Source organism: Ictidomys tridecemlineatus, chromosome 10 (genome assembly GCF_052094955.1).
Source record: "Ictidomys tridecemlineatus isolate mIctTri1 chromosome 10, mIctTri1.hap1, whole genome shotgun sequence".
In the NCBI taxonomy this organism is placed as follows: Eukaryota; Metazoa; Chordata; class Mammalia; order Rodentia; family Sciuridae; genus Ictidomys; species Ictidomys tridecemlineatus.
In genome coordinates, this window is record NC_135486.1 from 68,762,167 (window position 1) to 68,834,255 (window position 72,089).

Below are 72,089 nucleotides of genomic sequence, written 5' to 3' on the forward strand. Positions count from 1 at the left end.
ATAGTTTGGCATTTCCCAACCCTCCTTGTTGTTGGACCAAACCTAATTAATGAGCAGGTTTCTTTAAAAGAGAGACTTAAAGCTTTCCCCTGCTCCTCCTTCCTGGTTGCATGGTAGAAGTCTGGATGGTGCTTGAGCAACCACTTTTTGAGTATGAGAGAAAAGACCAGGAATGACAGGGTAGCAAGACTAAAGAAATGGGGACTCCAATGCCCAGAGAGCCATCATTCTGGCCCTGATTTACTACCTCTGGACCCATTAGCTGTGCAAAGGAAAATAGCTTTTCTATTTTACAGAAGACTTTGTTCTTTTGTTTTATTTTTATTTATTTATTTATTTAGTTTGCTACATTCAGCTGAACCAAATCCTAACTAGTCTTCAAGATCTCTGAATTTTCTAGCTGAAGTAACTTCAGAGACTGGGAGAGCAGATGCAACTGGCTAGGTGAGGTTAGAGTCAGGGAGAAGGTGGGCAGGTGGTGGCAGAGAGAGCTTTCTGCCCTGGTGGACGCACTCCTGGAGCCCCTGGTGCCTTGTTCCCTGCACATTTCTTTCACCTTGGGTCTGTTCTAGATCCCAGGCTATTTAGGAGATAACTGGTCTTACTTTGAGCAAAGAAATTAACTGTTCAAAAGAAGCAGCAAAACAAAGATGTGTCTCTAAGATTTGAAAATTTACCCAGAACTCAGACTTTTTAGGAGCCTGCTTGTTCATGGTGGGAGGAAAAAAAAATTCCTTGATTGAAATTCTTTAGATTGCCAAGGATTTATTATTATTATTAATTCATCTGTATCAGTGGTTCTCAAACTTGGTTGAACATTTCCCTTTTGCTCAGGGTGCTCTTAAGCCTTCTGAAGCCCAGGCAGTGCCCTAGACCAATTAGATGGGGAGCAGAGTGGCATTGGGGGAGCACTTGCAACAGTGGTTTGTAGAGAACCCCTGTTGATCTCACTGTGAGGCAGGTTGGGGAAGCAGTGACATTAGTCCTTAGTGCTCCGTGTGGCCCTGGGATGGCACCTCTGAGAGTCTGCTGGAAACAGAATCTCAGATTCCATGCCAGGTTTACTGCAGTTGAATTTGCATTTTCATGGGATCCTCTTAACTATTTTTGTTTGTACAATAATATGTAAGAAGCTCCATCTTTTTTTTTTAAGGGACAGAGAGAAGAGAAGAGAGAGAGAGAGAGAATTTTTTAATATTTATTTTCAGTTTTCGGTGGACACAACATCTTCACTTTTATTTTATGTGGTACTGAGGATCAAACCCCAGGGCCCCACACATGCCAGGCAAGCGCATTACCGCTTGAGCCACATCCCCAGCCCCAAGAGAAGCTCCATCTTGATGGCATTTATGCTGCCAATCCTATACCTATATGGGCAGCCAGGATGACTCCTATGAGCTGGGAGATTATTCACCAAACACCCAACACAGCCAAGAATTTGAAAGGGCTTCATGCCAAAGTATTGAGTTACCTGTGGAGCCACGACCTGCCCAGGCTGGCCAAGCAACAATGTCACTGACCTGCTCTCAGAACTCGTCTCTTTCTGACCATCGCTGACCCCTTTAACCTTCTTCTCTGCTATAACAATATGCATTAGGCTGCTTTGCCACCTGTACCATGGCCATGCCTTGGCAGTAGAGGGATTCTAGAGATTGGTGCTAGACTACCCTAATCCCAGCAACAATCACAGGTTGCAGAAATAGCTGGTTGGATTATACTATTATTAGGTCATCTGAGCACAAGCCTGAAGGCTACACATTGTGGGACTGGGAAAACAGTGTTGCTACTGAAAACACAGGAGTCTTATAAATAAGAGAACCGGGGGAAGAAGTAGATAACAGAAGGAATTGGCTGAAGCCACATGGGTACCAAACTCCAAGGTAGGAGAACTCTCGAACGGGCAGACTGGTGAAGAACATTTACCTTGACCTTCTGCTATGCTATTCTGGTTGGTGTTTGATACACACATAAGCTCTACATGATTTTAAAGCAGCACAGACTACCCTCTCAGTAACATGGCAAACCAAAGGAAAGATGTGATCTTCTAAAGAAAACATAGGGAGGACTCCTGGACTGAAGAGAGACCTGGTCCATCCACGCCATACTGCACATGAAGGGAAGCAGGGAATGGGGGCAGGAATGTTAATGCAGAGGTAGATAAGAATGAACCAGCACTGGGCAGTCCTTTCTTCCCACACACCAGAAACCAAGGACCTGCCACAGGAGTGGCTTTGTGTGAAGCCAACATACAGATAAGACATGGTAAGACAAGATGGAAGTTTCTAGACAAGAAGGGTCCTGGGACGCGCTCTGGGCACTTCTCTGCCAGGTCTTGCAGATGCCCAGGGCATACGTTGCTAACTCACTTTCTGTGAGTGATGGTGTATGTCCAGCATCTGTTTTTTTGGATGCTTCCATAGTCTGCTCCTGAGAGGGGGGCAGTTCTTAAAGCATCAGCCTGTGAGTGACATTACAAACAGCAGCCCAGCCCGGGGAGGTGCCTGGTCCTGTTGGGGCAGACAATTGAGTCTGTTCCTGGCAGCATGAATGGACCCCAGACGTGAGAGGGGGACTGACTGTCAGGGCAGAAGCACCTTCTAGCCCTTCATCCCAGGAAATCTGCATCAAGAGCTTTCCCAGTGCCGGAGACTTTCAGGGCTGTTTTTCTCCATCGCTTCCAGCAGGCCCTGGTGCACTGTGGACTCCATCCTGGTAATCACCATGCCATTGATTGACTCCCCTGACTTTCAACTTGCCAAAGTTTTTGTCTCTGTTTGTTTTTCAGCTCGGTTCCTCCCAAACCTGGAAGTTATTTGGTCCCAGTGACCATTTATTGTGTTGCCTTTCGGGGAGGAGAGAGTGACTTTTGCCCTCCTTTTGCAGCTTGTCAATTTTTTTTTTCCTTCCTGTTTTGCAACTTGTGGCTGCTACACATGACCCAGAAGTGACTCACTGAGGTGGGGGGACCACCTCCCTCCGACCCTCTAGACTAATTGCTCCTTCTGGCAACTCAGAGTTTTATAAACCAGGGCCCCCTAAGAAAGGGTTCTTTTTAGGGAATCACAGAACAATAACAGGATACAGCCTTTCTCAGAATCCTTTCTTTGTTTGCTATTTCAACCTTTCGTCCCCTTCACAGCTTTTCCCCACAGAACCAGCCTGTTTGCTTTAGTTGTCCACCATAAGGCCCACTTCGCTTTCTGGGCAGAACAAAAACGGAAATTGATGTAATTCAAGGTGTCCAAAATATTTGTTTCATACAATATTTACTCTGGCTAGTGCATCCCTAGTGTGTGGCTGGCAGATTCCGCTGCACAGTGTCTTTAGTGTCATTACTACACTTGGAGTTACCTATTTGGGGATGTTCTGCACATCTCAGGGAGCCAGGATCATTGGTTCCCAGGGTGAAAGAGGCATAGCCTGAGTGGACTGAGGGGATGTGTCTGGGGACATGACTGTCCCCCAGCCTTAAGCACCCCTTCTTCTCACACTTAAGCTAGCGTCAGGACTCAGTGCAGGCCTGGCCTCATGTGGAGAAGACTAAGGGACTTGGTAGCACAGCTGGATGTTTTCTGTGCTATAGTCTCTCTTTTTCTGTAGCCTAAGAATTCCTAAAAATCCCTGTTCATAGGAATTCATCTTTGGAAGGAAGTGTTGCTTACTTCCGGGATCTGTTGTTTTTAAAGCTTAAAAAAAATTATAATGTAATAGATTTAGAAAATCAAATTTAATAGAATTAAAAGTGAAAAGCAACGCAATTCAATTCCTCAGTTTCTTAGTGTCTTTTTCTTCTGACATCCTGCCAAGCTATTGTAAATAGTCACTCATTGATTGAACGGTATTTATTAAACTCCCACTAGAGGTTAAGAACTGTTGTAATTATTGGGGATGCAGTGGATGAACTTATCCCTCTGTGATAAGTTTCCCTAGAAATGGTGGTGGCTCTGGCCACCAGAGATGACCCAGTAAGATGATGATATACCTCGAGTTGTGGGGTAGACTGGGAGGCAGTGACTGATGGGGGAAGATGCAGGGTGGTCCTGGTAGGGCAGACATAGGTTGCTTCTCTGATGGGGTGACACTGGACTTGTGTCCCCACAGAAGTCTTCTTCATGTTTTGTATATATATCTGGAGATGATATGTGTACACACAAACACACATATTTAATATTTTAAAAAGGTTTTAACCAAAAATACAAAATATAATCATACATTTTTGAAAGACTTTCTTCATTTAAAAATATATATCTCAAGATTTTTCTAAAAGTTAAAAATATAACTGCCATTTAATGCAGCCACTCCCCTTCTGGGTATATCCCCCCCTGAAATCAGGATCTCAGAGATATCTGCCACCACATTCACAGCAGCGTTATTCACAACAGCCAAAAGCAGAGACAACCTGAGTATCCATCAATGGATGAATGGATAGACACAATGTGGACGATGGGATGTTATTCAGCCTTAGAAAGGATGGGATTTTTTTTTTTTTTAAGAAATCAGCTTTCACGCGCTTTTTGGATTGGCTTGGCCATTACTTTGTTCTCATTTTTCAATCTTTCCTTTATGACCTTGGTAGACCACCAAGGAAAAATGGTTGGTAGGGATCTCTTCCCAATTGGTTTGTCCAGTTACCTTTCCAATTTATGAGTTGCATTTCCTTAAGGGACCTCTGATAGCTAGCAACAAATTAATTACTCTCATTCTTTATTCCGATACATATCACTGTTTGTGCCTGTTATTTGGTATTTGATTTGCATTTTGTTTTTCCCCAACAGAGAAGTCCCTGCAAGAAAAGAATTACATCTTACATTCAAAAGTCCCCTGGTGCCTAATAGTATGTTTAGCACATGAGTAAATGCTCAATAAATATTCATTGATTGCTTAAAACTTCAATGCAGTATAGGCTAAAGAGTCTCAGAAAACCATTTTGTGAGTCTTTCCTTCAGTGTGGCCTTCCACTTCACTTCCAGTTGAATGGGGATGTGGTATGCATCAAAGAAGATGGGATTTCACTGTGAATGCTAAAGGCATAAGGGTTTTAATCTGTGTAAGAACTCAGAACTGCCAATCTCTTCACTTCCCATCAGACCACCAAAACCTTAGATCAGTATTCCAAGCTGCCCCTGCCTACCTGGGAGGGGTCCATGGATGCAGAACACTTCCTCTCAGGCAGGAAGAGTTCTATAGGACTTTATCCCCTGAATAGCTTAGTGCTATATATAAATTTATGTAAGCCAGTACATTACTGCTATGGGATGGATGTTTCTGTGTGCTTCCTTCCCTCATTCGTATGTTCAAATCTTAACACTTGATGATTGTGCTTAGGAGCTGAGGCCTTCAGGAGGCAATTAGATCTCAAGAGTGGAACTCTCAGGAGTGAGATTGGTGCCCTTATAAAAGAAGATCTAGAGAGAACACTGGCCGTCTTTTTGTCACATGAGGAAGAAAAAGGTGGATGTCTACAACTCAGAAGGGAAGTCTCTCCAGAAACCAAAATACCTGGCATTTTGATCTTGGACTTCCCAGTTTCCAAAACTGTGATAAATAAATGGTTGTTGTTTATAAGTCCCTTGTTAATGATATCTTGTTGCTGCAGCCTGAATGAACTGAGATAATTACCAAAGCAATATGATGCAATCCTTTTCAATGACAATCAAAACTAATTCATCCTACTACTAAATTCTCAACAACACCTCCAGCATGTCAGCATCAATGCCGAGGAGCAGGACGACATCCCCACCCAGTGCCCGGTGACCTTGGGGCAAACCACCCTGGGAAGCAGTAAGAGGGAGCTTCCAACAAAGTAAAGGCTCAGGTAGAAACTGCTGTTAGAAGCTCAAGTACCCTCTTGCAGCTTTTCAAACAGAATTGACAACAACGTAAAGTGGATGAAATACAACACACACACACACACACACACACACGCACACACACAACACTCAGACTGCACAGACCATAAGCAGGGAGTTGACATCTGAGAGCTGGAGGAGGGGGGATAGGGAGGATCCTAGAGTTTGGATCTTAATGTTCCCCAGAGGTTCCATGTGTTGAAGGCTTGGTTCCGGCTCATGGTGTTATTGAAACGTAGTGGACCCTGAGGGGGTGAGGCCAGTGGAAGGAAGTTGGGCCATTGGGGGTATACTTTTGGAGATCACTGAGACTCCAGCCCCTCTTTTTTCTCTCATTCACTTCCTGGTGGCCACAGGTGAACAGCATTGCTCCCTTCTCTACTCCCCACTGTGATGCGCTTCCTTGTCACAGGGCCAAAAGCTATGGGGGCAAGCAACCTTGGACTAGAACTCTTAAAACTGTGAATCTAAGTATACCTTTCCTCCTTCAGGTATTTGTTACAGTAACGGAAAGCTCACTAATGCAGAGGTGTTCGATCTAAAGCAAAGAGGAGAGCTTATAAATTACTATTTAAAAGACCACATTTTTGAACATGTCTGTTTGTCCCCTATCACTGGGGAATTGACACATTTACATCAGCCCTTCTTCTCCCCAGCTCTCTGTCTGACCCTTCTGTTTCTTTGTCAACCCTCCCCTTTCAGATGGGATTGCTACTTTCTTCTCACTCTGTTGAACTACCCCAGACAGACCACAAGCTCCTCCTGTCAAACTCTGCTGCCCACTCAAGTTCACCTACCCATACCCCACCAGATACAGCACGATCAAAGGCCCTCCACTGAAACTCTTCCTGGCAGTAAAACACCAATATGGATTGCTTGTTCTGTGCCAGGCCATCTGCTCATCGTATTCCACCTGCATCGTCCTCAGAGGTAGATACTCAGATTGTTATTCTTGCCCCCTTCCCCAAACAATGAAACCAAGGCTCATGGACTTTAAGTCTCTAAAACCTGGTCTATTACTTGTGAGTTTATCTCTTGAGTCTGTCTGCCGCCTTATTAGGTGGCACCCTCCGGCACCCAGCACAAGCCTGTGTAGAAGAAGCTTAACTTACACTGCATCAATGGATGAGCTAAATGTTCTAACCTGAGAGGAAACACTATTCTGTGCATATTATGAGGATTCTTGTGTTTTTTTTCGTGTGACAAAGAACTCAGATAAAACAGATGTTTCAGTATCACAATGTCACGATTTTTTAAATCAACACCTACACCTTCACATTATCAATCATGTGCTTCAGCAGATCTCATGCATCTTTTTTTGAGACCTGAAAGTTAAAACTCCTAAAAAAAAAAAAAAAAAAAAAAAGAGGACAGCCCTCAATACTGTACCCGTTGCAACTGTTGAACCTCAGTCCAAACTATACCCTTGACCACAGACAAGATTTGTGCCTGAGCTTGCATCTGAGGACTTTCATCCTAGTTCAAGTTTGAAGTGAACCTTTTGGCTTTGTTTACTGAACTTTCTCCATATTTCTGTTTTCTGATGAAATTTCACCTTAGCTCTGAAGCTGCATGTGACCACGGCTCTTCAGGGATACATGATGGGAGGTCAGAGAGGAATTGCAATTCCCAGTTTTCTCCTCAATTGACTCTCCAAATCTTTTATAAATTATGAATCTGTCAAATCACCAGGCTGTGACAACATCCCCAGAGGATCAACTAGGAATCCTCCCAGCACTAAAAAGTTGTTCTAGAATTGACACTTGGTCTCTTGCTGTGTTCATCTCAGTTTGATTCAGTTCTCCCCCAGAGAACTTCCCTCACCTATCTCCACACCTACTAGTTGTCAACTTGGTAGATGTACTTGGTGAATTTCCAACTCAGATACCCTGAAACACTAGTTTTCTGCACAAAAGTTAAGGATATTGATATTCTTTTTATAAAACTATCACAAAAAAATCCAACATGATAGAAAACACCGTCAAAATGTACTGTCTTTCATAAATTGTAAAAACTGGGAATTGTCATTATTTTTATGGAGGCCTGAGAAGTACATGGAAGTGAAAGATGTGGCTTTTCTCCAACAGCAAGAAGTGGACCAGAAGTGCCTGTGTTTGTAGGTGTGTGTTCATCTTTGGTTTTCATAGATTTGAACTGGGGGTGTGCAGAAAATGGTACCTGCTGAGTCAGAAGTGTGCCAAGAACAAGAGCTGAAGCTCTATTGGATTTTCCTAGTGCTAACAATATTTACTTTCTGTGGCCATTTGAGAAATGAAAATATAGACACATAAACAAAAATCGATTTCCCTAAGTTGATCTTTTCTTCTCTGTGTTTAGTGGCTTCACTTGAATTTTGATATTAGCAGTTGGAAATACTTAAGTGAAGGGTAATAAAATAAAAATAAAAGACTTTTTTTTTTTGCAGAGGAAAACTGTAGGACTTTTAGGTAATGGAGTTGAAATTCACCATATGTACTACCAACTTGACAAGATGGAGGAATAGATATGTATGTAGGGGATGACCAGGGGTCCTTTTAAATGGTTCATGCCTCCTCTTTATCAATCTGCACATAGCTGTTTGGGAAGTTCCTACCATATCTGGCCATGACTTAAAAGGGAATCCATGTTTACTGGTGCTGATTTCACTAAGTATTTATTAATTTCTAAATCAACATTCTTAGCATGCTTCAATGCTTAGGGTGCAGGGTGTTGAAAAACATCCTAATTTTGTAAAAATGTCATGCATTTAAGATGTTTCTCCAAGAACTTGAGAAGTCTCATGCATTCTTCCTTATCAGCCAAATTTCTATTTCCAGTCATTCTTCTTGTACAAATTAACTGCAATTCTAGAGGAGAGGGTTGTAGATGTGACTGGTACTGTCCTCCACCTCAAAGTTCTGTCCCTCCTGGGATTTATAAAGCTGAGGTCTCCCAGCCTCTTCCATAGCTCATGGTACCACATGGCTCATGCTGGATGATGTGCTGTGGCTGGAAGTCTGGTCTGTCACCCAAGCGCTTGAAGTCATTTTTTGCTTGTAAGGATCCAGTGGCTGACAATATCTGTGACCAACGTGTTCTTCCTTGAACAGGATATCGAATGAGTTGTCCCTGGGCTACCAGAGACATTGTGGAGTGTGCATGGCAAGGCTGTACTGACAGTATCTGAAACAAGCAGTCAACACGTGGTAGACAGGCCTGAAACTACTGCAGGAGATTGGTAAATACATATCACATGTAAAATTTTAGAATAGGGAAAAATCTATCCTGCTTATATCAGAGCACTAACAATGATGTATATAAAACAGACATGGACAAATTCATCCATGAGGAAGGAGGTGGGGGTGACACAAAACAAGGATTAGAACTAATGAAATCCTAAGACTTCTAAGTGAGACAAAAGATTTTCTTGGCTTACCTGGTGCGAACAACATTTAATCCATGCTGTGTTTCTCTCTTTTCTAGTGTTAAATCTTTTTTATTTCAGTAATGCATTGTGCCTTTGTGCCATCTGTTTGACCTTGAGAGTGTAAGAATTGAAGATTTTTCCTTCCTTTTCTAAAGAGAGGGCTTAAACTTTGTGATCTGATGTTTTGTAAAAGCAGAAACATTCCAATTGTATTAAAATCTACTTTAAAGGCAATTTGGTGAGGTGGAGTATGATATTTCTGGTCTAAATCCATGGGCTGGGTGTTGTTTCCCAGAACAGCTACATATTCCTGAATTACTGATAGAATCACATATAATTTATGCTGTTGGTTACTGTGTTAAGTCCGATCTGGTCCTTCATCATGAAGCTCGGACTTCATGCTGACCCACAGCATGCCACCTTATGTGAATTCCATATGACCTCTATATTCAGCAATGGTGGGTGGTATAGAGCAAGTGAGTGGCCATATGCAATTAGTAATTCAATTCATTAATGTACCGACCCCAGGGAACTTGGGAGATAGTTTGATATGAAATGTGTCAAAATTCATACTTTCCAATCTGTGCAATAGCTGTCACATACTGGGCAGCAAATCTATGCATGTGGACTGAATTAATCTTGTCTAACTTTTCAAAGCACATATATATATATATATATATATATATATATATATATATATATATATTTTGTTTTGTTTTGTTTTTTGATATAAGAATCTACATATATATTCTATTTCCTTACTAAAATGGAAGTTTTCTTTTTAGATAAACACAGAAGTTCTTTTTGACCATTTGGGCTGATATTAAAAAGTGCCAAAGTCTTGGGTGGCTTATGCACAACAGGCATGTAGTTCTCCCAGTTCTAGAGGCTTGAAATCTAAGAAAAAAGAACCAGTGGGTTTGTTATCTGGCAAAGACCCACTTCCTGGTTCTGTGTCCTCATATGATAGGAGAAAGAAGGCACTAATCTCATTCATGAGAACTCCAACTCATGACTTGATCACCCCCAAAGCCCCATCTCCTAATACCATCACCTTGGTATTTAGGGTTTCAACAAAGGGGGCTCAAACATTTAATCTATGGCATGCACCATAAAAAATGGCAGAAATGACCCTAGATATGACCTAATAAATACATTTGTTGATGGTCTGTCACTACCAATTAAATCTCTTAGTTGAACCTAGAGTCTCTCAAGTGGAGCTTACTGAATGGTATCTATCTTATCCAGAATAAACTTATGGCTTCCTTCCTGGGTTTCCTCTTTTGGGGACTAGAATTCCATTCAGTTTGGAAATTCTTGCATGCATTATTTTACTGTGACATAATTTATTCCATGGAATCACAGTTCTAACTGAATCATTCTTATGACAAATTTCTGGTGTCACATCAACCCATTCAAAGAACTCATGAGCAATTGTGACTTAAACACAGAGAAATTGGCCTTGCAGGGCTCAGATTGCTCATCCTTTCACAGGATAGACTAGTAACCTCGGTTCATTGTCTAGATAATCTCAGTTGATAGATTTTTTTTTCAACCTTCTTGTTGAATTGGGTCAGTTCATGGGTAATTAGATCTGGGGGGTGGGCTATCAATGTTCCAAGACAGTTTTTTAAAAACTGAATCAACTGGGAAATGGTTTCATATAGATGTGATCTTCTTCAGAAAAAATAGAATAACATCTTAGGCAAAGTAGACAAACTTTGTGGCACAAAGCGTTAGGATACTGGCTTTCTGAAAAACATCTGTGTAGCTCGGTCTCCTGTTCCACAGCTATATCTCCACACAATTGTTCTGCTACTTTTTAGTTTTGGTCAGCATGTTTGAAGGAGGCTTGCTTTGTAAGTCATAACCCCATCATCATGTAACCTTCAGCCTTGTAGCTTTTTGCATCTGCAAAGTTAGGAGGCACCCAGGCTGCTCATTTCAATACAGAAAAACTATGTAGATGGGTTGATGGGTCAGAAGCCCCACACAGCCACAATTAGATAAAACAATTTGCATTTCAATTGCAGGAAATGGAACACTGCCATTCATCATAGGGCCAGTTTTATTTATTTGGTGTTTTAAGGACTTATTCATGAGGGTACACTGGGAATGCTTTCAACAATGAAAAATTATGGAAGATATTTAATAGCATTGGGGAAATGAGCCCTGTTTTAGTGGAGGTTTGCTTATTTGCCAGTTATAAGAACAATTTTGACTAATTTAGAACTGACTTCATTTGTAGAAGTCTTCTTTTTTCTATTTGAAGCAGTAATACCCAACCTGGCTTCAAAATGAAGATTTATATTCACAACTTTATTGTATGGCAAATGTTATAAAGTTGGTATTGGCTTATTCAAAAGACTATATAATTTGATTCAATGGCTACTCTCTAGCTGAACAGATACATTTCTTATTTCTTAATTAGGATATTGAAAATTCTAAACATCTTTCATTCAAAGACTATTTTTCCCCCTCCCTTTTAAGTCAGTGGGATTTTTACCGACACTCTGCAAGCCTCTGTCTTTGATGGACAGATTTGTTTTCAAAACTATTTCTTACATGGTGACTTCGTGCAGTCTGATTAAGAAATTTAAACATTGCTTACTGAGTTAACCTTTGGAAGGGAACATCTCATTTTAATGAGACCCTTGGGAGACATGAAGATCATATTGCCTAACTTCAGATTTTATGGTATGCTTCACGCTAAAAATAGCACAGAGCACAGGCCACAGTTATTTTCTAATGTAACGAGGAGATCACAGTGTGATGTCCTTTAAAAATGACAAAGCTCCATTAGTTAAAGGAAAATCTGCCTTTCTCCTTAAATAGTTCTGTCCTGTGATTACATGAACAGTGTCCCCCTGGGACATTTCTCCCAATTTCTTGCTTTTGCTGGGGCTACGTTTGAGTCTTTTTTTTTTTTTTCTTCTTACTTTCTCTACTTGCGGTTTAGAAGGCAGAATCCAGGAAAGAAAGAACGGAGCCCATCTTCATCAGCTTGGAGCCAGCAAGCAAGTATTTGGAGAAATTAGGCTAATTAAGTTAATAGAAGGGGTAAAAGTGCAGGGTCTTTCATTTGCATAAAAGCAGAGGTTTGGCATGCTTTATGCATTACTTATGTTACCAGTCTCAGGAGGACAATTATGATATGCATGGATTAAATATTCAGGGGTGAGTAAGGATAGAGCTCTGGTGAGGACTCGGCAAACAGACTTTAAACCCATCAGGTTTTTTCATCTAGCTGTGTGATGCTCTCCAGATTCTGGCTTTAGAGATGCTTTAATCCACTTGAAGGAGGAAGGAGAAGGACCCAGCTAAATCCCAAGGTATTTAAATTAGTCAAGTGGCATATCACATTACTTAAGTGGAGTGAATTTTTTTTCCCTTGGTAATTCTTTCATGCATAAGTGACACTTCTTACCACCAGTAATTTTGCAGCTTATGGAAAATACAGAGAGGAATCAATCAACAAAGCCTTACTCACATATGAATTATAATGTAAATCAGATGATTTTCTGTTTCAGTCATTTGTTGTTACATCTCACATAGATTTTACTGATTGCCAAAGATTTTGTGAATAGAAAATGAACTGTTATTGGCACTTTTTAATGGGGAGGCTGGTGAATTCTGGTGAGTTAAGGCAGGAACAGTAGCTGTGTCATTTGCAGTGGTGGTGAGGAGATTTCCTATACTATAGGTTTTTATGGTCACTGAGACACAGGCTGTGGAAATAAAGGGAGAAAGAAAGGTACAAACCATAAAGGACACTTTTGCATGAAAACAAACAATTGATAAGAGACCAGAATCGATCAGAAGGATTATTCGAATACAACTGATATTGCTTTGACCTTCTACTTTATTGCTTATTGTCAAAAAGGGGTTGACAGCCCATACCCTTCCGTTATTTTAATATTGTCACAGAAGCACACTGTTTGAACAATATCTATTCTGTTCACATTAACAGCTTAAGTATTAGATGTTAGGCTGAGAGGAAATGAAAGTGAAGTCTTATGAATAATTAATGTACTTTCTTAGCCTAATGTGTATATGATATCCAAAGGATAGTTACAAGCATAATATTTGCTTGTAATAAATTCTTATTTAAAAGAATTATTGTTAAAAATCGGCCTGAGAGACATAACTCATTTAAAGAATATTGCTATTAAAAACTGTGTTATGAAATAAAGCTCTTCCGTAAGCCCTCTCTCTACTTACATTTTGATCATCCGGACCTGTTTCCGTCTCTCCATCTTTTCCTCTCCTTCCCACACATGCATGCACACCAGCATGAGAAATACTAATTTCTGAGGAAAACCCAACCATTTCTGCAAGCTAAACTGAAACTAGATAGAAATGATAAAAGCTTACTGATATAAAGTTCCTATCAAATCTTTGTTTCAAGTTGCCCTTGGTAAAGAGGTAATCACAACGTGCTAAGAGTCTTCCAGTTCTTCATTGATTTAAATCTCTTTTTTAGGTTTCTTAATGCTAAACACATTTTGGTAATACTATGATGCATTTCCTGTACATTTATCTGTGGATATTTCCCAAGTACACTTGTGTCATTATTTTCTCTCTCTCTCTTTTGTTCTAATTAGTTTTACACGATCAGTAGAATGCACTTTGACATGATTTTTGGACATCTCAGGACTCTTTAGATAAGAACATTCAAGTCTCCTATGGAAAAGTTACACAAAAGGATTACATTCTTTTGCATCTCCTAAGTTCTTAGTTTGAAGCATTCATTTTCTCAATTCCCTTTATGATAGCACTTGACTGTACCGTGTGCCTTTTATTTCCAATGAACACAGAGGACAAAATGGCAGAGGGTGAATCAGTGGATGAGCCCCTGATTGCTACAACATATGCAACATTTCACTGGCTGTATGAATCTCTCCATCCAAAACTGGCCTGGTCCTGAAAGGAACAATATTTATCATATTCTATCTTGGGAAGGTGCCTTTTTTTTTGGCTAATGATCTTTTTTATTGTTCTTATTTTATCTTAGTTTTATAATGGCCAGCTAACAATAGGATTTTGTTGATCCTAATTCACAGATGAAATCTGAATGCTAAGAGGCTACCTGAGATCACAGCAGGAGTCCATGGCAGGGATCTGAAGGTGAGTAAAGAAGAAGACAGAGGAGGACAGGGCTGAGTGTGAAGTGGTAAAGGGCAATACAATGAAGGGGTGATGGATGGTATAAGCAATGAATGGAATGAACGAGAGTTAAATAATCAGGCACATGATAATGAAGAGTATGCATTGGGACTTCCCACTGCCACTTCCATGAGGCATGCTTCCTGAAGAGGATGGGACAACTCTCTTCCATACTTTACCTCTCCCTCCAGTGGGCTCCTCACCTGTGGTGGGCCAAGGGCCCCATAGAGCAGGCTCTGCTTAGAACCCATCACTCACTCTCTGCTCTGAAGCCACCAGGACCAGCCAGCCTCAAGAATCCCCCTGATGATGTCCAATCCCCTACCAGAGCTCTTACCCTGTATGCTTCCCTTCTGCAGGGCTTTTTACTGTGCCTCATGAAACTCTTGGCTATCAACACCCTACCCCTTAGCCTCAATCTTTTCTTGAAATGTTTAATACATCTGCAAAGAACAGTGAGTAGCAGCCGCTAGTAAGGCAAGAGGAAGCTGGGAGGTGTGGAGTCCTCATTACCTGCTGAAGAAAGGGCTGGGAGGGAGGATGGACTGGTCAGGCATGTGCCGTGCTGCTAAGAAGTCAGGGAAGGGGAGGCCTCCACCTGAACTCTTGGGTTTTACCACATGGATGCCACCAGCCAGCCTGGTGAATGGTAATTGTCTTCATAGACCTGTATGGGTGAAATCAACCAGAGTGGCTTCTGAAAGCATGGAAGTAAAGGAATAGAGAGGACATGCACACACAGCTTTTGGGGTACACATTAGTCAGTGGAAATAGCACTAGCCTTGCTGCTGTGGTTAGGATGCTGTCTGGGTGTGTGCCCCAAGGGACCATGGGTTAGAGTCTTAGTCTTTTGCTTTCTGGTGCTGAGAGGTGGTGAGACTTTAAGAGCCTAGAGAGAAGCCCTAAGGGAACTGCCCATGGAAGGGATGGAGGCAGATTTCCTGGGACCCCGAGCTATCTCAAGAGCAAGTTGTTGTAAGAATGAGCCTGATCCTGAGGCCCTCTCTGGCTTCTTGCTTCCAGGTGTGATTTTCACTCCCATGTGTGCTCCTGCCCCACCCTTGTGACACCATCCACTGTTAGTTTTGGGGGATGACTACTCATCTGTCCAAGAATAATTGAGGCATTAGCTGGTGTTGTGTAAATACAGTGATTTTAAAGACATAGTGGAACATTATACTATGTTTTTTTTTCTTTTTTATGCTACCAGGATTGATTCAATATAAAGAGAAAAGTGAGTTATGTAGAAGACAAAAAAGGAATGTTCTTAAAGCAGTGACAAGAAAAAGGATCCAGGCTGGGCATCAAGGGACTGACTCAGATGAGCACTGGGGTATTCCTCCCTAGGGACCCCCCAGAAGGGGCAAGCCAGCCATTGGTGGGTCCTAAAGGAGTCTGGGGGGGGGGTTTCTGTTCTGATTGGTCTACATGATTCCCTACAGAGATGAGGGGTCTGACAAGGGAAACGAGGGTCACAGAGGAATGGGATAGTAATGAAAAGGAATGAAAAGAGGTGGGTTGCCCTTGGCTTCTCAATAACAGCACTTGACTTTTTAACGGATGTCAGGTTTAATGGACATAACTTTCTCTAACCTCAAACATGTCCTACCTCCAACCCTCCTCATTTCTGTAAATAACATCATTATTTGCCTTTTGTTTAAAACACAAACTTGAAAATACTTCTGGATTTCTTCCTCTGAGGCAGTGGGGAGCAGCAGGCCTTACAATTCCTAGACCTTTTGTACCTGACTTGGCCTCATCCCTCTGCCCAGTCCCAGCCTTTTCTTCCCTCTTCTCTCCCAACTGCTGATATTGCTGCCTTCCCAGAGCAAACAAAGTGCCTCTTCAAAAAAACAAAAAGACTCCCATCTTCAGAATCCCTCCCTACTTCCCCATCATATTGGGACAACCCAAGTTCCTTCCAGTGAAGGCCCCGGAGCCACTCTGCCTCTTCACCTTTGACCCCTCTCTCCTCACCCATGGGGCTTCAGAAATTTGGAACTCACCAGAGGCTCTTACTAATTCTACTATTAAAACAATTTGATGTACACAGTCCCATAAGCTAGAAATGCAGACAGCTCCTGTGAATTCCTTTCTACACCATCCTTACCTAGCTCCACCACAAGCGCTTGTGCATGATGCTGATACGGGTGCCCAGAGGGATTGTTTTTGTCTTATTCCAGATTTGAAGGGCAGATTTCGGCATTCAGCAGAAGATATATTTTGCTGGAGTTTTTGCATTTTGTCTTTGTTCTGTTCTGTTTTGTGTCTGCCCTGAATTGGATTTAGGATATGCCCTTTCATTGCAAGCCGTGAATTGACTCTATGTTTCAGAGGTGGGGGTTCCTTGTCTATGGAGAGAGCAATTCTTTCTGATCTCAGCTTTATGGGGAGAGGATTTCCTGTGGAAGCCCCCACTTCTGCACAGGTCTTCCAACTTTGAAGTATTCATGAAATCTCACTTCACTTTTGCTTGATTAAGCGGGTGCCCTCAGGACCCAAGCTGTTGTATGCCTGGCTAAACCCTCTGTATTACAGGCTTACATTCCACTCCGATAATTGCCCTCTATTTTGTTAGCTAGTCAATAAATTTTAAATACCCTTCTTTAGAGTTCAGTTAGTATCTTTCAAAGAAAAAGATGACCTGAATGACTTGGTGTTCCTAATAATTAGAAATGGAACTCTCTGTTTAGCTTCTAACATGGAACTGCTGTTATTTCTTTCTCCACTCCTTAAAAAAAATAGTGCAAATTGATAGCTTTAAAAAAAACACCTTTTTTTCATATTTCATAATGGTCCAACTAGATGTGTGTGTGTCTGTGAATGTAATCCATTTCTTTATGTAAGTTTCATTGTATAGCTATGTTCTTCTGACTAAGAAATAAAATTGGCATCTCTAACTGAACTGAAATCTGGGAAGCATTTTTTTAAAAAGAAAAAAAATTAGTCAAGTAAACTTTTCCTAGTATGTTTAACTAAATGTAACCACTTTTCTAGAAAAATAACATGAAGCAATGTTTACGTATTTCCAAGAAACCTATATGACACTAAAAGTAGTTGCTTCCTTCAAGATCATCCCTTTCGATGTGGACTCTCTCTTTTCTTTTAAAAAGGTATGAAGTGGAGTTGTTTTTTCAAAAATAGCAAAAAGTTAGATTTGGTTAAGTATGATGAATAGGAAATGTTCCATTAACATCTTGGCTGTTATGGATAACGGTGTGCATGCACGCACATGACTGAAGAAATGTCCTTACTGGAAGCCTCTTGCTGAACTGGAGGCAAGTCTAAATGGAGGTCCAGTAGATATTCAGAGAGTGTTCACTTCCTCAGACTTTATCAGATCAACTCCAGGACAAAGAAAACATTATCAGGTGAACCCAATTATTCCTGCTCTGCTAAGCACATCTACATCATCCAGGAGAAGAGTAAGGGAAAGGCAAAAATTTATTTAATTTTAGAGTGAAAAGTATACAAATAAACAAATCCCAGGAGAAATTTTATATTTATAGGCAAAAAGAGAAATAAAGGACCTCAACCTCAATCTCATACCTTTTACAAAAATTAACTAAAAATGGATCATAGATTTAAATGTGAAACATTAAACTATATTTCAAAAATAACTTCAGAAAAGCTCTTCATGTAATCACATCAGATGCCACCGCAGGGAACCTGGGGAAGGGAATGCAGGGCTTTTCTTCATACACATCTATAACTATTTTGAAGTAAGAACTTTGAACATGTAAGCTCATTTCTTTCTTCCTTCTTCTGCACCCCACAGGTTGAATTAGGTTACATATTCTTTGCTATTTGGGACACACGAACATACACACACACATACCACAAACCTAATGCATCTCACTGTACATCATTCATCATTTGTATGTTGACTTGAATTTCTTTTTTTTGGAGGGGTGTTCTGGAGATTGAACTCAGGGACACTTGACCACTGAGCCACATCCTCAGCCCTAATTTGCATTTTATTTAGAGGCAGGGTCTCACTGAGTTGCTTAGTGTCTTTTTGTTGCTGAGGCTGGCTTTGAACTCAAGATCCTTCTGCCTCAGCCTCCTGAGCTGCTGGGATTACAGGGGTGTGCCACTGTGCCTAGCTGGTTGATTTGAGTTTTAAAACAGCTTTGTGCATGGGCACACGAGTATCTCTGTAGTAGACACAGCTCATCCATTCTGAAAATTCCAGTGCAGTTGAGGAAATAATGAGCAACAGTAGAAGAACAATTCCAAAATACTGCTCAACATTGGAGCCCGTTTTGCGGCTTTTCACCTGCGCATCATACAGATCATTTCTCTTGACCCCTTGTCAGAGGGTCAGAGCCCATTTACCTGAGTGAGCAAGAACTCATTTACTGAGCTCTGCCACTGAGAATGATTAGAATCCTTTGGACTCCCTGAGGAGAGAATATTTGAGACCTTTGTATTCTTTGTGACAACAGCAGCCAGAGTGTTTCAGTAAAATCTTGCTTCCTTCAAGGCCACCCACACTTATTGTATTTAAAAGTCTGAAGAAAGGGCTGAGAGATTTATCATCTATGGGCTCATAATAGTTTATGGGGTCAGTTTGGCTCTGGTGTTTATTTTCCTTTGGAGTACATGGAAGGTGCTGATTCATTTTGGAAAGAAAAAGATCCATTGGCAAATTTACATTCCATTTTTCACTGATATGATGAGGCAGTCACTTTTAATATGGACCTAATGGAGAGTGTTTTTAAGCCTCATCACATGGAAATTGAGAATATGGCTTTAGCGATAAATGTAAATGTATAGCAGCTTCATTGAGAAATACCTCTGAACTTGCTGGCTACCTCATCCTTTGATTTCTTTACAGCACAAAGATGTCATAGTTTGCATGACATAGCATGTGTTGTCTTTATTTATTATATCATTAGTGGTGAACATCTTATAAAGCCAATGCTTTATTCTCTTAGTATCATACAAATAGGCACGAAAGGTGGTGGCCTGAAGAGGTGGTTTTCCTGATCTGTGATGCTCTGATTGTGGAGCCAAACTCACATAGTGGAAAATGGAACATTTTATGAAGTTCATACATTTTCAAAATTGCTCCCACATGATGCTTTCATTTTGTGTTAGGCCTGGAACGATGGCTTCTATCTGTTCCAGAAAACTTCAATATTGCCTCAAGTGAAAAGGAAAAGCTCATATTTCAAGGACACTGATGGCAAAGCATTCACATTCTACCAGGGAATGGACGCCAGTTCCTTTTATGGGGAGAAAGAGTGATGTTCGAGGTCTGGTCACCCGTCTCTCCACCAGTCTTCATGGTTTGCAGATCAGCTGGCCTGGCTCTGCAACAAGATGCAGGGTAATGTCTCCCAGTGAGCTAGTGGATATCAACACTCTTTCTCTTTCTGTGCGTAAATGCCTTCTTTAGTGGATAAAGCCATTAGTTGACAATAGTATTGACACTTTTATGAGATTGTTTTTGGAAAAGACTAGCATGTAATTTTAAATTCAACATATGGTAGTGGTCAAATTGCGGTTCTACTGTGTAAAATGCTTGAATAATAACTGACTGCATTCTCTTGGCCAGTACACAGAGAGACACTTGATTAATTTCACCAGTATCCCTTAATCTCCCTCCTTGGCTCCCATCCCATATTGCAAGGGTTGATAAATCTTACATCCCCTGAAGATTATTACAGTTTCTAATAGTGTTATGACATTAGAAGGAAGCTAGGCTCAATGGCACAAAATACATTCACCAAATGAAATCACATAAATAATTTAGTTTTCACCATTTAACTTTTATGGGATGTTTTTTGTTGTTGTTTCTGTTGTTTATGGGGCATAATAAGAACTGTTGGATTGCTATGCAGTAAATAAAGGGGAAACATTTTGACACCAAAAACTTCAGTGTTGTCCCTGCCTTTCAGCAGGAGCAATCCTCAAGGATCTAATTTCAGTCTAAGGTCATGCATATGTATATAAGTCATAATATCACAGAGGCAAAGATATGCTAAAACTGTTCTCTATTTTTTTAAAAAATAAAGTTAGCCAATCATATCTCTTTCTTGTCAAAAGATATTTTTCTATTATGAGACTAGGGTAAATTTTACATATCTTTGTCTTTAACTAACTTGTGCCAACTTAAGAATTTATCTTTGACCCAATAATTTCATCCTTTTGAAATATAGAGATGTTTGCACCAATGATCAAAATATTTATTGCAACCTAATTAGCAATATTAGAACCCATAAAGCTTCCTAAGTAGTCCAAAAAAGGAGATCAGAATTCAATGCATTATAAAACATCTAATTAGGGACAAGCTAACCCTTAAAATCTATACTTTTAAGAATATATTATATTATGGGAAAAATGCTTGTCACATAATAACACATGAAAACAAAGAAGAAATCTAAACTGCAAATCCAGTGTCATCCTAACTATGGAAAAATGTACCCAAAGGATAAAAAACATCAAAATGTACTCAAAGAAAAAATAATGCAGAAAATAGACACCAAAATCTCAAGAATTTATTTTAAAGGTGATTAGATAGCTGATGATTTTTATTTCATTTATTTTTATTTCTGAAATTTCAGAGCTGTAGGGAACCTGCATATTTTGTGACAAAAAAGCAAACAAAGCTATTATCTTTTGCCTTCCTGCACTCTATGATTCCTTTGAATGTAACTGCTTGTCTTAGTCTCTTTTGTGTTGCTATAACAAAATCCTGGAGGCTGCATACTCTATAAGGAAAAGAAGTTTACTTAAGCTCATGTTTTGAAGACTGGAAACTCTAAGCTTAGGCAGCCACATCTGGCCAGGGTCCTGTGCTGCCTGCATCATGATATCACAGGTGACTCACATGTGGGAAAGAGATATGTGTGTGTGAGGAAGAGACCAAACACACAGGGGTGCCTCACTTGGTAATAACTCACTCTCAAAGTAGCCACTCAACTCCCAGGAGATGGGCATTAATCTCTCTTGAAAGAAGTGTCCCAATAACTAAACACCTCCCACTGGGTCCCAACCCTTGAAGGTCCCACTACCTCTCAGTACCAGTACTGGGGACCAGGCCTCCAGTGCGTGAGCCTCTGGGGACAAACCCATCTTAACATGGCACCACTTCAGCAAACACTCCTAGGTCACTCCACAAGATTCATCAGCTGCTGTGGCTCCTCAGCTGGCCCTAAGTTCATGTTTGGGACCTAAGCTGTAGGGGGTCACATGTTGATCCCATGCCCAGTGGAGAGTAGGTAAATAGAATAAAGGTATAGCTAGGCTTTCTTGGAGGTAGAACTGCAGTTGGCTCTGATTATTCTTCTGCTACAAATGCAAACCATTTGTCACATACCTGAAAAAAATACGATTTTTCTTTTTTTTTTTTTTTAAAAGCAGTTGACAGAAGCATTGAGCAGCAGATACAGAAAATTCCCATATATGATCTCTCTCCTGCGTGCTCATTTGGTTTATAATTTTCCAAGTGTAATTTAGCTCAATGCACACCAAATCAATGGGGGAAATGCTCATTTTATTTTAACTGCTCCAGTGAATTGTCTAAAAGCAAACACAAGAGAGCTGATTTTGTTTATAAAGACTGCACACGGCGTTTCTGCCCTCGCCCACCAGCAGTGAGCTGGAGAGCAAGTCCTGCAGTCCCTTGCCCATGGAGATGTGCTGCAGCCCATGTGTCATGTCAGAGCTGAAAAGCCAACCTGGGACCTCCTTTCACTGAGAAGCAGTATGTCACATGGCAAAAGGGGTTGCTTTCAGAAGAGCTAAATGTCACCATAAATATTTATAAGGGACCTGGTATTGCTGTGCTGGAGGGCAGTTTATTTTTATAAAAGTCACAAATAGAACTGAAAAAACAATATATTACAGCTATGTGTGTGCATGAATATATGTTCGTGAATATGTGTGTGCGTGGGTGTAGACATATATGTACATATGTTAAACCTGTGGATTTGATACATGTAAGAACTATAACTGGCTGCTTTTTGCTTTTTCTTGGCCACATACATTTATATGTTTTTTAAACTTGACCTTTATTGGCATTCATCCTGTCCATAGTCTTTGTGACATACCATGCATGAATTCCAGTGTATGCTTTTCTTCATGTTGGCCCAGAAGCCCAAATCGTGCAGGATGCATATTTGCTGGGTGTTCAATGGCTCCTTCAAGTACCATGTCTGATTAGGATGGAAGCTAGGATTCTCCTCATGCTTTTAGGCAGAAAGGGACTGATGGAGACATGGACTTGTGCAGAACAGCTGTGTTCAACTTGCTGGTGAGACCAGTTGTTATGAGGTTGGTTGTGGATATCACAAGCAATTTGTAACTGCTACTAGTAAACATAAGCCCTTTTACTGTTTGTTCACTGAACACACTATTAAAGCAGTTTCGATCAAACTGTCTTTAGTGATGGCATCCGCCCCTGGTGTTCTGCCGTGATTTGGGGTATGATTAAGACTGGAGGAGATTTAAAGGTTTGCTAATATGTGCACACTGCAGCATTAAGAAGGATCTCCTCCTTCCCCCTCCTGTGTCTCCTTCCTCCACCAAAGTCCTCCACTGTTGAGGCTATTTTCTTGAACACCACTGACCAGCAGTGTCAAATCCAGTGGACAGCTCTAAGTCTCTGTGGTGCTTGACACACCTTCTCCCATCTGTGTCAGGGATGTAAAGCTTCCCTGGTTTTCTCCATCAGCTGTGCCTTCTTGACACTTCTTACTAGATTGTCCTAACTTGTGCACTCTGAAACCTTGGCTTGCCCATGGTGCAGGATGGAGGGCAAATTCCTTAAAATCTATGCAATTTCTTTCCACATTTGCCTCCAGCTCATCTTCTTCTCTGAATAGCACACAGTGTTCCAGCTGTCTATTAGATAGCTTAACTTTTTTTGTCCCTACTAGTGGTCCGAACTCTCAGTCTCTCCTCCCCTCAGGAAAACTGGACTCTTGTTGTCCCCAAGTTCATTATCAGCAACTCCATCCTTGCAGCTGTCCTGGCAGAATCCTTGGAGCAGAGTGAAAATGGACATCCCTCCCTGGCTACAAGTTGAATAGCGTCCTTGCAAAATTAAAAATGTCCCAGTATTTCAGAATGTGGTTGTATTTGGAAATAGAGCCAATAAAGGTAAAACAAGGTTGTAGAAGTGGCCCTAACCCAATATGGTTCATATCCTTATAAGAGGAGATCAGGACAGAGACATGCTCAGAGGAATCACCATGTGAGGAAATAGAAACAGCCATCTACAAGCCGGGGAGATGGTCCTCAGAGGAAACCTAGCCTGTTGACACCTGATTTCAGACTTCCAACCCCCCAAACAGAGGGAGAATAAACTTCTGTTTAAGCTCTTGGTCTGATATATTATGGCAAACTAATACAAGCCTCTTGTTTAAAAATGAATCAAGATTTCAAGCTGACACAGGACAGCACTGAAGCATGCTCAGGATGCATGTGCTTCCTGAGATTCTCACACTTAAGGCCAACTGCTATGGTTTAGATATGAGATGTCTTCCCAAAACTCATGTGTGAGATAGTACAAGAAAGCTTAGAGGTGAGATGATTGTGTTATGATTGCCTTAACCCAATCAGTTCATTAATCCACTTGCATGGATTAACTGGGTAATAACTGAAGGCAGGTGAGATATGGCCAGAGGAGGAGGGTCCCTGGGGTGGTGCCTTTAGGATGTGAGCAGAGCTTTCTCTGCATTCCCATCCCCATGGCCTGAGCTGCTTTACTCTTCCACAGTCTTTCCCCATGATGTTTTGCCTCACCTTGGGCCCAAAGCAATGGAGTTTGCCATCTGTGGACTGAGACCTCTGAAACTGTGAGCCCCCAAATAAGCATTTCCTCTTCTATATTGTTTTTATCTGATCTTTTGGTCACACTGGTGAAAAAAGATGACTAAAATACCAGCCCTGCCTCCATGTCTGCCTGGCTGTCCAAATCCCATCTCCCTGCCTTCAGAAACACCAAGAACAGGACTCTGCTCCTGCCAAACCACCATTTTGGTCCAAGATGGCGTCTCTCTTTTCTATTTCTTACCCATATCCCTGCATCCTTCTGCCTGCTAGGTTCTGCTTTCCACTTGATAGTCAGTGCAATCCTTCATTATTTTTCAGATCCCTTTCTTTTCTCTTCTTCAACCCCTCAGTGCCTTCCATCTTACTCAGAATAAAACACAAAGTCCTCATGATGCTCTGCAAGCAGGTGTATTCCTCCAGCCACACCTTGGCCTACTGCTTACAAGGCTCCCACTTCTACTGCCCTTGGGTGTGGTAGGTGCTGTCCCCTCTGGGGCCTCTTATGTAGGCTGCTGCTCTATCTCATACCCACAGCTCTAAGTTCTCACTTCTTCAATGTCACCCTGACTTCCCTCTACAAAATATCCCCAAAGCCACCCTGGTCACCCTCCCTCTCCTGCTCTTCTTCCTATAATTTTCCTATTATTTTCCCCTGGCACATATCCCCACTTGACATTTGATATATCTATTTGCTTGTTATCTGACTTCCTGTAATGGAAATTAGCTTCCTAGTGGTTGGGATTTTTACAACGCCTTCTTTATTCCATCTCCCAGGCTTAGAAACTTGCCTGGAATTTAGAAAGCACACCATAAACATTCACTCAATGTTAACTGAATCTGGGTCTATCTTGCAGTCAATATGCTTCGGTCTAAAATGAACAAGCATTTAAAAAAGATGAGCTGTCATCGTGGGTATTTGACATTGTTGCTGCTTTCTTCCCTCTAACACAATGGGGGTTTCTAGAGGCCTGTGGTGATGCACCATGGGTACGTGTGTGTGCATCCCTGTTACTTCCTTGCTTTTGCCCAGGTGCCCTTCCAACAGCCATATAAGCTCTACTTCCTGTTTCAAACCTCTTCTTCCTTAAAAGGCCAGTTTCTCTGACAAAACCCTGACGGCCATGTAGTCTGAGCAGAAGCGAGAGCAATTTCACTTGGCCCAGCCTGGAGGACACACAGGCTCTAGGGTGCAGAGTTCTGAGCTGGACATCTTCTGTGAAATCCTGGTTCTCTGTTCAACCTCTATCATAAAGAATACATCAGTGAGCTTTTTAATGGGCCACTGGGATTGTCAAAAAATCAAACTCCAAATAGCACAGATTTTAATTCCAGGATGACTTATGAATTACTTTGGACAAATGACCTCATTAAAATTTTTTTTTCTCATAACAGATTAAAACTACCTGCTTTTCCTTTGAAGACTTACAAGCGGTTATTATTGCTAAATGAAGAGAAATATGGTATATACTTTTATTTCATATCCATTAGGAAAGAAACAATTATTATTCAGATAGAGAATATGAATCACTAGGTCAATCATTTTAATGTCTATTACTTTGAGGATTTAGTAGATGGACTGTCAAGTATATAAGATCCTCCTACTCTAAACTCTCTCAAAAGAGCCATATAATCTTAACAATATTGGAATATGATTTAAAAATTATCATAGAAACATTTAAAATCATTGTCTCATACGTCTTCACCAGGACCTCAATAAAGTAGATGGTGCAGATCTTATGTGGTCCCATTTTAGAGATGAGAAAATTGAGATTCCAGAAAGATGTTTTGAATAAGTTTGAACAGAACTAAATCCCAGCCTGATGTCTTACCATGGTTCCAAGGAACTTCCAAAACCAATAGAATGTGTGACTTGAAAAAAATTCACAGTGAGAATGTGAACATATCAAATCTAAATGCCATTTAAGATGAAAGAGGGCACTTTCTGTTCATTCAGGTTTATCTATTAACTTTTGAACTAGTTTGTGAGTGTGAGCACACTCACGCAGGTGCATGTGTTGGCTGGAACAGGGGATGGACAGATTATATTTAAGGAATGTTGTGACGGATGAATGGAGTTTTACATGCTTCCCAGGTAAATGCTGGATTGTGTCTCTATGCAATTAACCAACAGTATGCACACTGTAAGCAATAGTGACATCAATAACAGTTCTTGCTTTTCTACTCTGTAATCTGAGCACAGAGACAGTCCTCAGTGTGCTCTCCTCGACACACAGTGGCCTCTTCCTATTGAAGAGGTGCAAATAGGGTGAGTCCAGGAGCATTTTCACACTTGAGGGTTGAGAGGCAGAGAGTGGAGATGTTCTAGCTGGAGAGGAGACCTTTGCAAATGATTGTTCCATTGCAAAATGCTGCCTGGGAAACATGTTCTGTCACTGTCACGCTTTATATTCTTTCTTTTCGGTTTAGAAACCCATTTCCACAGCAGACAAGCAACTGAATGAGAGTAGTGAGAAAATTAGTCAGCAAAATCTGGAATCGAGTGTCTTCTAACTTAAAAATTCTTTTCCTTTACTCCTAGGTTCTGGCAGAGAGTAATCATTATTTCCCATAAAACAACTGACTCAGCCATCTAGTTTGTATGCTGGGGAGAAAAGGGATTTAAGAAGAAACAGCTGTGATGTGTTCTCAAAAGCTTTATTCACTGGAGATGTATCTGTGATAGATACATGAAGATACTGCAGAAGAAACTCACAGTCTTGATCTCTCAAATATGTTCTGTGAGGTGTTTCCATTTCACAAAAGAGCAGCAAGAAATAGATATAGAAGTTTCCATTTGCTTGGGCACTCATTGTAGATGTGAACTAGAACAGGTTGCTAATTTGTCAGGGTATCTGAGGACTCTGCCTCTCCCGGCTGGAAGAGGCTCAAGTCATCCCTCGCCCGAGGCAGTCTGTGAAGTATCTTTCTAATAATAGCTGCCCTCTCTCCATAATGAAGGAAAGACTCATTTATACTAATAAGGAGGAAGAAACGCTGGCCAGGCAAGGTTGGGGGATGGAGGGGCTGGGCTGTCATGGGCTATGCTCAGCTCCTTGGCTCTGGGCTGAATTCTCCTGACTCCCCAGCAAGTGTGCTTGAGTGGGACAGGTGATTCTGTCACTCAAGATGCCCATATGCAGGTGCCTGAGAGAAGGCTGTGACCCAAGTAAACTGGAACTCCCAGGCCAGGCACTTCAGAAAGCTCATTGGTACCTCCTGGCGATACCCAGGCAGCCAGGAGGGCCAGCCTAGACCAAGTGACCCCCGATATGTCTGCTTTCCTGGGACAAAGTGAAGGGCAGTAAATAGAGAGATGGCATTTTTATGCCATCTTGCTGTGTTTATTTTCTCTTTTGGGCATTGTGAATGAGAATAGGGAGAGAGAGAGAGCACTTTCCTAACCATGATAAAAAAAATCAATAAAAAAGGTAATTTTTTAAAGGTAACATTTTTCTTGCTGTATTGAATTAGAATGGATAGAAATTCAGAGGTGTTCCTGAAAGTCAAAAGCAGGGCCAGGGAGGCAAAACTCCAGTCTGCTTGCAAAAGACAAGCCTCAACTGGCTTTCAAATACATATTTTTATATACTGACCTTTTAAATTTGCTGTAGGATAATCCTCTGAATCCTTAACTAGCTCCGAGTTCCTACTAACAAATCAGATTTTCTACCGTAAAAGATGACCAAAGAGGTTTAAAAGAAGAAAAAGAAAAATGAAGAAAGAATTCAAAGCAAAGGACAACTCGACCGACCCACACCATGTCCTTTGTCAAAGCAGTAACATTGAGGCTCTTGAAACACAAGGCAGTAAGTGTCCCTTGTCACTTATAGGGACCTGTGGACTTCAGTTCATAGAACAGTGCATACGCAGGGACATTCTGTCACAAAAATGGTGCATCCAACAGTCGGAAATTTTTGTTTGGATCATCCAAAGGGGACACATTTATTGTTATTTTGTGAAAAAAGAAAGAAAGAAAGAAAGAAAAAAGGAAGGAATGAACAAGAAAAGGAACCGTGAAAGGAGACAACTTCATAAAAACAACCATCTCCAGAAAGGCACTGTTGCCAAGAAGCTGAGAGAATCTTATTATCAATTCTGGGATTTAAAGATGTCCAGAGGGTCGGACTCAATGGACAGTGTCCTTCTGACAGTTTCATGTTAGACGGCTGGACCAGGAGCTTTTAAAAGACTCCGAAGGCACATGGAAGCCTTGTGCAGCAGCAGGGGCCTCCGTCTCGCTTTTCCTGGGAATATTACCACAATCCTACATCTTCAAGCAGGGTTGTTGTTGTTTTTTTTTTTTTTTTTTTTTTTTTTTTTTTTTTTTTTTAAGAAGGCAGAAGCATTTGTTCTGCTATTTGGGTTTTAATCTTCAGTTAACAAAGTGACTGTGGCAGTACATTCATTTGATTCCAGATGTGCCCACTGGGGACACCCAATAGTGAACAGCAAGGATGTGCTTTCTCCAGGTGTAACACAAACAAGACAGAGGAAAGGAAATGCTTCCTGGTACAGCTTTGAGGGACCATTTCTTTGCCATTCGGTAAAGATTGTGCCTTCCATATTTTCAGAACCACAAACTGACATTCCTTAAACCCAGACGCCTGGTGTGGGCATCTCATCTGGAGTGCGACAGGCATCTTCAGGTGGAGAAGGCTGACCACACCTCCTCTGAAGCAGTGGAATGCATTAGACTCCCGTTTCATTTACCATGTGCTCATTTGACACTAGATATACCTGAGATAACACTGGATATGGCCAGCAGGATGTAGTCAGCAGAACAAGATGTAAATCACAAACCTTGGTGCCATTCACAATAGATTCAAAGAACAAATATTTGTGCGATATCAGAAACCTCAAGAATACGTCTAATCTTTCCACACTGAGTCTCTCAGAAAGGAATTTGAAAGAAATAGCAATGAGATGTACCTATAACAAGAACTCCTTTTTATCTCAAGGTCCTTTATGGGCATTAATTATGACAACTGTCCTGTGAGGCATGAAAAAATATGTTCACTTGAAAAAACTGGCAAGCAAGAAAGTAAATAAATTTTCCTTAACTTAAAATCAGAAAGAGATGTCAGGGGTTTGGGTGCCTTTGAGATGCAACTGCCATCTGGGATATTTGAGATGTGATGATTGACATCCAATAAAGAATTCCTGGTAAGGGAGACGAGAGCATCCTAGGATGTTGTATGAAAGCTCTGGTCATCTCTGAAACCCCACTACAGCCCCACATTCTTCAAGACCATTCTTCCTCCATACACCACTGAGGACAACTGAGGGGGTGACCCTGAGTTCCTTTTTTGTGAACACGGCAAATCAGAGAGACACAGTGGTGATACTTCTCCATCATGCCTTCCTGAGGAGAGTTCCTTGCTGACTTTGAGCAGAGTTGTGTCTTGGTCTGCCTGGCTCTTGTGGCTACTTCTCCAACCTTTAATAGACATGTGCATTCCCTGGGAATTCATGAAAATGCAGATCCTGAGGCTGTTGGTTGCAGCTGGATTGCGATTCTGCATTTCTCTCATGTTCCTGGATAAAGCTTGGCATGGGGAGGTTAGGTTGATATCAGATTTGAAGGCTTCTGAGGATGATGATAGTCTTGCTTGGGGACCATGTTGAAAACTACAAAGTGAAACCTTTTGTGATCTGGCAGAGTGAAAACCCCAGACCTTCAAGCTTATCACTAAGCACAGCTGTCTACAGAAGCAAGAGAAGACAGGGATGACCCAGCTCTTCTTCCTGCTTGGCACCCTAATTGCCAGATAAATGAGGAACTCTTTTGAGAATTAATATACATTTCAAGATTTTTGCTGGTTGAAAATGCTCCTGCACATCCTTCTTTTATTGATGTTCTTAATCCCAACATCAAAGTGGTGGTTCTCCCTCCAAATACCACCTCTTTGATTCAACAAATGAATCCAGGATTTATTGCAGGTTTTAAGGTCTACTATGTTCAGGACCTTTTCCCAGGCTACTGTTGCAACCGAGAAGGTGCTGAGAAGACAATAGTGCAATCTGTGAAGAATTACAGCATCTCTGACTGGATCAGGAACTTTGATTGGGCTTGGGGTGATGTCATCGAATGGCATCAGGAACAAGACATTTGAGAGGTTTGTGAATGACATCAATGGATTACCAAGGACGAGGAGGTTGCAACAATCTGCCAGGCTGTGGTTGAGCTGGAAAACAACCTCAAGCTGGGTGTGGATGAAGATGAGGCCGAGGAGCATCTGGAGGTGGTTCCTGAGAACTGACTGACTAGTCATTGAAACTGGAGCAAGGTTGGCTGGAGAGGCAAAGAGGAAAGGAAAGTGCAGGAGGAGAAAAAGAAGAACCCCCAAGAAAAGTCACAGTGAGACATTTAGCAGAAGATTTTGCAGAACTACCCAAGCTCACGAAGAAGCTTGAAAACATGGATCTCACCTCAGAAACATTTTTATTAGGCAAGAATATTCATGGTACATTATCTGCAAATAAGAAAATCTGTGATGTTAAAAAAAACGAAAACAGAGCAAGCAAATCATCATGAGGATATTTTTGAAAAGAGTGACACGTCCCCAAGAAGGCCCTCAGGCAGGTCCTTCAGAAGGTGTTGCAGAAGGAGGCATTGCCATCATAGGAGGCGACAGTTCCATGTGTCTTGTCACCCCTGGACACCTTCCAGGGGGCAAGAAGTGAAAGAGAAAGAAGACAGTGACATTGCTGATCCTGACCCTGGTTAGGCCAGGCGAATGTGTGTGTTTGTGTCTTATTTTTTTTTAATAAAAAAGTTTAAAAATTTACAAAATAATTATGAAAAAGTCTTATAGAATAAGAAATAAAGAAAAATGTTTGTACAGCTATACAATGTGTTTGTATTTTAAGCTAAAGACAAGAGTCTTAAAAATAAAAGCAAAGTTTATAAAGTAAAAAAGTTACATCCAGCTAAATTTACCTGATTGTTGAAGAAATAGTTAAAAATTTCTAATGGCCTAAGCTCCGTGTTTCCGCAGTCTGTGGCTGTGTGCAGAGGCGGCCTAGTCCTTCACACCATTCACTTACTAACTCACTCAGAACAACTTCCTGTCCAGCCAGCTCTGCTCAGGCTAAGTGCCCTATACAGTGTGCCATTTTTAACCTTTTATCTTGTATTCTTACTGTACCTTTTCTATGTTTACATATGTCTAGATACCCAAATGCCATTGTCACAATGCCCCCATTATCAGTAACTTGCTGTACAGGTTTGTAGCCCAGGAATGACAGGTTGTCTGTCTAGGTTTGTAGAGGTACACACTATGATGTTTGTATGGTGGTGAAATCACTTCATCTCACATTCCTCAGAGTGTACCTACACCATTGAGCTACACATGACTGTACTTGAAATTGTGAAGAAAAATATTTACTTACTCATGATAATGCACATTTTCATTACTGGTTTATCTCCTATGTATGTTAGCAAGGCAGAACTGACAGATTGCATGGCAGCGGGGGGATTTAAGAAGGCTACATCCTCATCGGGTAAAATAGGAATACAATCTAAAGTAAAGTAATACAATCCGAAAGCAGTAAGCCAAGACTTAGGGCTGTGAGCCTGGTACTTAGAATCACAGAGATAGTTTCAGCAGAAGCAATGAAAGAGTAAAGAAGCCATTAGCACTCCAAAACAGAATTGGAAGGAGAAGTATAGAGGGTGCCTGTTTTTTTATTTTAAATCTTTTGATAATATTTGGTTTTTAAATTATGTGCATTTTTTTGTGATGCTAGGGATTGAACCCAGGACCTTATGCATGCAAGGCAAGTACTCTACCAACTGAACTATATCCCCAGCCCAAATTTATGTACATTTTTTATATGTGGATGGATAAAGGAAGAGGGAGAGGAGAAAGGAAAAAGAAAAAGAGAAAATAACAAACTCAGATTTGAGGACTTTTGGGGGGTGACTAAAGTGAGAAAGGACCCTTGTCAGTGGGCATTTCTGCCTAGGAAAGCACAAAATGGAAGGGAAAAAAATTACATTTCTCTAACTCCACAGATGGCTTTTGTGGTCTTGCACTCTGAATATCTTTAGTCCTTAGAAAACTTGTTGAGACATCCCATTGCCTAGATCAGAAGACTGACATTTGTAGAGGTCGATTGAACTTCTAGAGACTTAGAAAACAAACTTGTACTTGTCCAGAGGCTGAGCAATGCTTCCTAGTGGAGCAAAGGGGTCGGGCTGCTTCCAACCTCAACCTCATTTTCCTGCCACTGAAACTGAAGTTTCCATGAACAACATAATTTTTGTATATTTTCTCCAACAAGCCCCTATTCAAATTCAGCTACATTCTTCCCCATGTCACTAAATTCTTGCTAAAATTTAAAAATGCAGAGCCTGAGGTGGTGAGGAGCCTACTGTGGAGGAGGCAAGAACAGGTAGTGGTCTGGCCAGGCAAAGAGAGAGACAGCTTGAAATGATACTTGACATAAGAGGCTCCCAGGAGGAAAACTGAGGAACAGGTAGGACACACTTGACCTCATTTTTGAAGGTAGAAAGGCCTATTTCTCATTTCTGCTTAAAAACCCAGTCCTATTTGGGGACAAAGACAGGAATGACAGCTACTTCTGCTTTGGTTTGCGGTTCCATGTGTCACTCCTAGACCACTGTTGGCTCCACTAATTCCAGTTACAGGTTGCAAAGTGATTTTTAAAGTTTTCTGAATCATATTAGCTATCTCCCTACACCCTTATTTTTAGTATTTACGTTCAGCAATTATATTTCACTTTCTGCAGCTCCCTATTTAGGAGAAAGGGGATCAAATATTGTCTAGATAAGACAAATTTCAGAGGTAGTGGAGAAATTCAAGTATGACACTTGGTGGAATTTAACTTCCAGGAATCAAGTGTTGGCCATAAGGCACCCACTAGAAGGCTGCTCACACTTAGGAAATTAAATCATCAATGCCATCATAATTAAATCATAATAAAGATTTGCCTAAAAATGATGCATATTGTCCAACATGCTATCCTTTATTTTCCTTTATGATGTGGGAAAGAATTGGGAAGAATTTTCTCTTTGCAAAAGCAAACAGTAAAGATGGCTTTTTGAGGAAGAAACATACTTGATAATATGCTAACAACACAGTTGCAAAAATGAAAAGTTACCAGACCAATTCCAACACCAACTGTCTGATAATAAAGAGCCATTGCACAATCTCCAGGGTGACGAGCTGTTGCAGAGTGGACTGGAGGAGAGAGATCAAGGTCAAGTGGCTTGAGCACAGCTGGACTCTTGCTGACCAGCTGCAGCCATGTGGGGCTCTGGTGCTGCTTATGAGGAAACAACACATCTAGAAGCAGAAATGATTCAGCAGGATCTGCCTACATCAGTGCGTGCAGTACGTGTCTCCTCCTTTCTGTACTTTTTTTTTTTTTTTTAACTTTTCAGTTAGACCATAATGAGATGCTGAGCTTGCAAGATCACTCTTACTTTTCCAACCAAGATTCCATTCCTATAGAAGTGCGGCCAGGATATAAAATGTTTGGGTATGTGTTGGAAAGTATAGATTCAACCTTCTTCTACAGAAGATTTGAGGTAGATCATAATACTGCAACCCAGTAGGTGAAAAGATCAGACACGAAGTTTGAAAAGCAGAGATTTCCATGCTTCTAGGAGTCTGGATAAATTTGACTTCTCCCTTAGCCAAGAACCAAGAAAAACATGATCAGCTTTAGGGAGAATGATGAGAAATCTGCACAGGAATTTGTGAAGCTCTGAATTCTAGAAGGCACTGGCCAAATGGGACAGTGTTTCTGTTGAGGGATAGACAAGAAGGGGCAGAGGGGGGCTCCCTGTCCTTCCTCTGGCTGAATAATTCAGAGTGTAGAAAAACCTTTGCTCTGATCTGCTCCATTTGCTTCTAATTCTGCATGTCTGGGTTTTGTTTGGGTGGTTTGTGCTTCTTGGTGTTGCCTCATGAGCCCTGGATGATGCAATAGAGATGAGCAAACCTGGAAGGAAGGAGCGTTAGAAGCTAACTCTTTGCCGTCCAATGCCTTTGCATACTAGGCTGATTGCTCATGCAACGTTGGGCTGGAAATCAGCATATCTTACACAGGGTCTTTCATTTTATTAGTAGCAAAGAGTGGATCTGAACTCAGGGCCCCCATGTGGGAACAGATTGCTCTTCATCCACGCTCCTCCCCTATGATACAAAGTCATAACCAGGGCTGACACTTGAATAGCACTTGCCCTATGCCAGATGCTGTTGTAAGCCCTTTTCTCATTCAGTTCTTATAACCCGTTTTATAGACAAGGAAATCGAGGCTGAGAGAGGTTACATATCCTCTTATACCTTGCTGTAGATAGAAGCAAATGTGGGCTCAGATTTGTGGGAGAGAAGGCAAATGTGTCCTTCTATGGCAGGCACTGAGTGTGACTCTAAAGTGCCTTTCTTCCTCACTCTGCCCATCTTTCCCAGGTGGCTCCCACCTGGGGTTGATATTTTGCATCTAGGAGTGGGGCAAGGACGGCCAATCAGGCCTCCCTGGGCTGTAATCAAGAACACAAATGCTCTTGTTCAAAGTCAGCTACAAGTGTTTTTACAACAAGACTAGGATCATTTAATTTTGATGTCATTAAATTAATAAAACTCTAGGGCCTGGCCAGTGACAATCTAATTAAACTTTACAGAATGCAGCCCAATTATGTAACCAAGTGGGCTGACTTTCAGATAGATTAGTTTTTGATACACATCAGCCAGTTAATCACTTGTCTGCCATATCATGTAAACAGGGATTAGACATTTCATCTCACAAAACCCTAGGTACATTCTAGCTCCATGTCAGGGTCTTGTTCAGTGGGCAGAGGTGAGCTCAGTCAGCTGCAAAGATTACTGATTGAATTATGACTGTCACCTGCCCATTTATGACCAGGCTGGAGTTGGGGGTGTGTGCTTGTTCTGGATGCATTAAGTCACACTAACAAATACTCCTTCAGCACTTGCTGTGAGATCCTACCTCTTCCTTAGAGAGGAATTTGGTAATTTTTAACACAATGAAGTTACAACTTTATGGATGCACTTGAATGGATGTTCCCCAGAGAAACTCGTAGGCTGGCGCACACAAATGATTTCACCTGTCATCAACTAATGCTGAAAATGCCTTAAGCATCCACAGAGAAGAATGAATATTTGAGTCCATTTATGCAGTGAAATTTTCAATAGTTAAAATGAGTGAATTAGAATCTAATGTGTCAATGTGGATAAATTACGGAAAAGGGTGAATAAAAAATACAAGATACAGAATGACATTTACAGCATGAAGCCATAGATAGAAAGTTCAATGTACTCTTCATGAATATGTAAACTTACATACAATACAAAGGCATTATTGGGGCTAACTAAATACCAAAACTATGTGATACTGATTATCTTTCAAGAAGAATAAAATAGAAAGTATTGGGGAAGGGTATATAGGAGATTTAAATTATAACTATATTGATTTATTTCTTTAAATAATAAGAACTGAAATAACAAGAACATGATGCAAATTGTTGTTTTTAATGAAACAAGTTTATGAGTATTCATTATGTTATTTTCCTCTTTTATTGTGTGTGTGGTGCTCAAAATAGTTTGCAATATAGAAAGAGCTTCCTGTAAATGAGACACTTGGGGCTTTGGTACAGTCAGATCAATGCCTGCAAGCAAAGTATAAGTAGCAAGGAGAAAAAAAAGTGACCACCAAAGAAGTCCCTATAGCTGGTCCCAGCCATACTAAGGACAGAAAACTGACAGCATGAATCCTGTCTTTGATATGAACAGATTTTATGTGACAACCTTTCTCCTGAGCAAAATTCACTCCAAAAATAACGCACTTGCCTGAATTTTTTTTTTTTTTTTTTTGCCTCTATAAATGTGACATCCGTATGAACCATTAGTTCAAAGTAAGTTGTGTGGAACTGGGGACAATTGCAAAATGATAGTGGCCTTGAAAATACAACCTCACTAGGGGGTGCCTGGTTACAAACCTTTTGATTTTATTACTAATTTAAAGCTACTTTGGCTGGCAACATTATAGGAAGGATAAAAACACAGGTGGCTCAGAACACCTGCAGACTTTTGATGGATGGAAATCTTGGCTTGAGCATGTCACCGTCCGCAGCAGGCCACTCCGGTAGGTGCAGCTGATGGCACCTGATCCAGTTTCCAGCTCAGGCCTTTTCCTCTAGCTGTTTAGAAATCGCTTGACACTCCACTTTTAAAATTCACTTCACATGTAGATGAATTTGGCAAAAGTCAGAGAAACAGTCAGTATCCAAGCAAATGGGAATAATTTAAGCCATAGATCATAAGCTCCCAGTGGACAAGAACTCAGCCTTCATCTGTTCTCCAAAATGTTCCATACAGTCCTGGAAACATTCTTTGTTGCTAATTAGCATGACTTGGAAGTTATACTTGGCTCCCATAGGGCCAGAGTTGCTCATGACAGAAAGAATAAGTCAAATCTACTTTCTTCATGTTCCCTGATTCTATCTAGAATATTTAGATACATGTCCTTTACAATATTCTTGTGGCAGTTATTAGTTATTGACAGAGAGCCATTTTTCAAAATACACGGAGGCCAGGACTCTATGAAAAGGTACTAACACAGAGGTCTAAAGTGATGTTAAGAGTTTTTTCTTTGTTTATTTTTTAAATACCTTTTAAATTTATTGAAGTTTGCAGGAAACTTCTTTTGGTTCCCCATGCCTTAGCTCTTCAGTCTACATGTGGTTTCATTTAAGCTGTGCCCACTCTTCCATGTGAGCTCACCTGCAGTGATGCTATCCCAATCAAACACCTGCTATGTGTTCCTCTTTTTGCCGAAGTATCTTCTCTAACGTCATGGGATCTCATTGGTTTTACCCTAGTGCAGACAGGAAGTTAGAGGGAATTCACTTCTCTGATGATTGATTTTATGTGTCAACTTGACTGAGGTAAGGGATGCACAGATGGCTAAAATCAGTATTTCTGGGTGTGTCTGTGAGGATGTTTCTGGAAGAGATTATTATTTGAATAAAGAAGATCTGCCTTCATCAATGAAGTTGGGTATAATCCAATCCATTGAGGGTCTAAGTTAAGAAAAAAGATGGAGGAAGGGTAAATTCTCTCTGAACTAAAATATTCATCTTCTATCTTTGAATTACAGGTTCTAGGGCCTTTGCTTGGAATGGAACTATACCCCTAGTTTTGCCTGAAGACAGTAGACCATGGGACTTCTTGGCTTGCATAATTGTGTGTGTGTGTGTATATATATATATGTCCTGTTTTCCCTGGAGAATCCATACTAATAAATATTCTCAGGTGAACGAACCTTCAATCAAACCCATCAGATAAATATCCAAGTCTCCTGTACTTCAGGAAGATGACCCTAGGAGGGAATGTTCTAAATTTAGGAGTGTGTTTGTTTGTTTTTGTTTGGTACTGGGGATTGAACCCAGGGGCACTCTACCACTGAGCTACTTCTCCAGCCCTTTTTATTTTATTTTGGGACAGGATTTTGCGAGGTGACCAAGGCTAGCCTCAAACTAGTAGTATGCCTGCCTCAGCCCCCCAGGTGGCTTAGGTATGTCTTTAAAAAATATTTGACCTAATTGGACTTGGGATGTGGCTCAAGCGGTGGCGCGCTCACCTGGCACTGGGTTCTATCCTCAGCACCACATAAAAATAAAATAAAGATGTTGTGTCCACCGAAAAACTAAAAGATAAATATTTAAAAATTCTCTCTCTCTCTAAGAAAATATTTGACCTAATAGAATTATATAATAGTATGATATTCTGAATTGATGATAGTTGTGAGTTTTTGAAATTTTTCTGAAAATTGAATATTGTTTCTCCTATTTGTTCTTCTTTCCTATTGACATTCAATTTATACCCATTTTCCTCCTTGTGTTTCATTCTGAACATTTTGTTTTCATCAACCAACCTTCCAGCTCACTGTTAAACTCAACCAGTGAGTTCTTCCTGATTCTAGCTAGAATATTTAGATACACATCCATTATAATATTCTCCTTGCAGGTATTAGTGATTGCCAGAGAGCCATTTTTCAAAATACACAGAAGCCATGACTCTATGAAGAGGTCACTAATACAGAGGTCTAAAGAGATGTTAAGTTATTCTTTATTTTTTAAATACCAGTTATATTTATTGACGTTTATTGTGTCTTTGTAGTTATTGTGGTGAAGTTTATTGTGTCTTTTTTTTTTAAACTAGAATTTCCATTTGTTTTTTTTTCTAGTTTCTAGTTCTTTAAGTTTTCTTTTAGTTCCTTAAACATATTAATCCTAACTGGCAACATGTTCACCTAAATTCTTTTTTGTTTCTACTGTCCATTGTTTCATATTATTTTATTCTTATGTGCTCTATTATTTTTGATTAAGTGCTAGACATGACAAAATTTAATTTGATGTATCTAAAAATACCTTTACTTTTCTCCAAAGAGAATGTGCATTGCTCTTGACAATGAAATGGGTAGGGGCAGCAGAAATCCTGAAAAAAATCTTTTCCATTTAATGAATTTCAGAGGGTTTTAAACTGAAGTTTGGTTTCTGTGAATGCTGATCTCTTTCTGATACAGTTTATTTAGGGTTCTGTTTATTGACAGAAGATAGACTCTGTTTTTGCTCCCTATACCTAAAAAATTTCCCCAAACTCTGTTCAGCATCTAAGATACTCAATACTTTTTTTTTTAGTCATCAGAACTGTTGGGGGGGTAATGTCCCCAAAGTCTGTTTCATCAGTATGGATTTTACAGTCTCCTATATCTTATTCTCATTGCCTTGCTCTCTCTGCATTGATTCAAAGCACATTAAATATATTTTGTTTTCTTTCTTTAGGCTGGGTGAGAGACCTGGTACACACCACCTAGTTGCATGGTTTGCTGCGGCAGCCACAGCAAAACATCACTGACAGGTGATTTATAAGCAGAAGTTCACTTTCTAAATTCAGGTGGCTAGAGGTTCAAGATCAAGATGTCAACAGGTTTGGTTTCTACTGGGGCCTCTCTGGCCTTCTGATGGCAATTATCTCAACCTTTACATGGTCACGATACTATGCATCTGTGCATGTGCTGTGATGCTTATGTATATTCAAAATTCTTCTTTTAAGAACTCTATTCATATTGTATTTGGTTCAACTCTATCAGACTCATCTTAAGTTAATAACTTATTTAAAAAACCTGTCTCAAAATACAGTCACATTCTGAAGTAGTAGGGGTTAAGGTGAATATGTGAATTTTGGGGGCTACAGTTGAGACTATAGCAATTAATCAACCATTATTAGGGGAGAATTTCCTCACTTGAAATTTAAGGAATTATGAATTGTATCACCTTCATTGATTTAATTCATTTTAAAGCAACAACCTGTCTGTATGTGTGTCCATATGTATGTGAATATAAGGTTCAGAAAATAGTGCCAGGCAAGAAGATTATTGCAGTCTCTGTGTATATAACCTCTTAGGAGTTCTGTATTCATTAACTTTTTATCTATGTAAAACATATTTTAATCCAATTTTGGTAAGACCAACGAATTTAAATAGAGGAAATGAATTTCATCAAAACAATCTCATTTATTTCTAAACTTTATGTACCATTTAAATAAAATATATTAATTTAGTGAAATTATTCTATTTGTTATTATCGTCATTCCATTTAAATATCTATCAAAAGTTGATTGCTCTTGTCATTTTTTACCCATGTCAGATTTTATGGAGTAGAGTCTCTACATTATCAATATTGTGTATAACCATCAGTTTTTGAGGAAGAAGTCTGTCTGGCTTTGCTTTAGGTAACCTATAAACCTTTCAAACTCTATTAGAATTTGATCTTTCAACTGTGTTTAGCTAGAAGCAAACTTTACCATGTGCAATTTTTATTATTGTCAGTTTGTTTTATTTCCTTCAACAATTTAATAAAGACAGAATAAATAAAGGCATGGCAGAGAGCTTTTATTTATTTCTTAAATAATCCAAGAAGAAAATATCAAGTAATTTTATGAGACAGGGAACTAAGGAAGAAGACTACAGGGAATGGTTAGAAGAGGTAAAAGACTAGGGAAGAAAGAGAAAAAGAAATGAGGGAAAAATGTTGACTTAAAATTGGGTGGTGAAATGTCTTTCAAGGGAAATAAATTCTGAATAAAACTTCTTAATATGCATATCATGAACAATAAAACCATGTATTTTAATGTGGTTGTGGTCTTTGACATAGAGGCCCTCTACAAATACCCAAAATGAATTGCATTTGTGATTCTGCTTGTTTCTTTATAGTAACAGCAGCTTCCCATGGAGTGGTCTTGGATGGCATTATACTACGAAATCTGACCTAGATCTTCCTTATTTTCCCAATCTTGAATTAACATGTAGAAATGTGCAGAAATGGTGGCATTTACATATTTTCCAAGGTTTCATTAGTCCAGATAGTCCAATTCACATAGTAACTTGACTCACTCATGCTCCAAGCACATGTGGATTTTATTTCATGTGCCTATCCAGCTCTGGTCAGCTGTCCCACCAACTGCTTTTTGGCATTTGTTGTTCTTTCTGTTCTTGGTTGGCGCTCTTCTTCACTTGGCACCATCCAGGCTGCCAGATATAATCTACCTAGTATCTCCACAGTCACCGGGAGACTCTGGATGCCCAAATTCCATTACAAAGAGGGGGATCCTAATTCCCTGCTTTTCTAGGTTATACCTTATTTGTATAAGCAGCAAAATCATTTACATTTTGGCTTTAATATATGCATATTTAATATTTAAAAAATATTTATTTATTTTTTAGCTTTAGATGGACACAATATCTTTATTTTACATTTATGTGGTTCTGAGGATCAAACCCAGTGCCCCGCGCATGCTAGGTGAGAGCTCTACCACTGAACCACAATCCCAGTCCCATATTTAATATTAGTATGTATTATCATACTTGGTCCTCATTTAAAAAAATTCCATGACATAGAAACTATAGTGATACTGAGACTTGGAGAAATTATTTAGCCCACCCAAAGTAAGATGGAGGTAACAGAGCTGATTTACCCCACAGCCTGTCTCTTGAAATCCGCACCATAGTACTTCCACCCACAATGCCTCACACAGTAAGGGAAATGCTTCCTTTGCACTAACATTATGGGGCTGCTAAAATGCAGGCAGATGTGAGCTTGGCTGTTGGCTTGATGAGTGGGGGAACTCTCACATACTTGTGTGTTCAAGTTGATTTTCCTGGAGAGGAAGGACTTTGTATTTGGGCGCACAGAGAGTGATTCCTTTAGGGTGGCCACATGATGTGACTTTCTTCCTCGTAAGATAAGGGACATACGGCAATGATTACTGTCACATGACTCATATGAGGACCCAAAGACTGTGGCAGTCTTGTCACCTTGAGACTTAAAGTTTTTATCCAAAGAGCTTTTTGTATTCATATTTCTGGCTCCCATCCTCATGAAGGGACACTGGACAAGAACCTAAAGATAAAGATGATAGGCTTCCTCCTTGCTAACAACTATTTTTTTTTTTAAACTAAGACAGCTGTTCATTCTTGATACTCTTGCCTATGGGATGTCTTCTCTACCCAGCTTCCACAGATCCTCAAGGAATTGGGTTTCTAGTTGTCCTTCCCAGACAACATGCTAACAAATTCCCCTAAACATCTTTGAATTCTAGCATTGGATATAACTTCAGTGAAGCTATGATTCCTCCCTGAGAGACAACTGGAAGATGAAAGGAGAGTCAACAACTTGCCTTGTATTAGGCATTTCACTTTGGAGTAAGGAATATTGGTAAAGAAGAGGTTCCTTATTGTGATAGTTTTTTCATGGCTGTGACTAAAGGACCTGACAAGAACAATTATAGGGGAGAAAATGTTTATTTAGGGGCTCTGGGTTTCAGAGGTCTCAGTCCATAGACAGCTGGTTCTGTTTCTTGGGGCTCGAGGTGAGACTGGTAGAGTTGGCAGAAGGAAGCAGCTCACATGATGATCAGGAAGCGAAGAGACTCTACTTGTGAGATACAAAATACATACCCCAAAGTCCCACCCCCAATAACCCACCTCCTCCAGTCACACCCTACCTGCCTTCAGTTACCACTAACTTGATCCTGCCAGAGGGTTAATTCACTGATTGGGTTAAGACTCCCATAACACAATCATATTCCCTCTGAACCTTCTTGCATTGTCTCACACATGAGCTTTGTGGGACACCTTACATCTAAACTGTAACACAGAAAAATAAAAACTTAATTCAGAGTTGCTAATATGAGTTTAAGACATTGTTCTTAATCCAGTAACACCCAGTCATCAACAGTGGTGATGACCTAGCATTATTTTATTCCATGGTACCTTATTTTCCTGAGTTGCATCTATTTTTTAATTATGATAATTTGTGTGGAGATTACCATAACTTATTTCCCCTGTGAGATTTCAGACTCTGTGATCCATTGTACAACTCAGGATGAGGGTTGGGATTCTCTTCAAAGTGTGAATGATAAAAAAGAAAATTTGGGATGTCAAAAATAACTTGTGATCATTATGCCTGATTTAGACATGGTTAAATTGCTAAGCCAATATATTCTGAGTTTTTTACTAGTTGCCAACCTGGATCATGATAAATGTTGGCATCTTTGATAAAGAATTTTACTTATTTTGACAGCAATTTTTTTTTTTACATTAAGGAAAAGAAAAATGCAGAATATAGTAAAGTTTCATTATGGCTGGCTGGAATTTGAGGATAGGTGCACAATTCACTGGAAAATGTTGAAATATCGTTTTTAACATGCTTTTCCTGAGGAATAAATTGCAAAATATTGGATTAAATTTGATTAGTTTGGAACGCACAGTCTTGATAGAGTTAGATGTCTGTGAGGAGAGCTTTGCTAGCCTGTTGAGCCATTTGACGTATGGCCTGAGACCCTTGAGATCTCCCATATTCTTTTGGGAGAACCCAATTTCTGAAGTCCCTCCCATCACCTGTACATGATATGTTTTGTATACATCCTCTGCTGAACCTATGCATGTTCCTTGTGTGTTATATGCTAGCACGCTTCTTTTTCCAAGCATATTGTCCTTGTCAGAGCAGGGCCTGTTTTTATTAATTTTATTATTTTAGCATTTAACCAGAGGCTGACACATAGCATACAGTCATTCAGTGTTTGTTAAATGAGTGGATAAATGAATGCATTATGAATGAGTATGTAAATCTACCTTTGTTTCAGGAAAAATATTTGAATTTGTTCACAAAAGAGTCCTGTTCTTAATATTTGAGTCTCTTCAGAGATGTATTCCTAGAGCAAATATTTATTGAGCACTTGCTAAGCACCAGGCACAATGCTAGAAGCTGGTCACAAGGTAATGGTCAGGACTACAGCTGGCTGCAACGTGCCATCAGATGAGTAGATAGTGATAAAACCCAGGAAGGAAGTTTTAAAAATGCTTGGAAAACATTTAGATTTGGGCATAGAGTGAGATTGGGTAGTGGCTGGCAGAGCCAGAAGTGATTTTTTTATTTATTGTGAAGTAGGAGAAATAGAACATATTTAAATACTGATAGGAAAGATTTAATAAGGGAGAAATTAAAATGCAGGAAGACTATAAGAGATAAGAACTAGGAAAGAGTGCATGTGAGTATAGATCAGGCAGTAGTAAATTGCTGGATTTTTTAATCTAATTTCTATTTTTCTTATAGAATAGCAAGTCTGGTAAAAGGCAGAGAGTTAGAGCAAGGCACTAGTGTAAAAGTTGTGAAAGTAATATGAATATTTTTAAATGATTTCTCTGAATAGGAGAATGGAGTAGACTATGAGAGTAAAGGCTTCTGGAGGACTGAACAGAAGTTAGGGACTGTCCACCTAATCACTTATATTTTCACATGAAGCTAAGCATCTGATAAGAACAAGAGTGAAGAGAGTCCAGCTCAGGTTGACAACAACATGATTATGATGCTGCTGATATAACTGGGTTGGTTAATTTGTCCAGCAGTTCCAAGTAGCCCATGTGTATAGACAGAGCACAGTGGAGAGTCACCTTCAGTCAAGCGTGGAGCATCAATTAGACAAAATGAAAGGACAATGGGCCATGGGAATTTAGAATATTAGCAAGAGTGCTTTAATTTGAATGCAGCATAACCCTGGTCAGATAAAAAGAGAAGCTAAGATAAAAGGGACTAAAGGAAAGGAATAGAGTGGAAAACGGACAGGTACCTCTAGAGAGGACAGGTGTGGTTATCAGGTCAGATAGATGTGGCTAGACTTCTGAATTTCAGTAAAGGTGAATTTCAGTCTGAGGTACAATCCTGGGAGTAGATGGATGAAGACATGTGCAAGAGCATGTAAGTTGCAGAGAGAACAAGGAACTGAAGTCAAACTCTTGGATGAGTTATCCACATGGAAATTCTGCTCACTCAAAATTATGGCAGAACTTGGACTAGGGAACATGGCTATGAAAGAGAAGTCCAAAGTGTCCACTGATGAGAAGGAGCTACTGGCAAGTTGATGTGTAGCTGTAAATAAGAAGTTGATTGACCTATGAGCCACTGCTAGAGGATCAGCATGTTCACAGGAAGGCAGAGGAGTGTTGTCTAGACATGGCAATATGAAATGGGGTAGAGATTCATTATGATTTGGATATGAGATGTCCCCAAGAACCTCATGTGAGACAAGGCAAGGATGTTCAGAAATGAAATGATCAGATTATATGAGCTGTGACCTAATTAGTGGATTCATCCATTTGATGGATTAATAATCTGAAATGTGACTGCCCTGGGTGGTGACTGTAGACAGAGCATGGTGGGAGGAAGTAGGTAACTGGGGCTGTGTCTTTGGGGATTATATTTTGTCCTTGTTCTCTCTCTCTCTCTCCTCTTCTGTCTTTCTCTTCTTTTTTTGGTTACCATGAGCTGGACAGCCATTCCCTTCCACCATGATGTTCTGTCTCAACTGTGGTCCAGAGCAATGGAGTTGGCAAACCATGGACTGAATCTCTGAAACCATGATCTCAAAACAAACTTTATCTTCTGTAAGTTGCTCTGGACAGTTATTATGGTCAAAGTGATGAAAAGCTGAAAAACACAAGGGTTTTCTCCTAAAGTGAGTAGATGAGTGGTATGGACTGAATGACCTCTCCCCACCCCCACCAAATTCATATGTTGAAGCTCAGATGGGATATTGGAGATGGCTCTGCAGGAAGCTGGGTTTCTGGATGAACTTGGACAAACTATCTCTTTTCCTTCCCACTTGTAATTCTCAAAGAACTACAGAATGTGCAGAATGTATCATCCTGAGATAAAAGAGAAACTGTCTGGAACAGCCTGGTCTTTGTCCTCAGTCCTCTGACAACACAGTGTCCTACAATGCTTTAGTTAGTGATCTTAGTTCCCAAGGGGATAAAACTCAGAGTGGGAAAGCATACATCTGCTCAGGGGCCCCTCAGCTACTTATAAGAGGAGTAAACACAGATGTAGCCCTGTCTATCTTGAGATGCTTCCCTGAAGCTTGGGACCCAGCTTTCCATGAACCAGAAGCTCCTGTTTATCCTTACTGCCTATATATGAGCAATAAATGTGCTCTCCAGGATATGGTGCATGAGGGTCCTGCCTCACTGGACTCATACACTGTTGATCTTGTGGCAATGCTTTCTGCCAGATTTGGTGGAGTATTTAGAGTTCTGCTAGGCCTAGGAACCTTAGAGAAATTGCCAAGGTGTTTAGAGTCCTCCTCTGGGATGGGGAGGTGGTACATAGTGGTACAGGTGCACAGGGTGTTTATGCCTCACAGGGTCTTTTAGCAGAAAATTAGGATTAGAAGAAGTCATATGGGTGGTATCTCAGTGAGAGAATTAGTACATTTGTAAGAAGAAACAAGAGAGAGCTTCCTCTTTTTCTCTGTGCCATTTGTGGACACAGTGAGATGCCCTAGAGCCCTTACTGGGAACTCATTTGGTGGCAACCTTGTTTTTAGATTTTCATCCGTCACAATTGTGAGAATAGAAAATGTCTGTAGCTGAAGATGCCCTGTCTCTGATGTTTTGTTATGGCAGCCTGATCTGACTAATATGAGTGAATAATCAGTGCTTCCCTGAGGTCATTATTTGCAGAATTTCGATCAATAACTCAGTGCTTCATAATACTATAGGGACCTTGAGAAGGAGGAGGGAACTGAGATCCTAGATTATATTTCTGGTGAGTACAGCATGCTCACCAGACTCACCTGCAGAAGTACATACTCATTTACGACACTATTTCTGTTATATATATCTAGCAAGGCAAGAAGAGGGAGGGGGAAAGAGTGATAAGGAGACAAAAGGTGGAAAAGAATTATCTAGGAGTCAGAATAACTAGATCTATTCTCATCTGCACTGTGATTTGCCATTTCCATCTGCTATGAATAATAATACTCACCACCTACACACTTTGCAGGTTGTTGTGAAAGTGTATTAGAAATAATGACTTTGATCTTCTCAGATAAAGGGGTCGTGTTTGCACAAAACACTGTATTAGCTCAATCATGGTAAAATTGGCTTTTTGCTTTCAACAAGGCCAGAACTGTAACAGGTAGAGAAGTCTGCATGGAATGAATTATACAATTAGGTTCTTCTTAACATGACTGAAAAGAACCCAATTTATGCCTCCAGAAAGGAATAGGCAGGCTCTGGAAATAAATCTCTGAGCCACAAGATGCTGTTCTATTTTTACAAAATGAGCAGATAGCCGGAGCTCCGTGGAGCTGCCTGCTAGCTTCGTCCTATGAGACAGGCACATGAAGGCTTTTTCTTACTGTCTGAGGAGGGAGCAGAGAAAAAGCACCAGGCCTTTCAAAATGACTGCTCTCTTCCTTCTCTAGGGCTTTTTCCCCCCTGCAACATACTTTGTACCGATTTCAGGGGAAAACTTAAAGCAGCTTAACTGGCATGCCCACCAGCTGCTCAGGTTAAGTCCTATGCAGACATGAAGCCAACCAGCAATGATTAGCTTAGTGTGATCTGAAGGAGGCCTGCTGCAAAAATATCCCATTTCCATCTGCCAAGTTCTGGTGGTGCTTTGAATGAGACCTTCCCTCCAGAAGGTGACTGGCAAATTGCTAATCTATACCTGAGAAGACAGCACGTTATCTCACGAGTTTCTCTGAGTTTCTGTCACCATATTGGCCCTGAGGACTTTTAGTAAGGAACTCTATTCCACACAGAAGGCTTAGGGTTTTCTTTTGAAGAGCTTGTTATCTATTTGAGGAAACACCACACATAATATGATTTTAAGCTTCTCTGTATTTTAATCATCTTTGGTCAAGGACAATATCATAAAACTCCAGAGCCTAGAACTTGGCATACAGAGTGGGATGCATCAAAGTTCAAGCCAAAGAGCAGAACCTGTAGGGATTTGTTCTAGGACAAGGGCTCACACAATTGTGGGGCTGATGAAGTGGTCCCTGTAGGGCTGAGTTTTCTGTCTGATGGTGATGGAAGTCCTCAGGGATGGTCAGGAAAGAAGGATAGCCGGCAGGCTGCAGCCCATGAGCATGCGATCCTCTGGAGATAGACGGAAAACTGTCCCGAGAGCATGTGCCAGATACAAAAATGGCTTTACTCCATTCCACCTTGTGAACTTCATAAGATTCTCCCTCATGGTCTAATCAGAAACATGCAGGAAAGAGAACTTGGGCAGCTGTAGCTAAGCCTAACAAGCAGACACACAATGCAATCACCTGGGTGATGGAGCAAAGGTCATTGGTTATAGTTTTTAAATGATGATTAACCTTAGAGCAAATATCACGGAATGAAAAGCATTAAAGGATAATTGTCTTGAGTGATATAGGGGGAAAAAAAGAGAGAAGATGGGCCAAGGACAATCAGGCAAAGGATACCATAAGGCAGGTCTTTAGGAATAGATACACGTATAAAATATGTAATTTGGGAAAAGCGTCCAGGGCTAGAAGCAATGATTTGATAAAACAGAAATAGCTACTACATGCTCATTTACTCATTTATTAATTCCATATATAATTTGCATGTCTGATATTCAGGTACTGAAAGGATGATACTAGAGAAGAAGGAAAAAACCAAGATCCTGGACTAGGAGGCTCTCCCATACTTAGCTCAACACACATGCCCCTCCTGCCACTTTTTCTTTGATGCAGCTAGAATGAATAATATTCTGCATAATTCCCTTTACATAGTCTCCACAAGAAGCATAGACTCCCAGGTCACCTCCTCCACACTTCATTTCCTGGACAACTCTGTTCATTTTCTATTCTACTTCCAGCCTCCATCCCCTTCTCATTCTTAAAATCATCCTATCCTTAAAGTTCATAACCCAATCATACCCTTAAACCCATCCATAGATCCCAATCTTAAAACCTAAGATATCGTCATCATGGAAGCGCTCATTTTCTCCACAGTCTCATCTTCGTGAACTACTCTTTGATCTCCCATCTTACTCTGTAACTTCAGCAAACCTTCCATCACAATGCGATATCCCATCAACTAGTCCATCTTCCTTTCCACCATACCTTTAACCCTTGATGACATCTCCTCTTTCCTTGCCCAAATAATTCCATAATCAATCATTCCAGACATTCTTACACACACCTTTAAACCTTCACTTTCTCTATCATTCTCAAGAGGAGAGATCACAATTCTGAACAAAAACAATTCTCTAACTTCCATGCATCTGTGCTCATTGTGGCTGGAGAAAGCCCTTCTCTGCACTAACTGGTCTCACATCCTTGACCCTGAACGTTACTTGGCAATCACCTGGTCTATTAACTCTCCTTAAAATCTGAAAATGCCCATTTTATCACTCATTTCTTTGATCTCTTGTTTTCTTCAAATCTCTATCCTTTCTCTTTGTATCTGATACTCAGCTGATGATCAAGAAATCAAATATTGATTGCCAAAGACTCCCACATCATATATGCCCACTACTAACATACATTATTGTGTATATTCTTTTGCTTAGTTGAACCATCCCAGCTCTGATCAAAGTCAACATTGCTCCAGTGATTTTTCTGTATTACTCCTTCATTCATTCCCAACAACATCTAGGCAGGCAACTATTTCTCCCACTCTGAAAAACTAGCAAACAAACCAGTAAGCACTTTCTAATCCTGCTTCTCCATCTAACCTGGGACCATCCCTCTGTTTCCTGTGGCAGCAGAACACCTAAAAAAAAATGCTCATAGTCTCTTAATCAATTGCTTTAAACTATTCCATTTGGGATCTGCTACCACCACTCCACCAAAATTGTTCTTTTCTGGGCCACTGATGACTTCTCTGTTTCTAGGTTGAAGACTGGTAAATCTCCATGCTTGTCCTGCTGTATCTATCAGTCACATCTGTATGGGTCACTGTTCTCCTTTTGACTTTTTTTTTTTTTAGATGGCTTCCAGGGGCTTGTATTGGCTCAAAACTTACAACATGGTTCTTCTTCTCAGTTTTGTAGGCTGCGTCTTTTTCTTCTTGCAACTTCTTATTTTTAGAATACTCTGGAGCTCAGGAATTGTTGTTTCCTTTTTTATTCTACACTCATCATGGAGGCTGAAAATAAAATTTATATGCTAAAATTTTATTGAGAATATTTGCATCTATGTTCATCAAGGATATTGGTCTGAAGTTTTCTTTCTTGGATGGGTCTTTGTCTGGTTTTGTTATCAGAGTAATATTAGTCTCATAGAATGGATTTGGAAGGGTTCTCTCCTTTTCTGTTTCATGGAATACTGTGAGAAGTGTTGGTGTTAATTCTTCTGTGAAAGTCCTATATAACTTGGCTAAGAAAAGCCCATTTGGTCCTGGGCTTTTCTTGGTAGGTAGGCTTTTAATTCATTTTCTATTTCATTACTTGCAATTGATCTGTCTAAATTGTACATGACCACCTCATTCAGTTTGGGTAGGTCATATGTCTCTAGAAATTTGTCAATGTCTTCTATATTTTCTATTTTGTTGGAGTATAAATTTTCAAAATAATTTCTAATTATCTTCTGTATTTTAGTCATTTGAGTTTTCTCCTTTTCTCTTTGTTAGCATGGCCAGGAGTTTATCTATTTTATTTATTTTTTCAAAGAATCAATTTTTTGTTTTATCAACTTTTTCAAATGTTTCTTTTGTTTTGATTTTATTGATTTTTAGTCTGCTTTTAATTATTTCCTATCTTCTACTGCTTCTAGTGTTGATTTGTTCTTATTTTTCTAGGGCTTTGAGATATAGTTTTAGGTCATTTTGTTATAGTTAAAGCTTTGTCCCAGGGTTTCATAAACTGACTTCCAGACCACTCACGTATAATCAAATCAAGCCTTTATTGAAGCACACCGGTGGTGGCTGACCAGAACACAAAGCTGTTCCCCTGATCAGCCCCGAACAATTGCAAGGGCACTCCTTATAAGCCTGAAAACCGCAAAAGGGATGTTCAGGGGGTCTAGCCAATGCAAGCAAGCCAGGTTACAGAAGCGGGATAGTGCAGTTAAGCAGAGGGAAGACTAACCAATTACAGTTAGCCCAGTCACCCCAGTTACAGAAACAGAGCCCCGTTACCCTAGTTATAGAAGCAATGCCCCAATAGGTAGTTCCGTGTTCTTAAAGGTTTCTATAGCAAAAGGAAAAGAACATCTTGCTCCAGTCATGACTCTTCTACTTGGCATGGTTGTTTTACAGGATGAAGTCATAAAACAAAATGGAGTCACATTTGCTTCTACTATCACAATTTATTTGTTGACTTTTTATTCTTTTAATAAATGAACTCAATGCAATAAACTTTACTCTTAGTACTGCCTTCATAGTGTCCCAGAAATTTTGATGTGTTGTATCAGTGTTCTCATTTACCTCCAAGATTTGTTTTATTTCATCCTTGATTTCTACTATCCATTAATCATTCAATAGTGTACTAATTATTTAGTCTCCATTTGTTAGAGTAGCTTCTATTTTTTACTTTATCATTGATTTCTAATTTTATTCCATTGTGATCTAATAGAATACAAGATATTTGTTTTTTTTTTTTTATTTTGTTAAGAGTTGTTTTGTGGCATAAGATATGGTCTATTTTAGAGAATGAGTCATTTGCTGCTGAGAAGAAAGTATATTTTCTTGTTGATGGATGAAATATTCTATATATATTGATTATATTATTTATTGCATACAAAATCATTAAAAAGATAGTGAACCACAGTCAAGTGGGGTTCATCCCAGGGATGCAGGGTTGGTTCAACATACAGAAATCAATAAATGTAATACATCATATTAATAGACTTAAAACCAAGAATTATATGATCATCTCAATAGACGCAGAAAAAGCATCTGAAAAAATTCAGCACACTAGAAAAAATAGAGATAGTAGAAACATACCTCTACATTGTAAAAGATTCATATGCTAAACCCAAGGCCAGCATCATTCTAAATGGAGAAAAATTGAAAACATTCCCTCAAAAAACTGGAACAAGGCAAGGATGTCCTCTTTCACCATTTCGATTCAACATCATCCTTGAAAGTCTAGCCAGAGCAATTAGATAGAAGAAAGGAATTAAAGAAATACAAATATGTAAAGAAAAACTCAAACTATCACTATTTGCTGATGACATGATTCTATATCTAGAAGATCCAAAATATTCCACTAGAAAACTTCTAGAACCAATAAATGAATTCAGCAAAGTAGTAGGACATAAAATCAACACCCATAAATCAAACACATTCTTATACATCAGCAATGAATCCACTGAAAGAGAAATTAGAAAAACTACTCCATTTACAATAGCCTCAAATGAAATAAAATACCTGGGAATCAATCTAACAAAAGAGGAAAAAGTCTTTTACACAACACTAAAGAAAGAAATTGAAGAAAATCTCAGAAGATGGAAAGATCTCCCATGCACCTGGATAGGCAGATCTCCCATGTCAAAACGGCCATACTGCCAAAAGTGTTATACAGATTTAATACAATTCCTATTAAAATCCCAATGACATTCTTCATAGAAATCAAAAGCAATCATGAAATTTATTTGGAAAAATAAGAGACCCAAATAGCCAAAGAAATCCTTAGTAAGAAAAGTGAAGCAGGCGTCATCACAATACCATACCTTAAACTATACTATAGAGCTACAGTAACAAAAACAGAATTGTATTGGCACCAAAATAGACCTATGGACTAATGGTACAGAATAGAGGACAAAGAGACAAACCCACATAAATACGATTATCTCATAGTAGACAAAGGTGCCAAAAACATTCACTGGAGAAAAGATAGCCTATTCAACAAGTGGTGCTGGCAAAACTGGAAATTCATATGTAGAAAAATGAAATTAAACCTCTATCTCTCACCTTGCACAAAAGTTAACTCAAAGTGGATTGGACTTAGGCACTAGAACAGAGACCCAGCACCTAACAGAAGAAAAAGTAAGCTCAAATCTTCACCATGTCAGCCTAGAATCTGACTTCCTTAACAAGACCCCTAAAGCACAAGAAGTAAAATCAAGGATCAATTAATGGGATGGATTAAAATTAAAAAGCTCCTTCTCAGCAAAGGAAACAATCAATCATGTGAGGAGAGAGGCTACGGAATGCTAGAAAATCTTTACCTCATGCACCTCGGAAAAAGCATTAATGTCTAGGATACATAAAAAACTCAAAAAACTTAACACACACACACACACAAAAAAAAAAACAACACACAAAAAACCCCAAATAACCCAATCAATAAATGGGCTAAGAAACTGAATAGACATTTCACAGAAGAAGAAATACAATCAATCAACAAATATATGAAAAAGTGTTCAATATCTCTAGCAATTAGAGAAATATAAATCAAAACTACTCTAAGATTTCATTTCACTCTAGTTAGAATGGAAATCATCAAGAATACAGGCAACAATAAATGTTGGCGAGTATGTGGGGAAAAAGGTACACTCACATGTTGAGGGCTACCTCACATGTTGAGGGCTGCGATCAAGTCAAGATGGTGCCTGGCAGTTTGCCAGGAGGAGTGGTTTGTGAGGCAACGCCACCAAGCCATTAAGATGATGAGGATTCCTTATTGGCTGACTACTGTATCTGGTTGATGCTAATTGAGACAAGCTGTGTGTAATCAGTTAGGTATATGTACCTCTGCTGTACCACAATAAACTCGCTACCTTGAGTGCCCACTCAGTTCCCACTGAGTTTCCCTTCAATAAACTTTTACTGGCTTTAGCCAGTAAATGGATAGAGCTGGAGAATATCATGCTAACTGAAATAAGGCAATCCCCAAAAACCAAAAGCAAAGTTTTGCTCTAATATATGGATGCTAATTTACAATAAGCGGGGTGGGGCACTAGAGAAGAATAGGTAGAGGGAAGTGAAGGGAAAGAAGGGGATGTGGGAATAAGAAGGATAGTAGAATGAAACAGACATTATTGCTTTATGTATATATGTCATATGACTAACCAATATGATTCTATAACATGTACACTCAGAAAAATAAAAATTTATATTCCATTATGTTTGATATATCAAAGTGCATAAATGTATTCTACTATCATGTATAAGTAATTTAAACAAATTTTAAAAAGTTAAAAAAATCTGTATGCTAACAATGCATAAGTGGATATGACCAGGGTGGACCTCTCCCTAATAATAGAAACTCCATTACCCACTTACCCTGTTCACTCAATTTCTTATACACCTTTTCAATCTTGGAATATACAAAACTGGACTTGATTTCTCTTCTCTCACTCTACCTGCATTAGATCCTACTCCTCATGCTGGTTGTTGGCCATCTCCTTCTGCAAGTTGCTCATGTTACTACTTTGATGGGATCCTTGAGCCCTTCTTTCCATCATACTCACTTTGGGGGGTACTGGGGATTGAACTCAGGGGCACTCGACCACTAAGCCATATCCCCAGCCCTATTTTGTATGTCATTTAGAAACAGGGTCTCACTGAATTGCTTAGCACCTCACTTTTTCTGAGGCTGGTTTTGAATTTGCAATACTCCTGCCTCAGCCTCATGAGCTGTTAGGATTACAGGCATGAGCCACTGCACTCAGCCCATACCCCATTTTTGATAGTCAACAAATCCACTTGTCTCTCCCCTCCAAACACACCCAGCACCCAGCACTTTCTCATTACTTCCTATGTTGGTCCAGGTCATCTTTTACCATTGTTATTGTGTTTGCCTCCAAATCCTTTGGCTCTTGCTTCAACATGAGAGCTAGATCACATCACTTAAGCCAGCTCACATCACTCCATTCCTTGAACCCTTATCTCCAATCACTTCCCATATCAATTACAGTCACAGTCTAAGTCTTTGTACTTGTTCTCCAAGTTCTTCATCATATGGCTCCCATTAACTTTTGGATCTCATTTCCTACTCTCTCTCTCTCCAATTATAGGTTTTATGTGGCTGATCCTTTTGCTGGAAATGTTTTTTTCCCCAGATATTTTTATGACTCACTCTCTGTTCCTTCAAGTTTTTATAGAAGGTCATCTTATCTAAGATGGGTCCCCTAACACTATGTTTAAATCTATGCTATTCCCCAACTTCATTTCTCTGGTCTTTTTTTCTGTACTACTTCACACTTTCTTAACATGGCATAATTTACTTGTCTATAAACTGTCTCATCCATTAGGATATAAACTCTTTTGTTTATTGATGTGTTTCATGAATCTATAATAGTACCGTGGACAATATAGGTACCCAATTAATATTTATTAAATGAATGGGTGAACAAGTGACTACATCTCTATGTTTTTAAAGATGATTTTGTATATGATGTTACGGAGACTCAGTCATTATGAATGCAAATTGATTCCTACCTACTGTGGTTTTATTTTCAGTGATTGTTGCATCTTCTGGAAGGCTCCTGCCACATATCTAGAAAGTTCATTTTCCGATAAATCACGTGAAAATAAAGTTTGGGTAATTTCTACATTCTGTGTTTACAGAGGAACAATCTATGACTCAACTTAGAGTCTTACAAATTGTTACAAACTGTCCAGGTTATTTGTTTTATCATGTTTTCATACTTATGGAAAATATCCTCTGCAATATTGGCTATCTTTCCAGAAGCACAGAGGGAAAACGCCAGGCACAAATACAAAGACTGCTCAATGAAACCTAATGTGCTTTGCCGAAGCCTGATCTCAATCGTTTTCCTCAGCAACACTCAGACTGGCAAATAAAGATGTTTGCATAGCTTGGCGGCTGCGCAGACTGAGCATAACAATAGATCTTCAGAAAACTGAGAAATGACAGATCTGAAGAGCAACATACTGAGGAGAAATTAAAGTAGAACAAAATATTGGCATCTCAACGAGGATGCATAAAAATAAGTAAATAAATGTTGCATTAGGGAGATTGGATGCCATATTTCCATGGAATTAAAATATGTGTTTGCAGTGTAATTTTCTCTTCTGTGAGCTCTTATTTGGTATTCCAATATATGAGTATAATCAGGCAGAAAATTGATTTTCCTCTCTTCTTCCCTCCCTCCCTCCCTCCCTCCCTCCCTCCCTCCCTTCCTTCCTTCCTTCCTTCCTTCCTTCTAGAATAAGCTTTACATGCTCAAGAGTCTAATATTACTTGCTATTTACCATCCACTGAATATGGGATTTATGGATGATGGGCATAGTCTTAGATTGGCCTCAGCCTCCAGATTTTGTCTGCAGTGCTCACTATATCAAAATTGACAAGAGTAAGCAGTAACTTATACATCCTATCCCATGGTGGGGATGGTCAGCTGTCAGCTTAAATTAACATACTGGCACACACACATCCAACTCAAAGAGAAAAGCTGCAAATGTCCTGTTTGATGTCTTGTTTAAAGAGTTCAAAGTAAAAGTAGACAAAGGGAAAACAGGAGTTCCTCTAGTCTGGGCCTCAAAACACAATGTGAATATCACTACAGGACACCACAAATCTACGGGGTGTGCTCCAATGTGTACACATGGATGCAGTGGTCTAACTCAGGTATTGAGCATGTGAAATTACTATTTTAAAAAGCTCAAAAGTTGTTTTAAAAATGTACAAATCAATGAGCGAATAAGTAAACCAGTGAGAGAAACATAAACATTTCTTAGAGAAGAACTCCAAATAATAACTGTGAAAGGAACAAGGGAGATGGGAAGCCATTACCATTTATCAGTAATGGCTACTGATTGAGAGGAAATGAGGTTTTCTCTTTTGAGGAGATGCAGCTGGTCAGTCACTCTGACAGGGTTGGTCCAGAGATGTGCTAACAAACCAGCTCTTCAGAAAAAAAAAAAAAAAAAAAAACCAAGTTCTGAATTACAGCATTTGCCAATTATTTGCCAATTTCCATGCTGTCTATTTTTCTATCACAGCCAGTTCCAGCTATTGACGTGATGTTCCTGAACACTGAGGTGGGGAGAGATGCCCACAGTCAACTCCTCAGAGAAACTCTGAGCTGCTGAGCCCTCTGAGGCTGCCTTGGGCACCTCCTGGAGGTGCTGCCATGCACAATCATGTGCCTGATTTGCACACAGGAATCTAAAACCAAAGCTGCAAGGTCAAGAGTAATTGGGCTACACATAAATAAGAGTCTGGGAAAACGCCTAAAAATGCTTTCTTTCTTACTCTTTGGGTTGAACTATCATCCTTCCAAAATTCATGCCTACCCGGAAACTCAGAATGTGACTTATTTGGAAATAGGGTCTCTGCAAATGTGATTTGTTAAGGGGAGGTCATACTGGACCACGGTGTACTTGAAATCCAATGACAGGAGTTTTATAAGAATACCATGTGAAGATACAGGGAGAGAGCGGTTCAAGGCCCTGTGATGAGGGAGGCTGAGGACAGGTCAGGCAGCTGCAAACCAAGGGACTCCAACGAGTTACTAGCAAGTATCCAAAAGCTCGAGGGAGCAAGGAAGGATTCTCTCTCAGAGTCACCTGTGAACACCTTGACTTTAGACATCTGGCCTCTCAAACTGTATGATAACACAGGGCCACGTAGTTTGTAACAATTTGCTAAGGAAGCCACAGGAAACAAATACATTTTTCCCCTTCTTTTATGTGCATCTTAGAAAAGGGGCACCTAAGTAAATTAGCCAAGTTGGAATATCATTATGACAATGATTTCAAAAAGATTTTCTGGTGACTTTGGCATACATTCACCAAAATGAAAAACCAATGCGAACCGAATCTCGACCTGTCATCAGACTCCTGGGTTCTGTGACTCCTGAGGGAATCAGATCAGTTTATTCACAATCTCCCCCATGCAGCAGAGCTACTTGTTTATGTTAGGAATACGACAATTCCACATGAATTTCCTATCGTGTAGCTGTTCGCCTATTCCACGTCTATTTTTACCTCAGATGTCTGACCTAAATAACACTAATTTTTAAAAAAATCTGAAGATTTGGTGGACAGAAGATGGTGAAGTAGATCTGGACAGCAACCCTTGACCTCTCCTCAGCCCAGAAAGAAACCAAAGAAAGAGCAGCTGACCAGAGAAGTGGGTGACGAGTAACTGAAGCTCAATATCAGACAGTTTGAAACTTGAAGGGACTTGGAGTTTGGTTACCAGAGCAGAGAATAAGGACACACATCTCTTACCCAGAACCCAGAGCAGGGTGGGGTTGGAGGAGGAATAATAAAGAGATAAAATCAGACAAAATTAAAAACAGAACTGGGCAGCAGAGACAGTGGAGGGGATCAAGCAGTTTAACCCAAGTGGTGGACTGAAGGCTGTGCGGGGCATGACACAGAGTCCACAGCTGGCCATCCTCCCTAGAAGAAATTAAATCAACACAGTTTTTCTGGCCTTCACATAGCAATAAATAAAACCACAGGGAATACCTCTGAAGTGGGTGGTCCCAGTAAATCATCTAGAAGGAAGTTGTGGGTAGAGGAATGGTTTCCAGGTGAAAGTGACTGAAATGCCCTCCCCCTTGCTGAGCTGACCTGAGAGCTCATCACTGCAGGGAGCGCCAACCCAACCCACCAGGAGAGACAGGCCAACCGACATCGTACGCCCTTCCCGGGCAGAGGTACAACCTTGAAGAGCTGAACCAGTCAGGGTGTACTCCAGATAGCCTTCAGAAAGCCTGCACCCACAGGCCCCACAGTTTTAGAACACTGCCAAATGCTTAGATAGCACTACTCCAAAGAAGTCCTGGGAGAGGAGGAGGTGCCTACGATTCACAACCACAGGCTGTGGGAGGTCAGTGGAAGATGGGCAAACCGACTCTCTAGTCCAGTCCCAGGAGTGGTACCCCATGATCTATATCAGTCAGGGTGGAGGCATCTGTCCCTCGGATGGCCTATTAAGAGCCTGAAATCACAGGTCGCATACTTTCACTCACCATGTTCTGTCTGCTTTGAAGAAGGCCCCGTGGAGAGAAGCAGGCACCCAGTATCTCACAGCCATCCTATGGTGCCCTGGAGCCCTGCATCCTTTGCCACTGAACCCAACAGAAGCAGCCAGCATGGCACCCTTGAAGCACGCACGTTTGGGCCCCTGGGCTGATAAACAAGAACCAGCTGGTAAGAAATCCAAGCTACTAAAGAAATGTCTCCTGCTCCCCAGCACCTCTTGGAGGATCCACAGCTGTAAGTCCCAGAATTGCCAGTGACCTCAATTGTCATTCAGGCATATAGAACCACAGAAGTTCCTGAATATCACCCCATGCAGCTGGCAGAGAACCTCACACATACACAACACTGTAATCCACAAATGGGGATTTGTGGACTGGTGTGACTAGACACCAGCTCACGGACATGCGACCTGTGCCCTGCACCCAACACCATATCAAACAGACTATAATGTCTCTATCTTAGACCACTACACCCTCCACACTGTGAAAAATACACGGGGCAACACACACTAGATTTAACAGTGCAGCATACAGGGGGCTTTTCTTCAGGAAGGGACACAAGACTGTACCCCTTATCAGGAAGTAACTTGGAGATCTTCTCCTCTGATCCAACAGAAAGCTAGTAGGTACCTAGACACAACAAAGACTGCAGGGGGCTCATAGAATTGTTTTAGAGATGAACTAGCGTGATCACTACTTCTACACACAGGGGAACAGAGAGGTGAAAACAAGGAGTGCTGGGAGTCTTTAAAAGTTCCCAAATCCCAATAAAATTCAAACCAGGAAGACTCAATAAAATTTTTTTTCACCTCAGTGTGAATTATAAGTAGCTTTAATGTCAATTAAATTTTACTGAATAATTCCTTGCATAAAAGTAAAAACAATAATCATCTCAGCAGATGAGTAGACATACAAACAACATAAAAAACCAGGGAAGAGACCATCCCAAACAGCCCACAACACTTCAACAACAGATCCCATTGACACCACAGTGGAGAAAATGTCAGAGAAAGAATTTAGAAAGTTCATAGTTAAAATGTTCAGTGAGCTAAAAGCTATAAGGAATGAACTTAGAAAGTATAAGAAGGAAAAGATCATTTCAATAAAGAGAATTTGAAGAAGAATTAAACAGAAATCCTGAAAACGAAAGGCTCAATAATTCCAATTAAAAATTCAGGTGAAAACACCACCAATGGATTAGAACACTTTGAAGGTAGATTCTAGGCCTTGAAGACAATTATATAATATCAAAAATACAGTAAAAATACAGAAAAGATGTTAAAAGACCATCACCAGAATATTCAAGAAATATGGGATAACATTAAGAGGCCAAATATAAGAATGATTGACATAGACAAAAGCTATGATACACAAACTAAAGGAATGCAGAACATTTTAAATGATATAGTATCAGAAAACTTTCCAAACCTTATTCTTACAGAAATAAAAATGTAAGAGACCTTTAAACCCCAAATAGGCAAGATCAAAAAAGATCCTCTTCAAGACACATTATATATATATTTTTTTTTATTTATATATGACAGCTGAATGCATTACAATTCTTATTACACATAGAGAGCACAATTTTTCATATCTCTGGTTGAATACAAAGAACATTCACACCAATTTGTGTCTTCATATCTGTACTTTGGATAATAATGATCATCACATTCCACCATCATTAATAACCCCATGCCCCCTCCCTTCCCCTCCAACTCCTCTGCTCTATCTACATTTCATCTATACCTTCCATGCTCCTGCTCCCTATCCCACTATGAATCAGCCTCCTTATATCAGAGAAAACATTTGGCATTTGTTTTTTGGGGATTGGCTAAGTGAAGACACATTATAAGTAAAATGCTTAATATATAGAATAAGGATAGGATTTAAAAAGTCATAGAGAAAAATAGCAAGCCACATTGTCACATTTAGTGGTAAACCAAATAAGATTTCAGCTGATTTCTTAGTCCAGACCCTAAAAACCAGAAATACTTGGAATGATACATACCAAATTCTGAAAGAAAATGTTTACCATTCAAGATTTACCTCAAGCAAAGTTATTCTTTGGAATTAAAGATAAGATAAAATCCTTTCATGATGAGCAGAAATAAAATAATTCATAATTACTAAGCCTTCATAATACACGATTAATAAACTATTTCATGTAAAAGAAATTAAAATAAAAATCAGAGTCAATGTAGGGATGAATCACATTAGAAGAATAGTAAATTAAAAGAGAATAAAATCCAGCAGGGTGCAATGGTGCACACCTGTAATCCTAGCTGAGACAGGAGGATCATGAGTTCAAAGTCAGCCCCAGCAAAAGTGAGGTGCTAAGCAACTCAGTGAGACTCTGTTTCTAGATAAAATACAAAATAGGGCTGAGGATATGGCTCATTGATTGAGTGCCTCTGAATTCAATATTTGGTATCAAAAACAAAACAAAACAAAACAAAAACAAAAACAAAAAAGAGAGAATAAAATTTAAAATAAGCATTAGAAATAAGTCAAAATGGCCCAAGTGCAGTGGTGCATGCCTATAATTCCAGCGGTTCAGGAGGCTGAGGCAGGAGGTTCGTGATTTCAAAGCCAGCCTCAGCAATGGTGAGGTGCTAGGCAACTCAGTGAGACCCTGACTCTAAATAAAATACAAAATAGGACTGGGGATGTGGCTTAGTGATTGAGTGACCCTGGGTTCAATCCCCCACAAAAGTGTGGGAAAACATTTACAATGCAAATGGAGTCTGAACACAAGCAGGGGTAGCCATTCTAATGTCAGAACAAGTAGACTTCAAGCCAAAATTCATCAAAGGAGACAAAAAAGGTGACTTCATTCTGGCTAATGGAATCATCCAACAGTAAGATATAATGATTGGAAATAGTTATGCCCCAAACATTTGTACACCTACATACATAAAACAAATCCTTCTTAATATAAAGAATCAAATAGACCACATTACAATAATACTGGGTGATTTCAACACACTGTCTCACCATTAAATTGGTCATTAATATATCATTCATATGTATGAATGATAGATCAATTGTACATAAACTAGGTTATTCATTCATACATAGACTATAGGTCACACATACATAAACCATGAGTTTGGTGATTCATACATAAACACTCTTTAGAACTAAAAAATATTATTAAGCAGATTGACTGAACAGACATCCATAGACTATTTTTTTTGTCAATAATCAAATTCACTTTATTCTCAACAGCACATGGAACTTTTTCTAAAATAGATCACATTTTAGAGAACAAATCAAGTAGTAGCAAATTCAAAAAAATAATTCCTTACATCATATTATAATAAAATAAAATCAGAAATAAAAAATAAGATAAAAAACCAAACCATTTTAACACCTGGAGTTTAAATAATACACTTTTTTTTTAAAAAAAAATGAGGATTGGATCATAAAATAAATTGGGGAAGAAAGAAAGAAATTCACAGAAACACACACACACACACACACACACACATGCACATCAAACTCTCTGTTACCATATCAAGGCAGTTCTAAGAGGAAAGTTTGTAGCATTAAGTTCTTACTTTTAAGAAACAGAAAGATCCCAAATAATTAGTTCATTGTTACACTTTAAGACCTTATATAAAGAAGAAAAAACTTGTTCCAAAATCAGTAAAAGACAGGAAATAATTAGTATCAGAGTCTTAACAAATGAAATTCAGAATAAAAGAATACAAATGAGGCTGGGAATGTAGCTCAAGTGGTAACGTGCTTGCCTGGCATGTGCGGGGTGCTGGGTTCGATCCTCAACACCACAAAAAAGTTTAAAAAATATAAAGATGTTGTGTCCATCAAAAACTAAAAAAATGAATATTAAAAATTCTCTCTCTCTCTTAAAAAAAAGAATACAAATGATCAATGCAACAGAGTTGGTTCTTTGAAAAGATTAAGACTGGTTAACCCTTAGCCAAACTAACCAAAAGTAAGAGAGATGATACAAATAAACAAAATTAGAAATGAAAAAGGAGATATCACAATAGACATTTTTGAAATTCAGAGTATCATTAGAAATAACTTTGAAAATTTATACTTCAATAAACTGGAAAATTGAGAAGATGTTGACAAATATCTAGACATATACGCCCTACTCAAATTTAACTATGAGGATATAGAAAAGTTAAATGGACCAATATAAAACAATGAGATTAAAGCAGCAAATTAAAAGCCTCCCAACAAAGAAATGCTCAAGACCATATAGATTGTCAGTAGATTTACACAAGACCTTTAAAAGAACAACTGACTCCAATCCTCCTCAAATCATTCCATGAAATGCCAAGGTCATTCTATGCTTCCTATATCACCCTGATACCAAACCCAAGCAAAAATAAATCAAGGAAAGAAAACTTCTGACCAATATCCATAATGAACATAGATGCAAAATTCCTTAATAAAATATTGGAAAATGACATTCAAAAACACATTAAGAAGATAGTATTCCATGATCAAATGGGTTCCATCCCAGGGATGGAAGGTTGGTTTAACATACAAAAACCCATAAATGTAATTCACCATATAAATAGAATTAAGGACAAGAATCACATGATCAACTCAATAGATGCAGAAAATGTGTCTGACAAAATCTGGCACTCTTTCATGTTAAAAGTGCTGGAGAAACTAGGGATAGAAGGAACTTAATCTCAATATTTTATAAACTCATTTCCGACATCATATTGCATGGAGAAAAACTGAAAACATTGCCTGTAACATTAGGAATAAGATGAGAATGTCCACTCTCACCATTCCTAATCAATATGGTTCTTGAAACTCTAGCTAGAAAAATCAGGTAAGAAAAGGAAATTAGAGGGATACAAATAGGAAAATAATAAGTAAAACTACTTCTTTTGTGATAGCATGATCCTGTGTCTAGAAGACTGCACCCCAAAAAACAGAACAAAACAAAACAAAACTCTACCAGAAGACTTCTAGAGCTGATCAACAAATTCAGCAAAGTAGCGGAATACAAGTTCAGCATAGATAAATCAATAGCATTCTTATACTCTAATAATGAATATGTTGTGATTGAAACCAGGAAAACTATCCCATTTACAATAACCAAATAAAATCTAATAAAATACTTGGGAATGAATCTATCCAAGGAGGTGAAAGACCTCTACCATAACAATTGTAGAACAATGAGAAAAGAAATTGAAGAAGATGTTAGAAGATGTTAAGAATCCTCATGTTATTAAATAGGTAGAATTAATATTGTCAAAATAGCTATACTGCCAAAAGCAATATATAAATGTAATGCAATCTCTAACAAAAACCAATGACATTTTTCAAAGAATTAGCAAAAAAAAAGTCCTAAAATTCGCTTGGAAGAATAAAAGAACCAGAATAGCCAAAGCAATCTTGAGCAACAAGAGTGTGCCAGAGGCATCACAATACCAGATCTCAAATTATACTACCGAGCTACAGTAACAAAAGCAGCAAGTTATTGATATGAAAACAGACTAGAAACCAATGAAATAGACCCAGAGTAAAATCCACATAGATGCAGTCGTCTGATGTTCATCAACGGTACCAAAATCATATGTTGGGGAAAAGATAGCCTTTTGAACAAATGGTAGTTGTGGTGATAAGTGCATGGAGTACTGCATACATGGCACATGTTAAGGGTATCTGAGTTGCAGGCCACTCCCCTCGTGCTAGGCGCATGAGCAGCAGGTTGCTTACCCCATAGGCACAGTCCTGGGTGTGAGGCCATGTGTTGTAGTCCCTGTGCTTGCTCCATGGCCCACTCCTCGATTGGTCACTGCAAGGACAGTTAATAGAAATTGCATTGGTGGCTTCCTGTAATCAGCTTAGCTACTGCCTGAGTATATATACATGGTAACTGCGCAATAAAATCAGACCTGCTTCCTGCTTGGTCCCCGGAGGTCTTGATTAGTTACTCTGCAACCACACTCTCCTCTACCCTGTTCCATAGACCTCCTCACTGGATGAGAGAGAGCTCACTCAGGTAGTGTGAAAACTGAAAATCCACATAAAGAATGAAACTATATCCCTATCTTTTACCCTGTACAAAAGTCAACTCACAGTGGATCAAAGACCTAAGAATTAGCCCAGAAACTTTCCAACTGCTAGAAGACTTAGGCTTACTATCTTGAACATATTGGCACAGGTACCAACTTTTGTAAAAAGACCCTTAAAGCTCAAGAAATAAAACAAATAATAAATAAGTGGAATGGCATCAAATTAAAAATCTTCTGCACAGCAAAAGAAATTATTTGGCATGTAAAGAGAGAGCCTATGGAATGGGACATTTTTGCCAGCTACTCTTCCAACAAGGGATTAATATCCAGAATATATAAAGAACTCAAAAAGCTTATCACTAGAAAGACAAATAACCCAATTAATAAATGACAAAAGAATTAAAGAGACACTTTTCAAAAAAGGTCAAATGTACAACAAATATATGAAAGTATATTCAACATCCCTAGACATCAGAGACATGCAAATGGAAACTACATTGAGATTTTATCTCATTCTAGTCAAAATGGAAATCACCAAAAATATAAATAATTAAATGCTGGCAAGAATGTGGGAGGAAAAAGTATACTCAAACATTGTTTGCAGGATTATATATTAGGACAATCACTTTGGAAAGCAATATAGAGATTCCTCAAAAGACTAGGAATAGAACCACCATATGAGCCTGCTTTTCCACTCTTGGTATTTATTCAAAAGAACTAAAATATGCATACAATAGTGTTACAGGATCATCAGTGAATATAGCAGCACAATTCACAATAGCCATGTTATGGAACTAGCCCATAATATAAGTGTCTATCTTCCTATCAACAGAAAAATAGACGAACAACACACACACACACACACACACACACACATACACACACACACATAATGGAGGTTTAGCTAGAAAGAAGAATGAAATTATGTCATTTGCTGGCAAATGGATAGAACTGGAGAACATCAAGCTAAGTCAAATAAGCTATATTCAGAAAGTCAAGGGTCAAAAGTCTTCTTTCATATGCGGAAGCTAGACCAAGAATCTAGACCAAAATAAGGAAAAAGCAGGTGTGTGTGTGTGGGTGGGGGGATCCTATGAAAACAGAAGGGAGATCAGTAGAGCAGAGGAAGGGTATTGAGGAGGAGAGAGAAGGGAGCAAGGAAGAGGGTCAGGAAAGGGAGGAACAATGGATTAAAATTAAACAAATCATGCTTTGTACACTCATGAAAAACTCCACAGTGAGTTTTACCTTTTTGTATGACTATAAGGCACTAATTAAAAAGGAATCAAACTATAAATAAACAAAAGGAAGATCAGGCGAGTAGAGGAAAGGGAAACAGGGAAAGGGAGAAGAGGAGGGAACAAAGGAAGTACTTGGGACTGAAGTGGAGAAATTATATTCCATATATGTATCATTATGTCAAAATTATGCTTTGTTATGTTTAAACATAGAACAATAACAAAAGATGAAATATAAAAATATCTAAAGATTGAAGGAAACTTTCTAAAGGTCTAATTTCTTCTTTGCCATTGCTTCTAAGTAGTTGGAATTAGTTTATTTTCATAGGAATGAGGAGTAAATCCTGATGTGAAATGACGCAGGAGTGACAACTGGTGATGTGATTATGTCCCTAGAATCCAACCCTGCCCAAGCATGTTAAATGTGTCCACACACACACATTACATAGGTATATAAGCTCCATGTGTACACAGGCTCTGTGGAAGCCTGTTCCCACTCATGCCCCATATCCCTGATTCTTGTCATGCTGTTTCTTTATGAAGCATCTTGCAGATATTCCATGTCTGGCAGTGTCAAGCCAAAGTTCTTTCTAATACCCTTTGTAGTTCAGCTCTACTTGGTCCCTAGTGTGTTCTCTAGCTCCTCACCCAGCTAGAAATCTGAATCTGCTTGGCTAATCCTGCCTTGGAGCTGCCCACTGCTTTGATTTTGCTCATGGGCTGCTGCTTGCTTTCTGGAGCACTATCGAGATCCATCCCAATCTCTAGCTCTCCACCTGATTTTTTTGTATATGATTTATTTATTTATTATATAAATATTAAAATATATATACCTATTTATATTCTGCATGACAAGTATTTCTTCCTCTCCTGTGATGTCTCCCCATTCCCAGATTTCTCTCTGAGTGTGTGAACACTCGTTCTATACTACAAGTCAGACTATGGGATTCTCTGACAGTCTGGATGTCTTAGAGATATAGAAGAGAGCCATTTGCCCAATGTGACATAGTTCAGAGTCAGACTCCTTATTTTAAAAATGTGTCACACGTGTGATGCTTTAATGTAAAGGAGGCAAAAAATGTAATAATTTCACCATCTACACTCCTTATGAGAAACTATGTAAAAGCACATGGCTGTGTGCTGAGATATGTATGTCGTGTGTGTGTGTGTGTGTGTGTGTGTGTGTGTGTGTGATTATCATGTCTCTAATTAGGAACTGCAGCTTTTCAAAGACAAGCACTCTGTGTCACCCTTCTTTATGCTTCACACAGATATTGGTGTGGAGGAAAAGTGAAAATTGTAAGGTACCTTGGACATCATTCAGTTCAGGTGCAGACAAAGTCAAATAGCATCAGACAATTAAAGGTACGGAGATGCTGTGTAGGTGGTTTGAGATAGAGCAGGCTGAGAAACTGGGTCACTGGATTCCCATGCAATTGCTTTTCTATGATTTTAAACTTTTATACCTCTGCTTTGTTATAGAGATATAAGCGACAGATGTCCAATAGTTATTATGAGCCATCTATGTTAGGCTATTTTATCTATGTGATTTTAACCACAAACCTTGATCTGTTGGCTGCTGATGTACAATACAAATACCTGGATGAATTATCTGCTTTCTTACTTATAACCTTTCTTCCTGGACATTTTCTACCAAGGCTAAAAGAATGTTCTTTTAGGAATTATATTTTGCAAAACATAAGCAAAGTGGTGGTCACAATCTTGAATTGAGTCATTTCTCTTCCCAAGGAGACAGACCAAACCAAGTTAAAAGGAAAATCTGCACTTTGCTTCCCCCTCCCCCGCAAAGCCGTCTATTGTATAGGACACATAAATAAAAATCCTGGTGAAAAATTCTCCCATACTGCCAGTGGGAAGGATGGCACATCCTCAGCCTGGAGTTCCTGTTGAGGTTCTTATATTCCAGAATAATAACAAAAAGTCTTTGTTTGTGTTCAGTTCTGCAGCTGCGTATTGTATTCAGTGCTGCCTGGGGGCTTTGTTATTCTTCACAACAAAGCTGACTTTGCCTTCCTTGTCAACAGGCTGTCGCACCTGCATCATCTACAGTCCCCTAATGCCTCCACCAGATATTTCCTGTTTTCCATTTATGCTTCATTCTCTTTTATTTTACTGTAGTCAATGCAGTTTTCCATCTTTAATCCTGTGTGTGTGTGTGTTTGTGTGTGTGAGTGTGTGCATGTGTGCGTGTTTGCAGAAGTGGGAAAGGAACCCCAGACCTGGTGCCTGCTAAGCAGGACTTCTACCACCGAGTCAATGCCAGTCCCCTTTGGTCCCGTTGTTTGGGAATCCTATATTCAAAGGTATTGTTCCTCTTTGTCAAGGAAGATATGTAATCTGGAATGCCAGGAACACTCATCTCTTCTAGGTATAAAAATATGGGGATGCAGATACAACATAAAAATACCATCCATTCACGAGTGTTCAGATAAAAATAATGCACATGAAGGTCCAAAACTGTTTGTGCTTGAAATATCTAAATAGGAAGTGGAAAATATTTCACCTTTTAATTTTTCAACTGGATAATTGAGGTTGCGAGTGCTCAATGTTTGGTGTGTGAGAGTTCCTAGACGACTTTGGTTTCTGCTTCAGGAGAAGACATTGATGTCCACCAGTTGCTCAGACCAGAAGGTTGGGATCATTCTGGGACCCTCATAGCCAGTTACCTCCTTGGCATCCTCTGCTCCTTTCTGACTCATTGTCCATGTTCTACCTTTGTGGAGTCCACACACATTAAAATAAACTTGTATCATCTCCAACCTGTCCAAATCCAAACCATTTTCTTAAAAAAATTAAGATTTGATTTCATCAATCCATTTCTTACAACAATCTGGTGAAATTCCTTTTTGTTTTTTTAAAGGAGGGCTGATGTAAACATTTAAGCTTTGAATTTAGCAACATCTTAAACCTATTTTCCTTAGAATCTGTTCAATATTTATTTAATGGAACAATGGGGAGCTGTTGCTGTTTTTTTTAATTGGTTGTTCAAAACATTACAAAGCTCATGATATATCATCTTCCATACATTTGATTCGAGTGGGCTGTTGCTGTTTTTAACTAAGGTTACCACCTCTTATGTATAGAGAAACAAAATAAGCATCTTATGTAGAATTGCCTCTAATTTTGCACTATTCTTAGGGTCCACACATTGTGTGCCACCTTTTCTTAGTTTTTTTCTTTTTTAAGCCAGCTGCATTACTGGTGCAGCCTACAGTTGAACAAGCAGAACAGAGCTTTATAAAAATGTTGCCACCATATATGTACCTGCACCGGCAGAGCTGATCAGCAGAGATTTCGTCACACATTTTCCCATTCAAGGACCTCGTCTACCTCATGAGCCATAGGACCAAAACATGCTTCCTCGATTTTATAAGTGGTAAAATGGCGGAGTCCTGAATTAATGGACAGCCTGTGTTAGCATTTTTCAAATATTGGTGCCTCAATGAGTTGGCCCTTTGATCCCACTTTGGTCTTCCCTAAGCCTGCAAGGTAAGCTCCCAGTTCTTGAGAAGCACTTCCTCCATGACCAGCCCCCTGCCCCCCACCTCTCTAGCTCCATTTCTCTCTATTCTTCATGTCTTGTGTGTCCCTGCCAAATGGAACACTGTCAAAAAGAGTCAGTATTCCTTCCCTTGTCCTCTTCCCACTGGGTGACATGTTCCTTTCTCTGATTTATCTTGGATGAATCCTGGTCATGTTTTACTCACTTGGTAGGTTTTACCTACCTGGAAACAGGTCATCCACTCCAGCCGTGTAACTAAAAGATGGTGAATGGTGCCATCACATCCCAAGGTCTGGAAAGAGCTACCTATATAACCAATAAGGAAGCCGGGGTGGGGTGGGGAGCACCCAGGACCATTGCTGCAACTAAGATAGGGTTTGAAAAACTGGCCACACTCTTTTCATATCCCCAGATCTTCCTCTGTCTTCCACTGGGGGACACTATCAGATGCTTGGGGGACACTATGTGTACAGACCACCCAGTCCAGCTTCTGAGGATCAGACAGGGTGAATAAGGATATGAAACATATCTGGAGGGGCACATATCATCCACTGTGCTTCAGATCAAATATGATATCCTAAACACTTGTTCTGTTTCCTTAAATTACGGAAATGCTCACTGTGCTCATTCCATCCTGCATCCTGTAAAAATGTATTATACAATTGTTTCATTGTTTGTCCCTAGCCATTCATACATGTATTCTTTGTCTCATTGTTGACTTGAGGGGTTCTTGCTTTAGTGTGTTGGCAGGGACAGACAACCACAGGATGATGGCTACTGCAGGTTTGGATAATCAGGAGGAGCCAGATATTTGAGGAACTCAGTGGAAGAGTAGGAGAAACTGTCATCAGAGAGTGAAAATTTGATTAAGTTCTTAAAGGGAAAAAATTCTTTTCTCTAAGTAACAAAGTTTGTAAAAGCTCTAAGAGCTGTTACAAAAATATTATAATATTTTGTTCATATTATTATTTTGTGTAGAAAATTACTTTGGAGATCATGTGTGTTCTATTTATAAACCTCATTATTCATATTGAAAACTCAAGCAAAATACTTGCTTTTTAATTTTTTTTTAATTCTGTGCTCCTATGTGTTCCTTACAAATAATTTCTCTTTTGTTCCTTCCAGTTTGAATCGGGGATAGTTAGCTTTGTGGCTCCTTTATGGTATATACACATCATTTTCATGTGATGAAATTCATTATGATTCATTAAATTTGCTCATAAAAAGAGCTTTATATCCCCTGAGGCAAGTTCATTAAGAGAATCTCTTTGGTTCAATTATGAATCATTTTTCCCTGTATCCAAAGGCAGCTCCCAAGAGTTACCATGGGCGAGGGGCCTCACAAGACAGATTCAGGAATCCAGCAGCCAAAAACTCAGGGCCTGCACTGAAATTTCTGAATAAAAATATCACAGAGGGAGAGGGAGGACCATATGGCTGTCTAGTGGTGCTCTGTACTTGGCACTAACTGAATTTCCGAGGACTGACTTGCACAGGAGGTAATTCTATTCTTGCACATTGTGCTGGGAAGTGTTGGATGGAGAATCTGTGTTAGCTGGTGATGCGGGTTCTTCAGGTCCGTTGGAGCAAATCTGTTTTGTTAATACCCATTGAAAGATTTAAAAAAATGCATTTTTTGAAAACTACAGCTTGGAAGATAACAATTTATATCTAAAACAATTTATCCTGTATTCCCCTCTTTTCTTCTAAAATGAAAAGAAACTCTCCCAAGTTGGTGTCTTTTCTCCTTTTCCACCCGTGGCCACTCTCTGTGGGGTCAATGAGGTGAGATAATTTCCTGGTAACTTCATAGATGAGTTTGATAGCAACAGCAACAATAATAACATATTTTAAAAAGCCTCATGCAAACATAGCAGGAAAAAAAGAGGTGGTTTTCAAAATATGTTTCACAAGCACTTCTTGAGGTGTCCCGTGTATGCCATTTCTGCAACTTGTCTCCATTCAAAAAATATCTGAAGCTCTGACATTATTTTAACACTTAGTGGAAAATGAGCCCTTTGCTTCTTGCCAAGTGTGTCACATTTCTGAATCAGAAGGTTATTTATTCATCTGATTTTGCGACCGGGGCTGCCAGCACAATGGTACAATGCTGCCAGGGACTGTCATATGGCAAGAGGGGAGGAGAGAGACGCAGTTCGGGAATGACAGCTGAGAATGCAGTGCCTGGAGGCCCCTGGGTGGAGAACCAGCGTGCGACCCCCTCCGAGGAAAAGAACCAAAGAAAGGGCTGGAAATCACAGCCCATGAGAAGGGGAGGCACGAACTCTTGAACTGCTCTTCTCCAGAGTCCCAGCTCATTTCCTGAGTTGGCTTTGGTGATATTGTGCACACCCTAAAAAATTAGTGAAATGTGTTTTTAAGATAAATAAATGTACTTATTTATTTCTTAATATTTTTAATCTCAAAGAAATTTTGGGATTGTACAATGTGAGTGCCAGGGAAAGAATGGGAATCCCTAGTGTTGGCTCTGAGAACTTCTAAAAATGCTGTTACCATTCATATGGCTACTTGCATGTACAGCTTTGTAATGTGATTTTTAAAAGGCATTTTATATTTCAGAATAATTAGAGAGTAACAGGAAGTTATAAAAAAAAACATTGTAGAGTCATGTCCCTTTACCCACTTCCCCATGATGTCATCTTATAAAGCTGTAATGAAAGGTCAAACCCAGGACATTGACATTGGTATTTCACAGTTAGCTGGACTACACAGAGCTTACTCTGCAGGTACACAGTTTTCCATGTTCCTATGTGTGGGGGTCTCATGAACAGATTTCTGTAACCACCACCTCCATCAAAATGCAGAACTGTTTCATCCCCTCAAG

General features: G+C 39.6%; 1 long non-coding RNA gene across 1 annotated transcript; it reads left to right on the plus strand.

Moving 5' to 3' along the window:
• Positions 1-4,458: 4,458 nt before the first annotated feature.
• On the plus strand, positions 4,459-31,060 carry LOC120887487 (uncharacterized). The gene is made up of 6 exons (XR_013426657.1): positions 4,459-5,815; positions 6,552-6,779; positions 8,275-9,066; positions 14,319-14,382; positions 25,600-25,667; positions 26,747-31,060. It is a non-coding gene; the product is annotated as an uncharacterized LOC120887487 (long non-coding RNA).
• The last annotated feature ends 41,029 nt before the right edge of the window (positions 31,061-72,089 follow it).